Source organism: Hetaerina americana, unplaced genomic scaffold (genome assembly GCF_022747635.1).
Source record: "Hetaerina americana unplaced genomic scaffold, ioHetAmer1.1.p SCAF_30, whole genome shotgun sequence".
Lineage (NCBI taxonomy): Eukaryota > Metazoa > Arthropoda > Insecta > Odonata > Calopterygidae > Hetaerina > Hetaerina americana.
In genome coordinates this window covers 3,800,126-3,872,214 of record NW_027286875.1, presented here as the reverse complement: position 1 = coordinate 3,872,214, position 72,089 = coordinate 3,800,126, and the positions used below count along the sequence as shown (strand labels likewise).

Below are 72,089 nucleotides of genomic sequence, written 5' to 3'. Positions count from 1 at the left end.
ATTAATTATGATATTCCACCTTATCAAGCCTGAAACATCTCTTTTTATAGGAGGGACAATGGTTTTTTATGCAATCTGCTGAGTTCTACTAAAATGATGGCCTTCAAAAGCTCAAGAAATGTTTAACTCTGGATGATGACTATTTAAGGAAGTCTTAAGAATGACAAATGAAAATTAAGTTTCTATCTTGATTATTTTTTAGTGATAATTAAAAGTTTATGATACCCCCTTGTATACATCTTCAAAAACAAATACTATTCAACAGCATCACAAATATATGTATCAATTTTGATTCAAAACTCAACTAAACGGAGAAACACAAAGAAAGGACACTCACAAATATGTTTCAATGGGGAGGCTGTCATCTTTGCCCTTTGACACATCAAACATTGAGTGTCTTTCCTTTGTAAATAAAGATTTGTGGGGAAAAAAGTTAGGCTTATAATAATCATTAAATGTTCTACCGTGTATTCTGTTCCCTGAATAGAAAAATAATTATTTATAACATGACTTATTTTATAAATTTTGCATTACAATACTCGTAATGCAAAATTTATAAAATAAGTCATGTAAGTAAGATACTCGTTACAATAACCAAAGTGTAAATGTTTATTTTTGAATGAAAGATTGATATTAAGTCAATAAATAATTCATCCAAATTAATTTTATACTTTGTTGAATGATGAGCTCGCTAAGTCTCTTAACATTTTTTCTAATGGTTTCTGTCTTATAATATTTCAGAAGACATTTTTCTACTCTAATAGATCAATCTAATAAACCTGATATTTTCTACATTCCTTATTGTCTGTAATCAAGGATTTTTGTTTCCCTATTTCTATTATATCATAAATTTCTCTCCATTGTCATGTCATACAACAGAATAATGTCTACTAAAATTCAGCAGATCTCCTGATTTATTACATATGCAATAATAAACACAGTAATCAACCCAAAGGTCGGTTCGGTAGGTGATAGTACAGTTCCCCCAGGACTAAGCCCGACGGCATGTATAATTCACTCATCAGGGTAAGGGGGCAAGTGCCTTTCCCTGTGCCAGTTATGGTTTCCCAGGTAGATCTGGTACCCAAAAAAAGACGTAGCTTTGGTGCAGCTGACGGTGGCCAGAGAGACTTGCCTGGTAATCAAACCAGGGCCCTCCAGTCAATAGGCCAATGCTCTATGCCGGACTACCACGACCTCCTACATATACAATGCAGTAATAAATATTTATTTAATAGTCTATGTTATATCCTAGCACTATCTAACTTCTTTTTACTATAAAAGTATTTTTCAATTTGAGATCTTTACTTCACTACTTATCAATAAACATGATAATTGAATTTTGGTCTCTAAATATCTTCGGAAAAAAAGAAACATTTTTTTATTTCTGCTGTAGGCTGGGGTAGTTTGATTCTTTTGTAAGATATTTATGGTTTGAAATAATATTCTATGATATTAGGAAACCAAAACCATCAAGGTGAAGGGTCATATAATTGATATATATTGATCATGTATATGTACATTTGTGACAGGAAAAAGGATGTGTTTAATGTGTTTAAAAATGCGTCCAATACCTAAATGATTCACTATTAGGGAATGCTGTTGCCCATTTTAAAAAAGTGATTTTGAATATTTAACCACCCTCCTTTAGAAAGTGAGGAATACTCTGTTTATAATGAAAGTAATTTTCGTACAATCTGACTGGGACACTAGTCCAAGAAACTATGCATATGCAATAATCTCATTTAGGCTAAAAAAAACTTTGGGGATGTTCTATTATACTAATATTTTAACAGTTGTATCCTTCTGTGGGGAACACAATATAGGTTGAAATAATGCCTTAAGTTTTAGGCAACAGTTAGTTGGTATAGTAATAGTTTCTCACAGCATGTTCCTGTAAGTCAGCCGCAGATCCACTTTTGTCCACTCAGATTTATCTTTCTTCACTTGAGGTTATCTTTTCCTCATCATTTATTTTTACATTTATTTAGAAATATGCTTTAAAATTTTGAAAATATTTCTGTTAACTATTTATTTCCATGTGGCAATATTTGTTGTATTTATGTGGTAACTATATTTTAATGCCCTCTGGATAGTACATTGAGAAAAAAGAAACTGAAAAATTAAAGTTCTAGTTCAGCAGTTTTACAGGGTCGTACCCAAAAGTGGTAGGACTGATTTTCTCTGGCGCGAACCGAGCGGTGGAGGGGGGTCTGCCTGGCAGGGTAAGGTGGAGGGGGCTCTTAAAAACAGACCAACACCAACCTCAGTCGCCTGCGGGCTGTCGTTGAGTGAGGACACCGTTTGTAGTGAAGCAAGTTTTTTGTCCGCGTCGAAAAACAAAATGAATCTGAATTTGGAGCAACGTTATTCCGTGAAGTTTTGTGCGAAACTCGTGAAGACGGCAACTGAGACCCTCGATATGATCAAGCAGGCTTATGGGGACACTGCCTTAAGCCGTTCCACAGTATTTGAGTGGCACAAGTTGTTTAAAGAGGGTAGGGAGCTCGTTGAAGACGACCATCGCTCCGGACGGCCGTCGACGGCAAGAACCGACACGAATGTGGACAGAGTGAGGACACTGCTGAACACAGACCGACGCTTAACCAGTGAAGAAATTGCAGACCAGTTGGGTCTGTCCGCATCCAACGTCCAACGCATTATTTCACAGGATTTGGCCATGCGCAAGGTGTGCGCCAAGATGGTGCCGAAAATCGTGCCATGGCGCGCTCGTCGTCAGACAGCTCCTGGCCAAATACGGCGTTGCCACGTTGCCGCACCCGCCCTATTCTCCCGATCTGGCACCACCGGACTTCTTCTTCTTCCCCCTGATGAAAAGACAGCTCAAGGGACGACGTTTTGACTCGATGAAGGCCGTTCAAGAGGCTTCGAGGAGGGTCATCAACGGCATCCCCAAAGAAAATTTCCAGCGGGCGTACGGGGAATGGGAGCAACGTTATACTAAGTGTGTAGCAGCTCAAGGAGCATACTTTGAAGATTATTAAGTCGATGTAAGAAAATCGTCAATAAAATTCTTGTAAAAAAATCAGTCCTACCACTCTTGGGTGCGACCCTGTATGTAACCTCTAAGTGAAGACCTGAGATAGATTATGAATTTAAATAGGCATTTTAAAAGATTTTCCTGAGCATAAGAGGAATTGTTTTAATGTTGTAAAAAAGTAAAATACAAACTACCTGCACAAGAATGAATCTGAAGTTGATAAGATCAAGGAAAAATGATGAAGCTGTAATAATTCTGCTAAAATGAGTGCTTCTGTAAAGAGAGTTTAGTATACACTTTTATATCTAATAACCTAAATTTTATTTATAGCCTAAATTAATTTTCTTTTCCAATGCTGAAGGCCCATATACTGTAGGGATCCAGTAAACCTTCATCAAGTAATATATGGAGTGAAACTAACGAAGTTTATCAACAACCATATGCTTTGAAAAACGGCAGGAGATGCCCTAACAGTTACTTGAGCAGAGTCATCCGCATATGGGCACCGAAATACAGGAGTTTCACAATGTAAAAAATCATCTCACAGTCAGAGCGTAAAAATCATCCTGATCCAGGCGAATGATTTTAACGCTGAAATTCCATACATTTTCCAATATACTTGAATAATTCTTTGATTTGAACTATTTTAATGCAATTGGTCAGAGTAAGACTATTGTTCCGAAACAGATTACCGTTCGTCCAATTCCTACAGTCGTAAACAAGTAATCTTGGTAAAATAAGAGCTTTCCATTTGCGATATATTGTGCCCTGCTCTTATGGGCGTGTAGAAAAATTCTCCTACTGTTAAACTATAAATTTTTTTGTAGTTTTAAAGCATACCTCATAAAAGTCCTCAATTTCCTTGCGTCTCTTGTAATCGGTATTCGATATTGGCGGCATCTCATACGATCGTAACCGCCGTTCTCTTCTAATGCCTGGCAAAAATCCCGGTTTAGAGCAATATGGACTTTGCATGAATCCAGCTCGCTTTTTCCGGTACTGAAATTCAATCTTCATTGAAGTGAATTGCACAATAAAATGTAGGAAAGTCTTGGCGGTTTTATGTTTTCAAATTACAATACTGACGCATTCCCCGTATTCCGGAGAATTGCGGTATCCCTCGATGATGGTCTGATCACCAGTCTTGTAAAGAGAGTCCAATCCTAATGTCGGGCGAAACGTTTCTGGGATAATCATCTGCGTCATAGGTAATGACCGCACATATTCAAACTGAGGGAGAGACATTGGGTTTGGCTAAACACGGAAACTTTCATATATAAAAATACTCCCAGGCGCCTAACATTTTTGTGACAACAATGAGCAATGACGTAATGAGTTTACGTTTGTCGCAGGTTGGAGCAAAACAAAAGAGACGCGATAAAGATGATCCCAACGGGTAATATATTGACAATATCACAAGCGAGACCGAATCGAACCTTTCAGTTTCAGGGTCGATGCTCCATAATTGAGGTTGTTGGGCACCTCGTGGAATGCCCTGCCTGAGTCCCCAAAATTGCGAGTTTTTAGCCTTAGAGCTTTTTTGCAAAATATTTGTTTCATGCACAGGGCATTCGTTGATTTTGTGACTCCATCTGTGAGTACTCGAGACCGTAGGATTAGGAGCGCTCCTGACCATATGGTTTAAGTTTTATTCCAAATTTGAGGATGAATGAATTCCTTTTTAGTATATTGTTTACTATCGGAAAATATCCTCTCTAATATATATAGAGAGAGGATATTATATATATATATATATATATATATATATATATATATATATATATATATATATATATATATATATATATATATATATATATATATATATATATTAGGTAATCTACCGGTTAAGGTAGGTTTTTGGATGGACACAGCTACCAAACAAACATTTTATTACTCCTAACAAAACACAAAATCCATCATCCTACTCTATATCAGGTCCCTCTTCATCTCTGAGTACTTTCTTCCTCCCTTCATCCCGTCCAACATCCCTATCCTGTTCCTTCCCTTTCCTCTTTTGCCCAACATTCTCCCCTCTATCACAGTCTTCAACATCCCACTGCCGTTATTCTATTGTTTCAGGCTTCACTTCGTGGAAGTATTTAATATCCATACTAAAAAGAAAGACTCGTACTTTTCCACAGATTTTATTATACGGTACAACGCGTTTCACCGACTTGCGGCATCATCAGGTACAAATTTGCAAAACAGACAGAGCAAGAATATATACCCTCAGGACAGAATGGGGGCGGAGAGGGTTGGAAGGATTTGAGAGGGGTGGGGGCTCGCAGGTGCGTTGATGGATTGTTTTGACCATTTCCAGGCTAGTTTTTCTGAGAGGAGTGGGGAGGGCTATGGGAACAATTGCTCATTACAAAGCAATTGCCCCGCCTCCACTCTGTCCTGAGGGTATATATTCTTGCTCTGTCTGTTTTGCAAATTTGTACCTGATGATTCCGCAAGTCGGTGAAACGCGTTGTACCGTATAATAAAATCCCACTGCCGATCAATACGCCCTTCATCCATTTTTCCTTCCTCCATAGGATTTCTCCCAACAAACCCCTCTCTTCGCCCACCATACCAAGTACTTCCTCATTTGTTTTCTTCTCTGTCCATTTCACCTTCTCCATTCTTCTCCACACCCACATTTCAAAAGCCTCCAATCTACGTCTATCCTCCTGCTTCAATGACCACGTTTCCGCACCGTACATAGCTACGCTCCATATCAAAGTTTTTAAAAGTCTTTTCTTAACATCCTTACTCAACGTCCCTGTCATCAACTCCCTAAAAATATATATAACTGCTCCAAAACATCGAGCCTTTGACCTTTATTTTCAAAATGAAGAATTTTAGTCACAAAGTCACTTTTGTGGTCATTTTCGATGAGGTGCTTCGCAAATAGGGGTGTTATGTTCTTATTCTTTATATATGTTTGGTGTTCTTTTATCCTTTCTTTAAAGTTTCGTCCTGTTTGCCCAATTTACATAGTGTTACACTCCGAGCACTTTGATTCGAACATTCCCTTGTCCTCTCGTCTTTGGGAACTTTGTCTTTAATGTGAGTGATTAGGTTCTTTAGGCACGAACCACTGTAAAAGAACATTTAATTTTTCTTTAGGTAAAATTTTTATTGCATTTGAGAAGTAATCCCTAGAAAGAGTATTCGTCGTTATTTAGCAGTGGGATCTTTTAAATGTTCGGTGTTGTAAATGGTGCTTAAGACTATTTTCGTAAGTTTCTTCCGATAAAGTTTATTAATTAGATCTTCTGGATAGCCATTGTCGACTGCTATAGTTTTGATTACATTAGGTTACTTATTTATATTGGATTCTGACTTAGAGATAGAGGCTAATCGCTGGGTCATTGCATGGAATGCCAAGAGCTTGTTGGGCGAAGCAATGCCTCGAAGAGGAATTAATTAATAGGTCCCTGTACATTTCCTTCCGAAAATTTGAGACCTGTAACCCATCTGTGTCTTTACAAAGGGATAGGACGACGAAATCCATGGGACCCTTTTCGCACGTGCATTGCACATTAGAATTGACAGAATTTAAATGCACTAGAAACTTTTCTAGCTACCTATCGGAACCTGTCCACACACAGAAGTCATCGTCTATATATCGTACCAATAAAATACATTATTATAGAGAAGGTAAGCTCAGAATAACAGCACTTTTTGAAAACGGTCCATATATTAGAATTAAACTTATAAAAAAGCGTAGTGCTGAATTTTTGGAATAAGAGTAATTCCCTCCCGCACGCCTTCTGCGTCGGGGGCACCGAAATAGAATGTGTAGATTCAATTAAATACTAGGGCGTAACCCTCACACACGACCTCTCCTGGATGAAACACATACGGGAAATATTTGGACAAGCTAACAAAAAAATAGAATTAATTAGAAGAGTACTGGGTGAATGTGATGAAAAGGTTAAAGAGAAATGTTATATTTTGCCGGTACGCCACATTTAGAATATGTTGCTATAACGCGGGCGGTTCAATAAGTACCCGTGTTAGAAATGAAGAAACCATTTTTTCAAAAACATTTTTATTTTATTTTTCAACATAGTCCCCTTTTAGAAAGATACACTTCTCCCAACGTTCCGGCATTTTTTTAAACCCCTCAAAAAATAGGATTTGTCGACCTTTACAAAATACGCCTCTATCTCGGCGATAACTTCCTCGTTTGAGCTAATTTTTTTCCCGCGAGCCATTTCTTCATGTTAGGGAATAAGAAAAAGTCTCAGGGAGCCAGATCGGGTGAATACGGGGGGTGCGGCAGCAATTCATAGCGTAATTCATGCAGTTTGGCGGCGACAACTCCGGATGAATGTGTTGTCCACCGTGAGAAATCGCGGCACCCATCGGGCCGACAAATTTTTCATCGCCAACTTATCATGTAAAATGTTAATTGCCGTTCCGGTCGACACACCCACGGCATCCGCTACTTCGCGCACTTCCGTTTGTCGATCAGCGAGAATCATGGCGTGTACCTTTTGAATGATTTCCTCGGTAACCACGTCTGCCGGGCGTCCTGGTCGCTCCTCATCAAAAACAGATGTTCGCCCACGTTTAAATTCATTGAACCGACATCTAACTGTGGTCATAGATGGCGATGTGTCCCCATAAACAGCATCCAACTTTGCTTTTATCTCCTCGCCTATCTTCCCATCCAAAAACAAAAAGCGAATAACCGAACGATACTGCTCTTTTTTCCATCTTAGCGAAAATCATGAAACACGTCTTACTCGAATGGCTGCCAAATCCAAACTAACCTTTAAATCAGTCTGAAATTTATCGTTTGATAAGTCGTCGTTTGATAGATGACAGTACGGGATGATAACATAAACGTCCCTCAGGAACGCCCTTTGTCGTCAAACACGGGTACGTATTGAACCGCCCTCGTATATGAGATCCTCACGAAGTTGAATTGATTGCCGAATTGGATCGCGTGCAGCGTAGAGGAGCCGGATTTGTAAAACGTTGTTATGGTAAACTTAGTAGCGCATCCAAAGTATTAAAGGAGCTAGGCTGGGAATCATTCACGGAGCGAAAGTTAAATTACAGATTAAATCTTGCATTAATTGGAAGGATGTCTCTTTAGCAGTGATGTTGAAACTGTGTTATTACCCCCATCTTACTACGGCAGGAGAGATCATGCTAATGAAATTAGAGAGATTAAGTGTAGAGAAGATAGATTGAAGATGCGTTTTTCCCACGAACGATAAGGGATCAGAATAACATTGTCCACGATAGGGGTAAAATATTTGGGTAAAAATTAGTCTGGTGTGTATTCACCCCCTGCCACACAGCCCAGCGGTGACTTACAGGGTAAAAACATTAAAGTATTACAGTCGTTAATCTGCAATAGTTGAATGGCCTATTCATCGGGTAATAATACTTTTATGAGTATGAACTGAGAATGTAGGAGACAATTTTGTGAAAAATATTGAGGAATAGGACGCTCAGCATTCTATAGATAGGGTAATTGAATCTTTTTTCGTGGTGTAACATATCCTCGTTGATAACTCCTTCCTATATGTATTTATAGTGCAAAATTTCCTCTGCGACTACGATTCCCTCTGATTTAAAAAAAAGAAAGAAATTGAAAAGGTCCATGTAAAAACCGTTCATATTTGTTCATATAGTTTAGGAACTATTTTGGACGCACGAATTCAATTTTTCCTTGCGATTTTATCTAAAAACACATTTTCAATCCTTTTATATGAAAACTGTATTCAAAGTCTAGCGATGTGAGTGATAGATTTCGATAAGAAGCAGTTTTTTGTCGAAGGGTTCCGGCTGTTGTGGTCATAATGCGTCATAATGGAGTGTTGGCTAATACTGAAGTAGGCAGATGGTAGGGAAATTGCCATCTGCATATTCCAGTCGATGATGGGTCTTAGCACAACCACTGTCCTGGCAAGTGTACCAATGGATAACGTTACGCTCACGCGTGAATACTCAACGAATATGAAAGCTTCCATATTTACGGACTGCTCACTAGCTTAGCCACATGTATGCGAAGTGGCCGGTCTTCCCCAGGAGGTACTTTTTTAGGAGCGACTTTTGGTCTATTGAATCAGTCTGAAAACCTTGGTAAATTCAGAGATTTTCATTTTGACCTCGCTATGGGCAAAAATGAGTCTTTGGGGTAATAAAAGCTCAGTAAAAATGAAGAGAAAATTATTTATGAATATGGATTGAGTACAGGCTGTATTCCATGAACGTTTCTTCTCCATATAATTTAAGACTTTCTGACGCGTCTACATTCTTTTCCAAATCATTCGCCACTAACTGACCGTCTCGAACATTCCCTGTTATAAATTCTCAAAGCCTTTTCACTCTTGGAACTTTCGCTATTTCACAAAATAGGATTTTATTCTATTATAGTTCGAAGGGCTTTCTTCTTTAAATCTAGGGAAGCAAATCACAGTGGGTTTAGGTTAAAGGAAACTACCTCCATAAAACATTATGGTTATCTAGTATTATTCTTGTATAGCGTGGAAGCCTAACCCCTCGGAAAAAGTGTTCCCCCATGCTTCCTTTCCTTCTGGGAACCTCTAGTTGTTCCTTTCCAGTATCTCCCTTCACGGTAGTTGCCATGAGTTCAATACGAGTACTTTTTTTAAGGTAAGAGGTGTAAGGTTATCGGGTGCGTTCCAAAATTAATGCAATTGAATTTCCCGCGCCGCTCCAATTGGTTGGAGTGGGATCGAACCACTTGGAGTAGGTGGGGGGGGAGGGGGGCTGAGCTAAGCTTTGCCGCAAAATAGGCCTATGTATACTGCTATTAATAAGTCAGACGTTTATAATTGGTATGTCGTATTGGTAGGTGCTAAAATAATTCCTGCTGGAAATATTAAATTTGGAGAGCCGTGGTCATCAATGAACAATCAGATAACGTGGAGCGAATTCCATCTCAATTAACACAAACGTAAATATGAACACATATATTTAGAACGAGAAAAGTGATTCCATTAATACATATGCCTGCCAATTTTACCCCCATGAATGTGGCTTCTTCGGTGATATGAACTGCTACCTCCTGTGCGACATGTACTGGAATGTATAATGCGAAGCATTTATTTAAGGAATTAATAATGAAACATCATTAAATAATTTCAACCGTTTAATTTTAATGTACAACACAGTCAAGAGCAAAATAAACAAATCACAGCAATCGTTTCAAAGCTTACATTAAAAATATAAATTAATGTTCCGTATTGTTTTGTATTCAGCATGCAATATAACCCGCGAACTTCAAGGACCCTAGAAGCTTAAAACCTATAGTGAATCCGGGTAACTAACTTAATCCATTCTGGGACCATGTAAGTAAAATGTGTGGTAGACTGACAAAGTTTTGCAGCGAAGTTCCAGGACGGATATCATCAAAATCATATTGGCAGCGTTGTTAATACTTATTTGTTTTGTATGTCTAAAAACTCCTTTGTGTAAGTTGAAAAAAATGAGAAATTTTGCTAAATCTGAGGTTGATTGCAACAAATCCGAAGAATTTCCAGTTAATAATGTATGTAAAAAGGGAAACATTGTAAATTGTCCTTTAAATATGTACGATTCTATCGCCACATAGATATTTTCCATCCTGGCACCATTTATCGAAAGTTTTTTTCATTTTTCTTCATTTCATTCTCGAAATGAAGAAAAAGTTTCATTTGTTTGAAATGGTAATCGCGAATCAAAGGCCTTTATTGGACAATATTTATTTTTAAAGGATTTAAAAGAGGTTTTATCTCAGTTTATTGGGTCAAATTTTATTATTGAGAAAATATACCTCCATCACTCGTCTTGTAAATATAAGCCCTTTGTATTTTACGTGGATAATACACATTTTTAGTTGTGAGATTTTCAAAATGGAATATTTGCAGGAGTAGAGATAATAACTGCGAGGGAATGTGAAACATTTGGATTAAAATACTGTGGGTGCTCGTTTTTCCATCCATCTGCTTTTGTTAACATATTTCGCAAATCTGATAGGAATCCTTAATTGTGACAAAGCAATCAAAGATAATCCTCTGCTGCGAACGGCGTCTACAGAATCTGAGAGACTCCTGGAGCATTCTATAATATTTTTAAGCGCTAAACTGTACATCTCACTCGAAAATTGATGATGACTAAAACTCAGACATCTGGGGACCAATGGTCCCAATTCTGCAGATCTTGGAATAGTTTTTCACCTGGGCTCGCTGTTGGGGAAATCTGCCGATGACCCACCAACTTGTAATTCGGCGAGATCTTCCCTCGTCGGACTCCCTCCTTGATGAGGTCCTGAGCTGTCTTGATCTGTAGGTCCGGTGGACGCTCGTTGCAGAATATACCCATCAAGGCGATCCCGACGCTGACGTCATTGTATCCCTTGGAGTGGTCGCCGACCGTATCCCAGCCCCGTGCTTCGTAGACCCTCCCTTCTCCGCCGACCAAAAAGTTGTAACTCACGTCCGGCCACTTTCTGCTATCCACGTGGAATGACTGTATGGCGTGCATTAGTTTGATGCACTCCTCTTTTGTGTTGCAGGTGTATGTTGCTGTGTGGATGATGATGACGTAATCGACTGGCTTCTCGAACGGGGTGACCGATTTAGGGGGTCTCGCCCCCCATTCCTCCCTCGTCACTACTTCAATACGTCGCCATGCTGAAAGAAAAGTTCATGTGAAAATGTGGGAAGGAGTGGGAAACACCGGAATCTCGAGGTGGACGAATGGGACCCGGAGCTTTTGACCGTGCCATGCTGGCACTGCGAGGCTGTAGATTTTAGGTGAGTGGACTTGGAACTCTTTATCTCGTCTTTTGATCCTTACAATACTAAACCCTTGATACGAGGCCCCCCAGATAAAATCGTTGTCTTCTTCCTTCTTACGGGCTTTCCGTTGAGTTAATATGAATTTTTGCGAGTGATTTGATGAAGCTTTAAATATCTTTTAAAAGAATTTTTATTCCGCTGTAGCCGCAAAAACAAAATGTTTGCATTAAATTAATACTATTTATAAAACCAGGAACTAGATAAAAAGCAACATGGTGGAGTAACGTCCTCGATTACCTACGTCCAAGGGCGCGGAATCTTGCCAAATAGCGATTTTCTCAGGCAAGAATTATTTGAGCAAAATTCCTTGTTTGCCTTTGCTGTAACATTTTGACGCTTAGGTGTACTAGAGACGAAGAAATACGTAAAATATGTACTAGAAGGAGAAATACGAGCTCATACCAGCAAAACTACTTCAACTGAAACAATTATTAAAAAACTGGAGAAAATATTTAGATATCTAACGCCCCGAAGGAGAAATCGCCCGTTCACCTTCATAGCTCCAGACTAAAAATGCGTTCGTAAAGATGAATTTTGAATGCATTTTATTAATAAAATTATGCTGTCATCGAGTGTAGGCAACCAGGCAATTTATTCTAAATTTAAAGGTATTCAAAAGTATGGGTAATTCCTATCGAAAATGAAAATTGGCTGTAAAAGCCATCGTGAAAATCGCAATGTGGGAAGATGGAAAAAAAAATAAGGAAAATTTCAAAATTAATATATATAAACATGTGTCACATTTATAAATAACTCGTGAAATTTGATTTAGTATTTTTATACATCCCTGTAGAAATTTCGGATAAAATGCTCTTTTTGAAGGATGAAATTTTTAGCCATCGTTTTCTATCTTTCAATAAGGAACAAAGAGACCGAAGGAGTATTTCTAATGAAACAAAAAATATGAAATGAGAGTTCGGTTCAATGTTTGGAAATAGACCCTGTAAGTGGTGATACCGCTTCCAGGAGTTCATTTCTGTCCATAGTAAGCTGGTGATATTACAGTGGTTTATGGTAGGAGATCGAGATAACACATTTGGAATTAACCTTGTGCATTGGGTGAAATCTAGGTGAATACGGGTAGGGATGATGAAGGCACTCGCTGTAACCTTTGTCGGAAACGGGTTAGAGAAGGAAATTAGAATTGTTGAAGCGACGTGCTGTAGTAAATTTGTTTGATAGTGAATTACATATGGCATTGAAAATACCATCCAGTCATGAGCTTTTATCATGAACTTCATCGTGTTAAAACGATTGGGGACTAGAGAAATCGAACGAAAAAATTATTATTTGGGAGCTGATATTCCAAAGCCGTTGATAAAATGTGTTGTCAATATTTTCTAAATTATGCTTAGATTTATCATAATTTTGGTCTTCAATTGAAAATTTTGTCGTATTTAGGATGAGCATGCATTGGCTCAGTTTGATACGTACATTTATGAATATCAATACGATATATCCACGCTCGAAGTATCAATTACTCGAAAACTGAAGTTTTGCATTTATCATATCTTCAGTTATATCAGAAGAGTTATTGATTAGCTATTTCCGTTATGTTTTTTGGAAGAAGTTATTTTTTATTTAGATTAGGTATCATCAATTTCTTTAACAGTGGAAACTCCTGTATTATTGTGATTTCGAGATTATTTGAAATCAGATAATTAAACATCATAGATGAATTATTCGTAAACAATTTTGTAGATGTTTAAGGAAAATTAATTAGGTGCTAGTAAAATTATGAAAAATCTCGAATTCGGACGAGGGAACTACATCATGCTATTCGCTGTTATTCGATTACAGATCATAAAAAATTGTCGTATAACTACCATGGTTGTTTTATGAATGCAGTCATGTTATCAGTATCATGCGAAATAAGGCATAGCGCTTCCACAGCAACTGTTATTTTTAAACCATTTATTATTTCACTTCGTGCCTATTATTTTTAAAGTTCGTTTTTCGAGACATTATCAATTTTGAGAGTGCATCGAAAAACGTCTTGAGAACGTTATGCCCGAATGATACAGGAGTATGCTGCCTTTCCCCCTTGAACTAGGCTCATTTACACGAAAGTTAGGTAAATGCAACGAAAAATCAACGGAGAGGTGATCGTATTATATATTAGTTGTTGAAATGTTCCACACGCAACAAATAGTCGGAAACCATTATATAAGGTCTCACTTCAGGAAACAAAGTGCATATACTGCATTTCGAAGAAGATTCACTTGATTTTTCAATGCCGTAAATGTAAAATATTTCATATATTAGAAATATTGGGAAATTCCACTATTCAGATTTTGAAACCTTTATAATGTCTATGCTCTAAGCCTTTAGTTATGATTAGGGGTACATAAAATTGTTGATATTTTTAGCGTTGTTAACGGCAAATTAGTATTTAACATCGAGTGAGCATTTATGTTATCAAGGGCAGCAGAATCTTCTCCGTTAGTTAGCGAAAATTGTGCGACTGCTGTGCACCTTAATACAACATTGCATGAGAACAAAGATAAAACACACTAAGCAAATATTATCATTTAAAAACAAACATTAGCTATGATCGATAGGCGACACAACTAATATGTTTACTTACAAAATAAAAAGAGCTCCGAATGAAAAGAACCTCAGGATAAGATAGGAGCAGCAGGGGAAAGAAGATTAGAAACGATAGAAATAGGTTATCGAAGAATGATGAAAGGAAAATGGATAGAAATTGCATGAAATGAAATACTTCAAGCATCATGGACATGATTTATCTTTGGGATTGCTTGCTGGAGTGAAACTACGTAATAAAATGTAATGGTTAGGAATATATGCGATTTTTCTTTTTTATATATCCTAAAAAGTCAAAGTTATCTATTTCTATTTGAAATGCACACGAGCATAAGCGGATGGCTCTGTTAAATGACTCCGTAGCGAATTACTCCGCCTACTTCTCTTTTATAATCCTGCTCGCTCGAGGCTTTCACAGGTATATACATTTTTTCCTTAGGTACTGATATTCCGTTCATTGGTGATCGTTTTGTGAACCTTATACATCTTACTGCAAGTTAATTTAGTATCGGTTTAAAATAGCTATGGTGGATTAATAAACACAAAGCTGCACACCTCTACGATTAGAGAGTAAGACGTCGAGAGAAATCCATTTCGCGAACAGGTTTCTTTGAATTGCGATAAATTAATAAATAATCATATCGTACAAGGATTCAATGAATTGTGCGACATAAAAGGGAAAAAAGATAAGGATATTCTTTTCGAAGAATTCAGTAGTTATTGGCTAAGTATGGAAGCAGGAAAAATCTTAGTGATATTGCAATGTTTGATGAAAGGACTCCTTTTATATTTTATATTTCTGGCACCTAACCAGGTGACTTCAAACCATCAGTCTCGCCGAAGGGCTTGACAGTCGATCTTCCTTACGGATCGCACAATTAGGTTAGTTATCCGTATAGAAAGTACCTTATAACATACTGGAAAAAATCGCTTAAATAAATTATTGTTTCTCTGCGTTTTTAAAGTGTCCGATTATTAATTAATTATCCGTAATCTACCGTTTAAGTTAGGTTTTGGATGGACACAAGATATCAAACGGTACAACGATAATTCCCTTGTCTCTACCAATAAAACGAGCCAACACCCGATACTACCATAATACCCTCTTCAACTTCGTGTTCTTCCTCCCTTCATTCTGCCCACCACATGCCTATTGCCGCCCTTTCTTCGCTTGCTTAACATTCTCCCCTCTATCACAGTTTTCAACATCCCATTGTTGAACAAAATGATCTGCATCCAACTTCACTGCCTCCTTTTCATGTATCTTAACTATTCCCCTCTCCTTCCCCGCTATTTCTTGCACCGCCTCGTTTGTTTTCCTTTCTATTCACTTAATCTTTTCAGTCCTTCTCCAGACTCACTTTTCAAAATACTTCTGTCTACGCCTATCATCCTGCTTCATTGACCATGTTTCCGCGCCGTACAAAAACTACGCTCCATATCATAGTTTTAAGGTGCATTTTTTATCATCCTTAACTAACGTGCCTGTCGTCGATTATCTCATCCTTGTGAAAGTTTCTTTGCCTCATACAATTCTTCTCCTTATGTGCTAACTACTTGGACCTTTTTCTTTCCGCTACTTTTTTTCTAAGAGAACTAGATCCTCAAAAATACATTAAGCATGTTGATGGGATTTAAGATTAGCCGTGCCAAGCAAGCACCACACCCCTGCTACCTCCTGATCCTTATGACACTCAGGATTCCCATGCACCGAAGCCCATATGTATGCTCGTATAAAAGCCCGAATTTCTTCCGAATGTTAGTCAAGAGATTCATAAAGTTTCTTTTTGAGTAACTTAAAAAGTCATTAAGAATTCATTCATTTTTATCGAAGAGCACTTATGAATTTTGGAGCATTTTATGAGTTATTTCCCTTATTTACTTCACCAACGTCGCCGGAATGAACCATTACTGTGGTAAACTATAAAATATTCACACATCGTAACCATGCAGGCGTTCTGGGATAGGTAAGTTTTATCTCAAAGATTTAGTTCTGCTTCAGGTTGTGACGTTGTGCTTGGCGCAGCGTCACTTGCCCAGTTCGAATACGCGCGCCCCTCTCGCGAGCCGTAGAACGGCGGGGCGCTATTTGTGGGCGCCGACAATGTATGTAAGAAAAAAAGAAGAGCGGGGCGCGCCGCGCGCGGAGAGTGCCGGCCAACACGTGGTAAGGAGAGTTCGTTGTGAGATGTCCGAGAGAGAAGGTCGTGTGCTATCATCGTCGAGTCACCGACAGCCTGCGAACACCGGGGGTGCGCGTGCCAGCAACCGACCTCGCCGTGTGGGCCCCCCGCAGGCCCCGACCGGAACATCGGGACCCAGCAGTCGACAGCGAGGCGGCCATCTTCGGCTGCCGCCGAGCGGCCACCCAACATCGTGGCCCAGCAGGCGTCGGCACCGCGCGTCATGTTTGCTTGGGAGCGCCCACACCTTTTCTTGTGATAATAAATAGTTCTTGTGAAGTTTACTCGTCGTAGTCCATTTTTATGCGCCTCCTAGCGTCCCTCGTGATTTCAGCTGAAGAGCCGCTGCCCACCCCGGGGTACATAAAAGGTGAGCGAGCCCTCCCCTGGGACGAGGAGTGTGATGGGCCAGGTGACAGCCAGCGGCGTGACTCTGCGGCTAGCCATGCGGCTAGCCTGGCGCCCTCAAAACAAGTAGAGTCACGGCCTCCCTTGTCTCGCGGTATCGGGGAAAATTTATCTATAAATTAAATACCGCGTCACAAATGGCGCCCAACGTGGGGCAGCCTTTCTATTGTTGTGCGAGTAAAGTGACAATTATATTTCGAGAGTGCGCATGAGGCGCGAGTGTAAAATGGCGTCGCGTCGGCCTTGACGAGGCAACAATGGTGTGAAGGAGAGCGAGCAGAGTGATAGCGGCATGGTGTGCATAGCGTGTGTGTGAGCGGGAACAATGCGTGAATAACATCGCGCGAGCGCCAGTTATTACGTACAGCTCTTTCGCGAGCTGTATACAATTTTTCTATTTGATTAATAAATTAGTCCTTTTTTTTTCGCTATACAATTTCATGAAATAAAAAAATTTAAAATTCTTTGTGAGGGAAGCAGTAAATAAGAGATTATAATTTCTACTCAATCTTTTGTACTTGAATGTGGTTTGTGCGGTTGCTTTGAGTGGTTGCTTGGCGTTGAGGGTGGGATGAAAGCTGTGAACATTCCCGAGGCGACTTGTTTCCAGTTAAGTTGCGGAGGGACGATCGGTTTCTAAGATTAACTACTATTATTGGCGTGATGGAAGCTCCGTGCGTAGCCACGTATCCCCAGAGTGGCAGAGGATCCTTTGAAAAGAGGAAGTGGAGTTTGTAATTTTTGAATTTTGAGGTTAGGTTATGCTTTTAATATAGAATACTGATTTATTCTACCCTATTTGTTATAATAACGGTAGAATAGGGAAATGGCTTTAGATTAGGATTAAATATTTTCAGTAAGCGTATTTTAGGTTAGGTGGGGCAAATCCTTTAATTATTCAATAGGTTAAGAATTTTCTTCTTCCTAATTTACAATGGAGGGTGACACTGGATTTTTGGCGAGATATCAGAGAGATATGAGGGCACTGCTACGGCATTCAGCGGTAAAGGCAGAATTTGAAATAATTAAGCAAATGAGTGAAGAAGAGGTGGAAAATGAGTTGTCAAGTAAAGGACACTCCTTGGTAGGGCCACTCTTAGTGCGCAAAGAGCGATTATTGCGGGCTAAGCTTCTTTTGGCACAACCACGGTTAGGGACACCATGGTCAAAGAATTGGACGAGGATGTGCAGCCTGACGATGTAACCCTCTCAGGAGCTTTATACGCCTTAAACTGGGACGAAGACCTAGATGCAGGGCGGAAAATGAAAGGAGCATGCAGTAAGGGGCATAAAAAGAAGCACATCGAGACGGAGAAAGTTGCCGCAAGCAACGGAGAAATTAATGAGGAACTGAACCCCATTCGGACCATTACAGCAAACGCAGCGGGAGGCCCTCAGCCCAAACTGCCGCTGATGGACTCATATGATTTTCCGCCGCTGGGGGAAAGGAAAGAAGCGTCAGATTTGACCAGAGAAAAGGAAAAACTGCGCATTCTGCCTTCGGAAGCGAAATTAAATCAGAAAGAGATACCAGTACAGAGCGACCGCAACTCTGAGGAAATAAAGGAGTTGCGGAGTCAATTGCAACAGCAGAACGAGATGATCAACAACCTAACGGATGGACTTAGCCGAATTTTACAAAAATTGGGCAGTGAGAAGAACGATAAGGAAGTGAACTTGAGAAAGGGTTCCAGGAAAAAGTATCGGAGGGAAATAACATCCACTTCGTCATCTTCTTCAGAGTCGGAGGTAACGAGCGGGTCGTTATCTACTGACAGCAGTGATGACTCGGACGATGCATCAGGGGACGATGGACATAGACAGAGCATCAGCTCTGAGTTAGGAAGGGCCAGTGCTCCGAGAAAATTGGCATCTAAATCCAAGAGACATCGTACGAGCTCGTCACGCTCAGCTGAGATCTCGCAAAGATGCATAAAGGCGTTCCAGAGTTGGAAGCTTGAATTTCGAGGAGACGGCAATTCAAAGGCAAGAGAGTACCTCCAGAAGTTGGGAAACATCAGAGCCAGCACTAATGCCTCGGATAGCGATATCTTGAAGGTTTTGCCGTTTACTCTTCGAGATACCGCTTACAACTGGTATGCGGCCACGGAGGAGTACATCAAAGACTGGAATGACTTTCAACGACGATTTAAACAGAGATTCGTCGAAGAGTGGGACGAAGAGCAAGTGATGAGGGAAATTACCAATAGAACCCAAGGGAGGAAGGAGAAGATAGCAGAATTTATAGGAAATTTACAACATCTTTCTAAATATTTGAAGAAACCGTTGTCAGAGAGGAAACTGCTCAAGGTCGCATTGAGCAATCTACTTCCAGAATATCGAAATGAGATAAAGGATCGACGACTTAAGACGTTGGATGAGCTGATGGATTGTGGTCATAAGTATGAAAGAAGAATGGCAATCAATGCTCGTTATCATGATCCTATGCCAGCTAGCGAGTCGCTAATCACGACTGGCGCTTATGTGAGGAAAGGAGAAGAGCAAGGATCGAGAAAACTAGCGAAAGTAGGGGCCCTGGGGAGTAATGTGGAGGAAATGAATAAGAAGACCAGCATTGTTAACGAACTTCAACACAATGAGGTCAAGAAAAAGTCCATCACGAATGGGGGAGGGAGAATACCGCCCACTATGGGGAAAAATGGCGAGCCGTCCTCTCCGAGAGAGGTCACGCCCAGCTCCTCTGGGGCAGGTTACAATGGCCGATGGGACAACCGGGCCATAACGAGACCTACGTTGTCTAGGCCTTCACAGGCGAGAGACCAGGGACCGGGCTTTGACGGAGCTTGTTATTCCTGCGGAGAGTCGGGACATAGGGCAAATGTGTGCCCGAGAGTCCAGTGTTTCAGCTGTGGCGCAAGAGGGCATATCAGTGTCAATTGCCCCAGTCGACAGGGTAGGACACGAGGAAAGTGCCAACTTTGCGGCAAGGTCGGCTTATTGGCAATTAATTGCCCTAATTGCAAACATCTGTTTACTCGGCAGGAAAACGGACAAGCGGGGAGTCGCCTAGCCCAAGCGGCTTCCCCGCAAACCAACCCGTCGAACACAAACCGGCTGAATTAGATTTAGATAATCATAGGAATAAGTCGATTAAGTTAGGAAATGGTGATTCGATTTTGGAAAAGCCGAGTTGGACAGCCAAATTCTGCGAACCAAATTCGATCAAGGAAGATGTAAATAGTGGAGTAGAGGATTGTATAGGGAAAGGAAGGGAGATAAACTCAGATGGGCCAGATGAAACATCTGCTCCTGGGTCGAGTTGGACAGCCAACATCCGCCACCCATCTGAGGCGTTGGCAAAGATCAAGGATGAAGAAATCTACAGATCGAGGTGGACAGCCAACCTCTATCGATCTGGCCAATGCAATGGAGCTATCAGGAAAAGCTCTCCAGCTGAGCAGTCGAGACGGACGGCCGACCTCCACTGCAAAGCTGATATTTGCTGTCCAGCCGTTGATTTCGCCGAGCCGAGCGGGTCAGCCCGTCTCCGCCCATCAAATCAACCGCATATGGGGCAGAAGGCGCATTGGTCGACGGAGTCAGCTCCGCTCTGCCAATCCGTTAGGTCGGAAGAAAGCGAAAGGGTCAAGTCCTTGGTAGGATCGAACAGGCCAGCCTGTCTCCAGCCACCAAAGCAAGCAGAGAGTGAGAGAATGAGTGAGAGGCCTCAGAGCATCTCGTCGGTGCCACAAAGCCCGCCGAGACATGCGTGGAATGTAGATTCTGCCCAGTCGCTTCACGCGGGCCGGAAATCAGAACAGGAGAGCGATTATGAGAAATTGCCTCAAGTACTGTTCACTCTGGATCGGTTGTGTTCCAACAAAGGGACGGGCAGGAATGAGTCGAGTGAGAGTGTGACATACCCTGTAACCATTGAGGACAAACCTGATAGGCTGTGTCCGGTTCAGGGAGGGGGAGTCGGCGTGGAGTCCACGCCTAGAGTGAGTTTAGCGAGTGTGACGGCAGGGCTAGTAATCAATAAGGAGAAGAGCGAGTTTTGTTGTACCAGGGCTGCATATCTTGGATATCTGTTAGACGCAGAGGGACTTAGACCAGATCCGGAAAAGATAGCTCCAGTCGTGAATTATCCAGCACCATCTAACCTCAAACAACTAAGACGATTTCTTGGTATGATTGGATGGTACGCTCGGTTCATAAAGGACGATTCGGAAATCAAGCTTCCATTGGTCAAGTTATTGCACAAAGGTCAAGAGTGGGAATGGACAGAGGAACAGCAGAAAGCGTTTGAGACATACAAAAGGGCCATTACAGAAGCCCCGGTCTTGGCAAGGCCGGACTTCTCTAAACCCTTCATCGTACAAACTGATGCGAGTAGTGAAGCAATTGGAGGTGTTCTTTCTCAAGTGAATGAGGACGGAGAACATCCAATCGTTTATGTCAGCCGAGTTCTCACATCAGCTGAGAAAAACTATACGACGACAGAGAGAGAGTTATTAGCTATTCTATGGGCCATAAAAAAACTAAGGCCTTATTTAGAGGGCTACAAGTTCCTCGTGATCACAGACCACTCCGCACTCCAATACCTACGAAATCTCAAGGAACCTACGGGTAGGCTCGCGAGGTGGGCGCTGGAGTTGCAGCAGTGGGACTTCGAGGTGGTGCATCGTCGAGGTAAAATCCATGATTTGCCTGATGCACTATCTCGTATGTACGAGCAACTATCTGGCGAAGAGAAGATCGCTGAAATTACGGAAGTAAAGGATGAGGACCACCAACGCAGAGTCGAGGAAGTCACCAAATATCCGGAGAGGTATAAAAATTGGAAGGTCGAAGCGGGCCACTTGTATCGTTACAAGTACGATGAGCTGCTCGATCCAATCGCTGATTGTGAAGAGGGCTGGAAACTCGTGCTTCCAAAAGAATGTCGAGAGCGGGTCATAAGGGATGCCCATTGTGAACCTTCATCGGGCCACCTCGGAGTGGAAAAGACCTTCGATCGAGTCGTACGAGATTACTATTGGAGAGGGGCCTATCACGACATTCACAACTTTGTGAGGCAATGTCAGGACTGTCAACAGTTCAAAACGTCGCAGCAAGCGCCTCAGGGACTATTGGGTAAAAGAACGGTAGAGAGACCATGGAGCGTCGTAGCAGCAGATCTCATGGAGTTTCCGCTTAGCAAAGCCAAGAACAAGTACTTAATAGTCTTTCAGGACTTATTTTCAAGATGGGTGGAGCTAAAGTCGGTCAGAGCTGCTACAGGGGCCAACGTGGTTAAAGCACTTGAGGAGCTTGTCCTATTTCGCTGGGGAACGCCGGAGTATCTCTTGACAGATAATGGAAAAGAGTTTGATAACAAATGCGTAAGAGAAGCATTGGCAGAGTATGGAATAACGCATACAACAACGCCTCCATACCATGCTCAGGCAAACCCAGTGGAAAGATCCAATCGAACGCTGAAGACGGCCATCGCGATGTTTGTAGAAAAAGACCATAGAGACTGGGATCAGCATTTACACGAACTAAGGCATGCAGTCAACACCGCGAAGCAGGCCTCGACTAAGATCTCGCCAGCCTACTTGAACTTCGGAAGGCATCCACTGCCAGTGAAGAGTTTGCGGCGCGAGCTTGAGAAGGGGGAAGGCATAGAGAGCAGATTGGATCCACAAGCGTGGAAAAAGAGGGCCGATAGGTTAGGCTTATTACGAGATCTAGTAGCCGAGAACATAGAGAAAGCTCAGGAAAAACAGGCGCGAGCGTATAATAAGGGTAGAAGAAACATCGAATTTAATGTAGGAGACCTAGTAATGCGTAGGACCCACCATCTGTCCAGTGGGATTGATAGGTTTTCAGCCAAGCTAGCCCCTAAATTTGAAGGACCAATCGCGATACTAAAAAAACTGTCTCCAACAGTCTATATAGTAGAAACGCGTTCCAATAAGCAAAACGCGAAAGTAGATATTGGTGACTTGAAACGATATATAGCACCAAGATCCACTCGTCAAAGTGGTGAGTTCTCCGAGCGCCAAGCCCAAGGAGCACACTCTCAAAAAAATTCCTTATGAATTTTGGTATTATGTAATAGGTCAGCATTGTGTGTTTGCCTCATGTTATCTGGTCTGTGAGTCAAAGTGAGCGATGTATTTTTCAATAATGTGAAAATCTCTGTCGGACATTATTGTTGCTATGGCACATAGCCCTTGAATTGTGGTGAATGAAAGTTTGCAAACGAGGTGTGATGTGTTTGAGCTGAGGACGTACTGCCTTTTATAGAGTGAATTATCTGAGCGAGTGATGCTTTTGTTGAAATTTTGTGAGAAATTCCCTTGGAATGTATGAAAGATTCATGCCAAAAGTTTGTTCATACCAAATGTATTACTTGATGTTCATAGAGAATGTGGTTAAAATTAGAAAAAGTTGTGCTATCCATTTTCTATCCAATAGCTGAAGACAGAATCTCAAAACTGAGTGAACTACTGGTAGAAATCTGTGAAATTGTTGTTATTATATTGTGTTCATAGGTTTCAGTTGCAGGCTCGTTTGTAAGCGGTCCACTCGGACGAGTGTCCGGCTTAGGGAGGGGGTATGTGACGTTGTGCTTGGCGCAGCGTCACTTGCCCAGTTCGAATACGCGCGCCCCTCTCGCGAGCCGTAGAACGGCGGGGCGCTATTTGTGGGCGCCGACAATGTATGTAAGAAAAAAAGAAGAGCGGAGCGCGCCGCGCGCGGAGAGTGACGGCCAACACGTGGGAAGCAGAGTTCGTTGTGAGATGTCCGAGAGAGAAGGTCGTGTGCTATCATCGTCGAGTCACCGACAGCCTGCGAACACCGGGGGTGCGCGTGCCAGCAACCGACCTCGCCGTGTGGGCCCCCCGCAGGCCCCGACCGGAACATCGGGACCCAGCAGTCGACAGCGAGGCGGCCATCTTCGGCTGCCGCCGAGCGGCCACCCAACATCGTGGCCCAGCAGGCGTCGGCACCGCGCGTCATGTTTGCTTGGGAGCGCCCACACCTTTTCTTGTGATAATAAATAGTTCTTGTGAAGTTTACTCGTCGTAGTCCATTTTTATGCGCCTCCTAGCGTCCCTCGTGATTTCAGCTGAAGAGCCGCTGCCCACCCCGGGGTACATAAAAGGTGAGCGAGCCCTCCCCTGGGACGAGGAGTGTGATGGGCCAGGTGACAGCCAGCGGCGTGACTCTGCGGCTAGCCATGCGGCTAGCCTGGCGCCCTCAAAACAAGTAGAGTCGCGGCCTCCCTTGTCTCGCGGTATCGGGGAAAATTTATCTATGAATTAAATACCGCGTCACAAGTTTGAAACGAAAAGAAAATTAGCCATTAAATGAACATCAATAGACTGTAGCTTGGGATTACTACAGTCATGATGGTCTTGCATCGTTCCGCAGCATATTTTTTTCATAAATTGCTTAAATTTAGATAAGAGATTTATTTTTTACGTTCTCATTTTTCAAGGCGAAAATGAAATTTGAAATTTTAATGCGCACTAACAACATGTCAAATGAGGCAAACTATGCAAAGTCGAATCATGAGATGCGTGTTATTCGTGGATGACTTGTTTCGAGCAATGCGGTATAAACTTGGTAGAACGTGATTTTCAACACTTCTGAACAGTCATTTGTCATCGACCTGAAACTGTTTAATTAAATTAGATCCGATTTGACTTTCTCCCGAGCTGACCTCTCACCGCGGTCGCGTTGCCCGAGTTTTTTGATCCTCAACGTTAAAATTTTGGCGTGCGATAAAAAGCATTTTTCAGTGATCAGTAGATAAAGGTCCCGCTTCTTCTGTGGTTGTTGCTCAAACCTCTGAATTATAAAAAAAATAATGCAAGGATGCGAAAAAACAATTTTTCCCACCTATTCGTACTTTCCGTGATCCTCTTTTACCGACTCGGCGACGTAGGTTGCATTACATATGTCCTTTGTCTATATAGCTTGGTGGTACCCTGCAAGCCACTGTTGGGGTGTGTGGCAGGGGTGATTTTAAGCCGAAATCAAAAATTTAGTTTTTCCTCATAACTTAGTTGCACTGCAACGAATGTCAGTCCAGTGATTCGGTGTACTCAATGCAACAATTTCAGAGTGTAAAAATCATTCGCCTTGACTGGGATTCGAACCCAGATCCCTCAATATCCGGTCGAGTGCTTTAGCCACTTAAGCTACCGAGGCATCCTCTTAAACTCTGAAATTTTGGGGCTATTAAAGGAACAAGATGTTGTGACGAAATACCGTACATACAATGTCACAGGCATTCGTATTCGTGCGCGAGGCGCCACAGTCCACGAGGTTAAAGCCAACTTTAAACACTTATGGTGTTTTCACTTTGACAAATTCCAAAGAAAGTTTCTTTGGAATTCAGTGTACTATTATTTCAGGAACAAATTCAGATTTATAATTTGTAATGGTTGACGTAATTTATCATTAATTTGATAATCCATTTAGTCAAAAGATAAAACGTCTGTGGTCCTGAATTTAAAAAAAATAACAGCAAAAACCGTTGCCGTTCTACATTAATACATATTAAGTAATAGCTTTCCAAACTAAATTCGCGAATACGTGCGAGAGGGGACCCAAAAATAACAGGAATGCTGGAATAGATTCTCTAGTTCTCAATATATTTACATAAATGTGGTTCACCTTCAAAGTATTCCCCATTGACCACAATGCACTTCTCCAAACGATGCTTCCATTGTTCGAAACATTTCTGAAATTCATTTATCGGGATGTCCTTTAGGTCTTCTAGCGATTTTTGTTTTACCTCCTCCAAAGTGTCAAAACGCTTTCGTTTCATGTCACTTTTAAGTCTGGGGAACAAAAAGAAGTCACAGGGAGCTAAATCCGGTGAGTATCCGGGGGGGTGGACAGTCGATTTCATGCCGTTTTTTGTCAAAAACTTCATTACGGTGAGGCCGGTATGAGCCGGCGCGTTGTCATGACGGAAGTACTAGTCGCCTGTGTGCCAAAGATCTGCTCTTTTCTTCCGGATACTCTCCCTCAATCTCTTCAAAACCTCCAGGTAAAACTTCTGGTTGACAGTTTGACCCGGGGGAACGAACCCCGAGTGCACAATACCATTGCAATCGAAGAAACAAATGAACATTGTCTTGATTTTTGATTTCCTGAACGGGGTTGCTATTCAATTGACATTTCACCATTTTTAAAACGTGTAAACCACTCGTAGACTTTGGTTTTGCGTATGGCAGCTTCCCCATAAGCATTCTTGAGCATCACAATTTCCGTTTCCATCCAACAACACGTTTCCGCGGCCGATTTCCCCAACAGGAAACAAAATTTCACTGCAGCGCGTTGCTCTTGATAATCTTCCATCACGTTTTTCGCCGAAATGAAAAAAAGTTGTTTCACTGAAACAGCTCCCACGGACGGACCGATCCAGTCACAGCGACGGCGCTGCGCATACTGACGCACGACCGGCCGAACAAAGGCTTCCCTCACTCTCGCTCCCCACCGCAGCCCAATTCCCGTTAATTTTGGGTCCCCCCTCCTATTCTGCGAGTAATTTTCATTGTTTTGCTTTCGTGTGGCGTTTGCTGTTGTTCTTTTATTAGACTATTTTTTAATATTTCCTACAATAAACATGTTGTTCCACCGCACTACAGGGTCGTTTCCCGTTCGCTATTCATGACGTTTCTATGTTTATGTTCATAATTCATGGATAAAATCTCCTTTAACTTGAGTATAGTGAATCCACCAGTCAAGTTTTGTGGACGGGATATCGTTGGACCAAAGAACTGCGTACGTTTTCCTGATGAATAAAACCTAAGTTCGAACGGATGAACATGATGCCAAGCTTTATTCAGAGCTATCTTACAATTAACCGCTGAAAACACTTGTCTCGAAGATACATAAACCAGATATACAGATAGCATTCGAAGCATCACGTAATAAATAGTACATCATTTTGACGCGAAAATACGTTATTCAGCCTTTAGATCTAGGATTAAAATGTTAGGGAACTTGCAACTGACTTAAAACCGTGAGCGTATCTCCTGAGCTTTACCTTTTGCTGACTGCGTAATAACACCGACGAAGGGAAAATTTATTATATATATATATATATCTATATATATATATATATATATATATATATATATATTATTTGGACGGCACAATAGAACAAGAATAACATGGCTAACACTTAAAAGGACAATCTACAATTTGAGTGTCCTTTTAAGTGTTAGCTATGTAATTTGTGTTCTATTATGCCGTCCAAATATTATACTGCTCGTGTGAGTGTTTCTATATCATCGATATATATAAACGCTGTTCTTATGAATATGGCAGTGAAAGTTTTTCAGTAATTGCATGTCATGAAATATTAACCGTATTTTGACTGTAATTTCGTAGTAGACCAAATGTATGCTGTCCCACTCAGTTGAAGTAGTGGCAGTAATTGCACATTTCACGCGCTGAGGTCACTTCAATCCCATGGTGCCGGGGAAGTACCGGAAAAATCAGGCATTTCGGAAGCCACCGGGAAAAGTGGAGATCTCCACCCAGCCACCCGGAAAAATCCAAGTATTTTAGAGTCGCTTAGTAAAACTTAAAAAAAACTGAAGTCTGCAGCCCATGACGTAATATTTTAATTAGTCTGGAGAATTAAAGTTTGGAAATAGGTAATTTTTAATTCATTGAAATGCCAATGTCTTACTAATGCACTATGTTATTTTTAAAGACGACGCACAGGAGAAATCACAAAATCATTTTAAACTAAAAGATATATGCTTCCTGCCGTAAGCGTTGTCAACGGCTGGGTTAAGTGAGGATTATTACATTGACTTGGTAATATTTGCAGATAAAATTGTGCAGTTGCAGCTTCATTCTCCTCATCCTCGGATCATAATTGATAACTCTAACTCATGGTTTGAAAGGAATAACCACACAGTAGACAACTCATTCAAAATCCGCGAAAATAGGAATCCAGACTTACGGCACGACGGGAATACCCTGGGAATTACGATCTCGCCATGCGCTGCGTCAAAACTCAATTCAGTTATGTACGATAAATTGCAGGATGACTGGACAATACTGTAAGCGTAACTTTGACCGGGGTTCGCCTTATTTGGTGGCGAGGAGGTGTTACCAGTTGCTGTATTTCGCTTATCTTTTTCTGTTTTCATTTCCTTTAAGTAAACTGACAGATATGCGAGAATGGTGTGAAAGCGCGAGGCCATTTCAATGGCAGGTACTCTATTCGAATGGGAGGGCTGTGCGCCTGGATTTAGAAGAGCTCATAAAAATTTTCTGGTGAACTTGTTTTTCGAAGTATTGGTGTCATACGGAAACTCGTTGATGAACTTATTCCGATCACGTGTGCCAGCTCCGTAGAAGATACAATGGTACTTCTTCAGTGTCTGACTAATATATCATATTATTCTTAATGTCTCAGAAATATCAAGTTCTCTTCTTTAGCATCTCGTAACGTACGTTACACACTTCCTATTATTTAAATCTATACAGGAAAGTTCGATAAAAATAATTGTTCCTATGTAATTAGATGTATCAATAATTAGGGGGAATAATAATATCCCTTGCCTTACCTGAAGTGCCCGAGAAATGTCGAATTTATCAATTCAAAGAAATTACAGGCCTGAGAATCAGTTGTGCGAATATCCTATTTTTATTCAATCTGAGTTAATATTAATTTGGATTCTTTAATACCTCCTCCTTTTTGTGCACTTTTTAAAAATAAAAAGTTATGTAAGAATAAAGCCTTCAACTTAAAAAAAAAATGTACTGTCTATAGCAAAAATACGGGCGAGAGTTATGAATAAGTTCTTTATCTCATGTTCAGCTATGAAAAGTGGACTTGGCTCAACTTCTTACACTTCTATTACGTCCAGGATTTTTCAAGACCTTCCATGTTCAGAGTATTACAGGGTAATATGATCAACCAGAAGCCGCAATCTTCTCCGTTGATTACAGCTCAGGTCTCCATGTTTTCTAGAACTGTCGGAGATTTGCTTCCGGTGAATAAGCTAGCAAAATGAAACCAATTTAGAACAAAATTTCCACACAAAAGGAATTCTACAATGCTATAAATCACTAAATGAAACCATCATCCCTAAAAGTTTGAAGAAATCATACTTAGATTAGTTTTGGGTCGTATTGTATTACTGATAAGATATGTAATAGTCATTCTTAATTACGGGTGTGGGCAGCGAAAGCAATTTATAGACAGTGGGTTTCGTTGCTCTAAACTGCCTAATTGTACGAGTGTATGAATTCAAAAGCTTTTATTTGTGAATAACAAAAATGAAACATTTTCTGACACGTGACAACTCCAGGTAAATTATCCAGGGCGCACCATGGATAATTCACGCTTCGGGCATATTCGGTAGGTGTATGAACGAACGGAGTGTAAAACTAAGATAAATCCTAAAAAAAGCAATAATGTACTCAAATGTTATGCACATTGGGTCTACGAGAATCCATTCTTGTCGAATTCCGTAGAAATTACGTATTCGTTTAATCTATTTTTTTTCGTTAAACCGGATAGAACTAAATGAAAAGTTAAATCTTTGGCAGACTCCACTAAGTATTAAAACATGTAAATTCAGTTTTTCGCGAAAAACTTTCTGACATGAAGAATGGTTTTTTATAGTGTAATTTCTTAATTACTATCAGGCTTGTTTAGAATATGAAACACTCTCGTACGGGTTTATCTCCACCTTGACTTGGAAAGTTAGAAGGGAACTCATTGAAGACGACATGGGAACTAACAAGACCGCATGACGCGGAATAACCACCTATTCAATGATGAAGGAAAACAAACACAGTGGATCATGTGTCGCAAGATTGTTGCTACAAGATATCTTATTTTTCCCTTGAATGTTCTCTTGCGTTCGGGGACAGTAAAATTGAAATTGTAAATATTTTCCAGGATTTTCCGCACGATGAAAAAATTTAATAATGCGTTTGTCCTTTTTTTGGAGAAAATATACTAATTTTGTTGTACATTCACCATGAATGATCTGGTAGGTAAAACTTTATATGAATGAACCATTCTGAGGGTGAGAGGGGTTGTTGCATAAGCTTCTACATAAATCTTACGACCCTCGAAACGCAAATCACAACCTCCACTCGACAACCGGCGTGAATGGCTTATGCTCCGTCGTCCTGAGCTGAGAGTGACGTCATGGGTTTTTTCAGCCTTACATATTTTTCCTCCAACCAGGAATAGAGTGAGAAAGGCCTCAATGCCAAAGTTCATAGGATTTAGAATGCCCTGAGTGAGAAAAACCGAAAGACAATGTCTAAAAACTTCACAACTTTAAGCAATAATCTCAACAATAGCGCATCACTCTTAAACAAAAGCTACCAGATTATCGTATATTACTTAAATTTTCCGAATTAGGCCAAAGTTCGCATCAGGCGTCGTTTATTCACGTCAGAACGAGCTTGTTTGCGGAGAGGGGATTTGGCTCACCGTGACTCGGTGATGAGAAGAAAGTGCGGGATTGGCTCTTCTTCATGCGCGGTAGGTACCTTATTTCAAAAAGTCTTTAGACTGTCAATGGCTCGCCGAGAATTGGGGGAAGGAAAAGCTTTTGTTATGTTGGCATTCACTGGCTGGAAAACTCTTCGGCTGTGATAGTTTTACGTCGAACTAAAAGAGCGCAGTTCCTGCCGGCCATTGGATGCCAAAATAACGAACGTTTTCTTAATTCCCCAATTCTCGGCGTGAGGCCATTTTTCCCACTTTCTTCACTGAATTTAGTGAAGAATTTAAAAACATTTTGCGTTTTTTGACATCATCCTAAAGAGCAGCGCTTACATGTCATGGAGGCATATCATGACACCTTTAACGAAAAACAGCAAAGGCAAAGCAAGTATTTCCAGCAAAATCATGAAACGGAGGGCTTATACGAACGTCAGATATTCTTTAAATGGGTGAGTTACGCTCTATAGTGACATCCACTTCGGACAGCGCCATTTTCGCGTTATTTAGACAACTCGTTCACACCTTCGTTGAAATAAAAATTAGAGTTACTGGGGTGTATCGTACTCACATAAAAAGCTTATTAGAAGAGCGATGAATGAAATGAAGAGAGGCCAGCGCATCTCCCGACCAGGAAATAACGTGCCGTTGGCGAGCGGAATTGTAATGATAAGGAGTCGTGAGGCGCCCCGCCGTTCTCGTCTTCGCCGGCCGACGCCTGGCCTTCTCTGCGAAATCAAGGTCTCGCTCGACTTGTGAATCATCGTTGCCGACGTAGCAACTCTGCTGGAAATAGTTAAAACTAAATTGAGCGGGAAAATTGACTCACTCGGTAACTTTTTCCGCCTTCGCGGATGGCCGCCGAAACGTCCCGTCGACCGTCCTTCCCCCCACCCTTGTTTCTCTCTTCATCCATTAGGTTGGGATAATAGATTTCGCCCTCCCCGGACTACAACCTTCAGAGAATTAGCTATATATCAGAATTCCTCTAACGAGATGTATTTATGAGGAAAAATACCGGTTTTATTTAGATAGCGATACCTTTATGGCGTCCCATATTGCTATAATATCATTAACTCAAAATATTTTTGTATTCATTCTCTGTTATCCGGATGGATAACACCCTGGTGACCCTTGAAGAAGCGTATGTAAATGATAATGGTGTAACAATAACTTTTAACATTATTTGTAATACAGGGTTCGTCCGGAAAATAAGTGTACTGATTTTTTCCCGCCGCTCCAGGCGCGCCCAGCACCGCTCTGACGGGCTGCGATTGGAGGGGGGTATGTTGGCAAGCGACGCTGAAAAAGGCAGTCGGCTCTGAGCTGTGGTGTAGTGAGGAGCTCTGTTAACGCGAACCTCCACGCTCGACCCACGTCACGGAACGCGATGCCGAAGTTTTTGGAGCAGCGTTATTCCATCAAATTTGCGGTAAAGCTTGGGAAATCGTCTACCGAAACTGTCGGTATGATTAACCAGGCTTACGGGGAGTCAGCCATGTCCAGAAACATGATCTTTCGGTGGCACAAGATGTTCGTGGAGGGCAGAGAAGAGGTCGACGACGAACCACGGCCTGGACGACCATCAACGACACTCACCGACGAAAATGTGCGAAAAGTTCGCGATGTACTGAACTCTGATCGTCGTCTTAGTGTTCGGATGATAGCAGAGCAGTGTAATGTGCCAAAAACAATAGTGCACGAGATTATTAGGCACCAATTACAGATGCGAAAAATTTGTGCAAAGTTGGTGCCGAAAGTGCTCAGTGATGATCAAAGACTCAATCGTTTGGAAATCGCGACACAACTTGCGGATCACTGCAAAAATGATTCACATTTTTTAGAGAACGTTGTTTCGGGTGACGAGACGTGGATCTTTGATTACGACCCGGAGTCGAAGAGACAAAGTGCGGAGTGGCACACCCCATCATCACCCCGTCAAAAGAAAGCTCGCATGAGCATATCTCGGATCAAGGCGATGCTCATTGTCTTTTTTGACAAAAGGGGAGTCGTCCACTACGAATTTGTACCTGAACGACAAACTGTAAATGCTGCATTTTACGTCCAAGTGCTCGACAGGCTTCGAAAACGAGTCGCCCGCGTCCGGCCAGCGATCAAAAACATCTGGCGGCTGCATCACGACAATGCGCCGTCTCACACCGCGCTTGTCGTGTCGGACTTCTTGGCCAAGCACGGCGTGGCAACGCTGCCGCACCCGCCCTACAGCCCGGACTTGGCACCACCGGACTTCTTGGAAGTAAGTAGTTTTGAGGGGAGGCGACCGACAGCTAAGGTCATTTGCGCCATAGGGGATGGACAGGAAAGGATGAAGGGTGGAGAGAAACCCGGCGTCGGCATTAGCCTACTCTTTACGAAAGGCGCCAAGGGGTCCGCAGTTTAACGTCCCATCCGACGGACGGCGTACTCCCTCAAAGTGCCCTCCACAAAGCACCTCAAGTAGGGATCGAGATACCTCTGAAAAATATTCAACACCGCCGGGATTTGAACCCGCGCCCTCAGGGTGGGAAGCCAGTACGTTAGCCCCTGCTCTGTTCCCGAAGATAAAGAGGAGTTTGAAAGGAACGCGATACGGGACTTTGGACGCCGTCAAAGAGGCCGTGACGACGTGTCTTCGAGAGGTTCCCGATGATGCCTTCGCGGGAGCGTTCCAGGAATGGGAACGCCGCTGGAACAAGTGTATCGACTCACAAGGGTCCTATTTTGAGGAATATTAGCTTAAGATATGTAAAAGTGTAATAAATTTTTTTTCCTGAGCTCAGTACACTTATTTTCCGGACGAACCCTGTAGAACACAACCAGGAGGTATTTGCCTGTTTCGTAGACTTCGAAAAAGCGTTTGATAGAGTGAATTGGGAAAAACTAATGAGTATATAGCAGAAAATAGGAATAGATTGGAGGGAAAGGAGGCTAATCCGCAACCTGTACATGTCTCAGACTGCTCAGGTGCGGGTGGGAAACGGGGAGTCAGGATGGGCAGTGTTAGGAAGGGGTGTAAGGCAAGGTTGCCCATTATCACTGTTGCAGTTCAACCTGTATGCAGAGGAAATGATCAAAGAGGCATGGGAAGAACTCGAGGTAGGAATGAAAGTGGGCGGGGAATTCGTAAAATCAGTTAAGTTTGCTGATGACCAAGCTTTAGTTTGTCAGTCAGCCAAGCGGCTGCAAGCATTGCTGAGTGAATTGGAAATTCAGTGCGACAGGTATGGGATGAGAATCAACATTAATAAAACAAAGGTTTTCTTCTGGCTATGCGTGCCACGAAACGCACTGTTCTTTTCCTGTATGATGTTGTATGAATTCTAACCACTGTCCTTTCCTCTTGTGTATTGTCTATTTCTCCTTTGGTGGGTGAAACAGCCCCCTGACGCCATCTCTTGGCTAAAGAATCGGGGCGCTTGGCGACATATAAGACCCACGGATCTCAGGGTAAATTACATATCCTCGATAGCTCAAGTGGTTAAGAGCATCCGCCCGGCAAGTGGAAAGATCCGGTGTTCGAGTCCCGGTTGAGGAAATATTTTTACTCTTGTGATCCGTTCGATTCCGCCTTCCCCACCTCTATTGTGTTCGTCCTTTATACGTGTTCCTATCCCTTTTCCTTATATATGTTTCTGTATATATGAGTATTTATTCGCCGTTTGGCGGGATTTCGTCTTTGAATGTATATATATATATATATATATATATATATATATATATATATATATATATATATATATATATATATATATACTCTATATACATTCAAACACGAAATCCTGCAAAACGGCGAACAAATACTCATTTATATAGAAACAGATATAAGGAAAAGGGATAGGAACACACATAAAGGACGAATACAGGAGAGGTGGGGAAGGTGGAATAAGCAGATCACGAATGCAAAAATATTTCCTAGGCCGGCAACACGTTTGGTGGGTGAAACAGCTCCCTAACGCCATCTCTTGGCCAAAGAATCGGGGCACTTGGTTGCATAAAGCATCGCAGATCTCAGTGTAAAATACGTTTCCTGGATAGCTCAAGTGGTTGAGAGCCTCCGCCCGGCAAGTGGAAAGATCCGGAGCTCAAATCCCTGGGAAAGTTTGCAGAGGAAAGGTGATAATGGTGAGGAAAGGTGAGTTTTACTCGTACACTTGCAGCATACTCAAGATGGGGCCTAACTGACGTGAAATAACAAAGCTCTTTGACCCTTTCATTACCTCTTTTTATGTATCCCAAGTTTTTATTAGCTATTCCGCAAATTTCACGAATTTATTTTCCCGACATATCCGTAGTTATTATTACACCCAAGTGTTTTACCGATTCCATTTCAAACTACCCACGTATTTCCATAGACCTTAAATTCACAAACCAGGTTACGCCTTAACAAATTATCTTCAAGTGCTCCAAAGAAATGTTTTTTACAACTGTTGTTATATATCTAGTCTTGTGGAAGGGGGTTGCCTAGTTGCGTAGGCAAGAGGATTAGCGAATGGTCAAGGGAGGAAAAGTAAGGATTGTTTCAGGGACAGGGGTAGTAGGCGGAGAGATGAATGAAGGTTGGCCGTCGGGATGTGGCTGAAGACCGTTTGGACGCCTTGGTTCACCGGAAAAGTGGACGGTAGCAACGTGTCGTTTATTATTTCACAACTCGAACAAATAGCCTTAAGCATCTCCAAGTATTTGGCTGCGTAGATTTTCGCGGCGGTGGCTTGAAGAATTCTGCATGTCCGGGTTTTCACCGCGTTGTTGTTTGAAGCCGACAACAGTTTCGCCGAAGTTTCATCCGGCGTCTTCGACCTGAAGACGCCGGATGAAACTTCGGCGAAACTGTTGTCGGCTTCAAACAACAACGCGGTGAAAACCCGGACATGCAGAATTCTTCATCTCCAAGTATTCAAGTGCTTTTAGGCGGAGCTCCCTATTTTTTTCTTGACGTAGGATTTATAGAATGAAATCACTTGTATGCTTCTTTCCAATCTGGTGTTTTGCCAAACTGGATTGTTTTTTTTTCAAATATTTAAAACATGCCTAATGTTCGTTTATCCTTTTCTGGAACTTCCGTCCTGTTTTCCTCATGAATCTGACATAGCACTCAAACTGAAGTTGATAAACTCATCTCTTTTCCGAAATTGGGATTGTTATCCTCAGTGTGAGACAACGTTTCTTCGGGCTAACTTTATTATATAAGGTCGGTTTTCTGGCAAAGTCTTCGAAGCTTTGCATGATAAATCACCTCGCTAAATAATCTTATTCATTGCGCTGCAGTTTCGATCGCGGAAGTGCTACTAAATATGATTTTAGTAGCCGCCGTGCTTAATTTGTCCTCTTTCCATCCACTGTTGTGTTACTTGCTACAATCACTACTCTTCGAATATCAGCTTTTACGTAAAATCCAAACAATCTATGGAACACTCATTTGTATTCACACGCATCACAACCCTCTTATTAAGAATCAAGATTCTACTCTTGATGACTGTGAACCCCATCCTCAACTCATGACCACATAGCCAAACCATGGCCATTTACTTCAAACTTGTGTTCTTTTCCATGAATACGCTCCTAGCATTCCAATTGAGTCTATGTACGACTAAATAATGCACAGGAATTTAATAGACTAATAGATCATTCAGTGTCGTATTATAGCATGACTTTGCTTGATTTTTAGCTTATTTCGACTTTAATATGTTTTCATTATTAATTTTCCATGATATAGTAAGTCTCGTCCAAAACTATCCACTATAGCTGATGCTAGTTGCAGCGATAATTAGCATTCAATTATGGCTGGTTTCTTCATTTCCTAGTGCAAAATCTCGTTCGTCATAGTCTAGCTTGCTAATGAGACTATATACATATTTCCACATCTTACGAGGGTGTACATTATGCACGATAGAAAAGAATCATTAGGTGATCTAAGGATATATTTAACTGCACGGTAAATATTTTTCAGCAAATTAGTCTGCTTTTTGGAGTTAGGAGATTTTGAGTGTTTTTTTCTAGTTAAAATTCAGTAATCATGCATATTGTATATACAGCGAGAAATGTCAATTTGGAAATTTTCCTTGTCAAATTTATGGTAATATATTACCTAGGTTTATTCTGTTGGTCAAGAGTTATACTCTTGGGTAAACACCCTTGAATACGCAAGTGACAGTAAAAGTCATCATCGACCCCGAGAAGACGTGGGCTGACAAGTGACCGCGAAATCTCAATGGCAAGACCTTTCGGAAACACTAAAAATATATTTTCGGGGCGATATATGGATTCAAGAACTCATGAAACTTCTGATGTGTTTAGTTTGGGATAAGAATAGTTATGTGTAGGGGACCGATTAAAGTTTGGGTCCGATTAAAGTATTCACTGGGCACCTGCAGCTCCAACCAAGCTATGTGATTTTTCGGGTACCAGATATTCCTGGGAAACCGTAACTGGCACAGGGAAAGGAACTGGCCCCCCCTACCCTGATGTGTGAATTTCACACGCCATCGGGTTTAGTACTGGGTGAAAACTACCATCACCTACCAAACCAACCCTAGGGATGATTACTGTGTTCATGGTTATTGAAAAATTGTAAAATAAATCATGGGCGAGTGACCTTTTCATCTACGGTGAGTACGGACGACTCTGTGGGATGAGTTGGGACGAGTCCTGGAGCTCTATTGAGATTGTGTTTGAATTTGTGGCTTTTTTAAAGAATTGGATGTTGCTACTCGGCCTTTAATTATTTTCTTATCTGATTGCGACTTTGAAGGAACATCTGCTTCTGTATGAGGAATAGATTGGCCGGGCAGAACCTTTAAATTTCAAACATTTCAACTTTTCCGTCCGCCCTAATGTGGGCAGATAAAATTTACGAGCAATTAAAGAAGGAAATCTCGTAGGGCAAACAAATGGAAGTTTTAGCGATTCAAAGAAGATAGCCATCAGTACGGACGGTTAATCTTCCCGAGGGCGCCGCCGAAGTTTAACCGCCCGCACTATGAGTTTTAATGTTTAGGATAGTTGGTAGGAAAGAGGGCAGGTTATATTATCGGGAAAATAAAATAAGGAAGTTTCACGATCTACGGAAAGGACTGGTCTAATTGACTGAGTGGAGGAGTAATCATTGCAGTAAATTTACAACTCAGTGGTCAAAGTTATGCATGCGACGAAAGATAAAAAGTGAATGGTAAAACGTGAAGGACTGCGACATAAGCCTATTCGTGTGCTCATTTTACATATCCCTAGGTCCGATGTAAACACGCAGTTCTACATAAGCTCGATGACCAAATATTCATACTTTCCAACAAACCTAGAAACAGTGTATTTACAATCACTGGTGATATCAACCTACCGTCAATTAATAGGGATTCATGCTGCGTAGAAAAATCTGCAGAAAACCGAGATTCATGCGAATAACTCCATATGTTTTGCAAAGCACTCTTTAGAACAAGTGGTTAAATCATCAACAGGGGGTGAAAAGCATACTTGATATCTTTGCGACGTCTACGATCGGGATTATCACAAACATTGAAATAATGGACTGCATCTTCGGCCATAAAGTTGTAATTGTACAGATAAAAACTAAAATCGCAAAAGTAAGCATGGAAAAACATATCTATTAAATAAGGTTTCTGAAATATTGTGTAGGAAGGAATGAATATGTACGAGGAGTGTCGGAAAAATTACCGACCTGCGTTCATATCTTCGCGCCAGAGCGCTCGTGCTGCCTCTGCGGGGTATGAGCGTAACCAGTAGTTCCTCATGAACTCCGTGAATGCCTTGGGTCGCGTGCGGCGAGTATTGTGTCCGGCGTGTTTTCCGTTCGTCGCTTTTGGTTACTGTTGAAAATGACAGAAAGAACAGATCAACGAATTTACATCAAGGTTTGTTTCAATCTCGGGAACAGTTGTACGGAGACGATTTAAATGCTCGTAAAGGAGTGGTATAAGCGGTTCAAAAACGGCCTCACATCTGTTGACAGTGACCCTCGTTCTGGCTGACCTTCGCTGACAACAACACCGGAAAGCATCGAGCGTGCGCGACTTACGATTGAAGATGATCGTCGATTGACTGTTCGTGAACTAGAAACTGACCTCGGAATACCGAAAACTACTGTTTGGAAAATTATGAATAAAAATTTGGGAATGACTCGCGTATTTGCGAAATTCATTCCGAAATCGCTCACGACCGAGCAGAAAGACCTTCGCTCTGAAATCCCTCAGTACAACTTGGAAATAGTCAGTGATGATGAAAATGTCCATAAGAAGGTTGCTACTGGCGATGAATCATGGGTTTATGGTTACGATCCTGAAACTAAACAACAATCTTTACAGTGGAAGCGTCCAGACGGGCCACGGCCGAAAAAAGCACGTCAAAGTCGGAGCCATGTCAAGTCAATGCTTATTTTTTTTATTGTGAGGGTGTTGTGCACTACAAATTTGATCCAAGAGATCAGACGATCAACAAAGAATATTACGTTGAAGTTCTGAAAAGATTGCGTGATGCCGTGAGAAGAAAACATCCGCGTCTCTGGTCAAGCGCGGTGCCTGGCTTCTTCAATTTTTGGCGAAAAACAAGATTGTACAGCTTCGCCAGCCTCCATAGTGTCCCGACATAGCTCCATGCGACTCTTGGATGCTCCTAAAATTGAAAATGGCGCTCAAAGGAAAGCGGTTCAACGACCTCGAGGCGATTCGAGCAATGCGACGCGCGAGTTGAAGGCATCCCCTAATCTGCGTTCGAGGACTGCTTTAAGATGTGGAAGCACCGCTGGGAGCGCGTGGTTCAATCAATTGGGGACTACTTCGAAGGATGCCACGGCCCGGATGACGAAGAATATTACCATTGCGGAGATGTGAACACAGGTCGGATAGCTTTCGGACACACCTTGTACGTTCTTTTCAAACTTAAATGCGACAAAAGAACATAGATGTTTCAACGGAGAAGCCAGAGCGGCGTTAAGAAAGCAAAGAAGGCTGCAGTCATACATTAAAGAGTGTTTAAAAAGCAGTGGCATCGTTTAAATGAATGCATCCAAACAGAAACTAAAAGAATATCGTGGTAAAACAAAAAGTATCATGCGCTAAGTCATACACACTCTCCAAACTGAAGTAGCATGTGAATATTTTGAGGTAAATCCAAATTATTCTAGTCTTACTTAAGAGAAATATAGGGTAAACGTGAAACAGTAGATGAAGGGATAAATCGGCGAACTCATTACGGACAGTGTGAAAAAGTCAAATATTTTAAACAAGTTTTTCCGAATCGTGTGCAATAAACGTTTAAACGAGCTTCCTTAACCACCTGGGGACACACATGAGTGACATAACACTGTGCAAGAAAAGAATATAACATCATCTCCGTATTAAATGAGTTTGTAATTTTCCGCAGACTTAGTGTGTGGAAAATTACAAACTCACTTAACATGGACATCAAACAATTCCACAAATATTTCGCCAAATACTACATTTCTCCGGGATTTTCGATATCATCTCCGAGAAATATCATTTGTTTTTCGTTTTTGAATTTACATTTATAGCTTCTCCGTAGCCATGAATAAGTTGTCTGCATATGAGTTACCGCCCTTCACTTCATGCCTCGTCCTTTTCTTTCCTCTAAGACTATAATTAGGTGTCGTTCATCCTTTGGTGGGCCCTTTAAGGGACTCTAAAAGAAATGAGTTCACTTATGATCACTTACCCTCACTCACGACCTCTCATGGGTGAAACACATGCGGGGAATATGTGGACAAGCTAACAAACAATTAGGATTAATTAGAAGAGTACTGAGGTAGTAGTAGTAGTAGTATTTAGGGAATTCGACCGACAACTGAGGTCATTTGCGCCGCTAGGGATGGACGGGAAAGGATGAAGGGTGGAGAGAAACCCGGCGTCGGCTTTTGCCTACTCTTTACGAAAGGCGCCAAGGGGTCCGCAGCTTAACGTCCCATCCAACGGACGGCGTACTCAATCAAGGTGCCCTCCACAAAGCACCTCAAGTAGGGATCGAGATGCCACTGAAAAATATTCAACACCGCTGGGTCCCCCTGGGTGGGAAGCCAGTACGATAGCCACCGCAACATCTCGATCCCCAAGAGTGCTAAGGGTAAATATGATGAAAAGGTCAAAGAGAAATGTAATCTTTGGCTGGTGAGGCTTCATTGAGAATATGCTTCGTATGGGATCCTCACGAAGTTGGATTGATTGCCGAATTGGATCGCGTGCAGCGTAGAGGAGCCAGATTTGTAAAACATTGTTATGATAAACTTAGTAGCGTGCCCAAAGTATTAGAGGAGCTAGGCTGGGAATCATTCGCGGAGCGAAAGTTAAATTTAACAGATTAAATCTTGCATAAATTGGAAGGATGTCTCTTTAGCAGTGTTGTTGGAAATGTATTATTACCACCATCGTACTACGGTAGGAGGGATCGTGTTGATAAAAATAGGGAAATTGAGTGTAGGACAATTAGATTTAAGATGTCATTTTTCCCACGAACAATAAGGCATCAGAATAACATTGCCCGACCGCGGTAGGGGTAAAAATTAGTCTGGTGTGTATTCACCCCCTGCGATGCACCTTAGCGGTGGCTTGCAGGTTATTAAATATCTCTAAGTGCCGTCAAAGAAGCTTGCACCCGTACCCTCAAGGATCTTCCGGAATCCGCTTACCAAAGAACCGTCAAGTCGTGGAAAAGCCGCCGTGGAAAATGTGTTGATGCTCAATGGATGTGCTTTGAAGGATTTTGAATCATTTTTGCAATATCTGAAATAAATCTATGTTAGATTATGAAGATAATATGTAGCCTTTGTAGATCCAGAAGAATGAAAAAGTCCGCGTCGACATGTCGTGCAAAGATCAATAACCTCATCCATACTCTCACGACACCCACGTGGAACAGCCGACAGAGAGGCGCGCTCGACGTAGCGATATTTTTGGGTAATTGTGGAAATCGTCGAGCGACCTTGGTACTAGATTTCTATATTAGCATCCGAAAACAGTGGTTCTGGAATCAATTTAAATGTGGATATAAACCGCCAGATTCGTGAAAACACCGCTCTGAAAGAACGCAGACCGTCATTCAATTACTTGCTATGAATTTTGGGATGGAAGCCTGTGGCTTCACGAGCCTGGATTTAACTTGTTGCAAATGTATCACTGGTGCAGTTTCACTTGCAACGCATATAAAATATTCCAATCCTGGCATCACATCAACAGGGTAGACAATAGTGAGAAAGTGTGTCATTATCTATCATTCACGAAGAGGGATTTTCTGCTTACGGATTCAATCTTATTTTTACCCCGCTCACTTCGTTAAGAAAACGCAAGGAGAGAAACACTGACGGAGAAAAAAAAACACCATTATTTTAAGAGGTATTCCTAATCTTTTCGCCGGTAAAAACCGAGGATATAGGGGTGAAAATTTTCTCTTCTGTTGCTGTGCCTAATAGGGAACCTCGTCTTGTTGGCGCATAAAGATTGCATGATGATATTTTCTCTTACGAAACTAGTCCTGAAAATATGTTTCATAGGAGGTTCATTAGAAAAAATTTCATTTTTTTCAAATATTTATTAATAGCATGGATAATACAAAATCACATTTAAAATATCCTTTTTATGAATTCTTTTATAGCTAAAACATTATCAGTCTCATAAAGTACAGCGATGGAACTTGATTTGAAATGAACGACGGATATCAGAGGGTGTAGTTAAACCTACCCCCGTAGTTTTTCTGCAGCCGTCGAATTATTTTCAAACGGAACTTCAGAACAGAAGGGCAACAAGATGAAATGGCCTCTCATCTGAACTGAATGCTCCTGTCATATAATTGGACTAAGAAATACGTCTAATTTTCAAGGTTCACTGCAAGATCATACCCTTCGGCAATATTTCCTAACTGTACCCCTTCATTAATGAGGGTAATGAAAGCGCTTAGTTGTGTTGGCGATAGCGGTTGAAGGCTCACTCCAGTAAAGAGGACAAAAATACTACTGTCGTCATCCAAGTCGGCGATCCTTGCTGTTGTGTTCCATCCTCTACCCTCGTAAATTCTGCCGTCCCGTGCAACCAAAAAGTTGAAGGATGTATCCCATAAACCGTCTTCTGGTCCCAAGTCGTATTCTTGCAAACGACGAATCTCCGCAATGCAGTCTTCCTGGGAGGAGCAGGATCCTGATGATGTAGAAACCATAGTCACTTGTTTCACAGGGAGTTTCAGCGGCTTAGCATCCCCAAGAGGCTTCATCATCCACTCTTCGCGTGAAATGATGGGGAAGATCTCTTGGTCAAGTTCTAGGCCATCTGGGAAGTTAATAAAAATAATGTCGTTTAGAAAGGATACTACCGGAGACAAGAGGAAAAAAAACCTAAGAAATATGATAGTCTTTCACAAATTTTGAATAAAGTTATACACTTTCGATCAGAAGGCATATACAAATTTAAAACCATACATATCATGGCTAGAACATTTACACCCTTCAGAACCTCATATTGTCAGAGAACAGTTGATTAAATAATTGCGATTCGTTATTCTTTCTTTATTACATGCAAAAGATTAAATATATATCGTATTATACTAAATTTCGGCGTAAATAGTCTGAGGGAATTTAATGTATTCTACCTTAGGCATTAATAGTAAAGGATTGGAATCCTAGAAAGTACAAATCCAGCTAAATAAACCGCTGGTCAATGAAAATTACTACGAAAAACGAATAAACGTGACGGGTATGCTCCAGAAATTTCAAATACGCCATTACCAATGGAAACAACCCTCTCTCCTACCCTAACATTACATTTCCTTCCTCTGGATGCCTAGATATACTAGTTTATTTAAGGAGAAATTACCTGTAAGGGAAGTAACTTAGGGGAAGGAGAAGTTCCCCTTGGCAAACCTCTGGCCCTGGTAGGTATAATAGCCACTTTTACCTGAAAACGCTCCTCGTTTCCAGCACAAAGAAAGTTTAATACTTTTCAACATTTTTCTCATCGGTAATTTATTGGATGCATTGTATAGCCTCGAAAATGTGTATCAAGTTATGGTATCGAAGGTCATCAACCATTAAAAAGAAATAATTTTTGTCAAGTTGCTAATTCTAACCGATAAACCCCTTTCAAGAGCAATCTTTCAATACGGATGAATGTTAAATAATTGTAATGGATTCACAAGTCGTTAATCGTAGCACAAGAGATATTTGTCGGCTTCTGTTGACAACGTTTTAATGACATTTCCCCATGGAATGTATAATGACTTCCGTGGAAACGACCAAAAACTGCTAAATCCGACATTTTACGCCGAATTAGCGGAGTAATGGTATGAGTTTTCAACTAGCAATAACCGTAATGGTATGAGTTTTCAACTAGCAATAACTTCATTTCTCACGAAATACCACTGCGCAAAGTTCAATCACATAAGTTATGATATTTCCATCCAAAGAAATCTCCACATAAGCGCAGAGCGAGTGGTAAAAGAGGCCCATGCTCTGCTTCCACTTTCTAGGATCCCAATCCTTTACTATCAATGCCTGAGGTGGAACACATTAAATTCCCTCAGACTGTTTTTGCTAAAATTTATTACAGTAAGATAAATATTTAATCTTATTGATTTAGCTGACTTTAATGGGCTCCCCTCCCTCCCCAGGTCAGCGAGCGAACAGTATTGTCTTAAGTCCCGGTTTTTTTGTCTCTTTAAAATAAAGGTAAACTCTCATTTAAAGTGAAAAGCAAGAGTTGTTTTTTATCCCTACTATAGTCCAAAACCAATATTTTAGGTGCTCATTTATTTTAATTTGCCGAATTCACAGACGAGAAGTGTTAGCGTTTTATAAAAATGGGACAAAAAATGTTATATATTTAGAAAACTTCATCCACTCTTGTAGCTCCCGGTCATTTATTTTTGTATCAAAAAAATATTTATGATAAACTAAGTGGAAGTGATAAAGTTAATTTCTGTATCTACGACGTTTTCAATCCACAGCACTAATGCTGCATATTCAGCAAATGATGTATGGTGTTCCGAATCACACCCGAATGTTGGCAACGTGGGCTCTTTTTTCTTATCTGCTCACCTGTAACTCCCTCGCTTGGCGTTACTGCGAGTGGAATGTCGAGTGTTACACATTTTCTCAGCAGGCCATCCTCTCTCACGTCGAAGTGGTAACTCAGGAAGAGGAATCCGACGAGAGCCACAACATACACGAACATAGATGCAAAGGCGGGCCAAATGCCACAGATCGAAAGTTTTTGGCTGGACACGGAAGGTTCTGCGGAATAAAAAGTAATTTGTAAATGTATTTTGTATTTTTTAGTACCCTTCAAGCCACTGCTAGGGTATGTGGCTGATGGTGAGTATACACTAGACTAATTTTGAGTAATCAGTTACAAGATGTGTTCATTTCTCCACCTCACGAACGATAGTGAAGTGGCAGTAGCCTATGAGTGACAGCGGATTTCCTTTTATTATGGCGCCTACGTATGTTTCACAATAAATAAATTACGGGGAAAAATCATGTAGCCAGGGTCTTGGTGTTTTTTTTCCAAATACCGTACTGAGAATTTATTTTGTGTTCAATCACTGTCAACCAGTAATTTTCCATCGGTTCTGCAATTACTCATTCTTATTTCCAACATGGCAAGCGATATGCCCTCCCGATAAGTTTCAATGCTTACATGAAATTTAATCAAATAGTAGACGTTTAGGTTTTGAGATTTATTTAATAGAGCGAATAGATATGCATTTTAAAGTCTTTTCAATAAAATTTAATTTAATATGTCGAATCCTTATTACTCTTCTGATGTCGGATAAAATGTAATTTTCATGAAATAAATCGATTTTTTGGCTTTTAGCGGAAATATAAGTACGTATATTATGAGGTCCCATTGACGCATTTGAGTATTTCCCGAATGATAACGGTATTTGATAGGTTTTGTTTCGGCATGATGACTTAAAAACTGTTAACTAGAGCTGCACGAAATTTAAAATTCAACATCTATTTTAAGAGTAGAAGAACTGATTAAATTTAGGCAAAAATCCATCGACTGATAGCGACCGTTTCGTCTTTCTTTCCAGGGAGTACCAGTAGCGATGATAAGAAGCATTAAAAAAAATTGGATGAGAGAACTGTTCTTTCACGGTGGCATCGCCCTCTTACCGAAGTGAATACTTTACTAGAGCGGGAGATCTAGAAACAACTGGTTTTGCAATTACATGCACTTATAAATAAAAATGAATTAATACGTAGGTATGAATATATACTGATCTATCGACACAACGCGCAAGTGCGTATTGTGGTTGTAGATATTATGGTAACAGCCATTTATTCATAAATATTCAACTTTAAATGAATATGAATACATTTAAATTACAACTAAACCTCAAGATGGCCGAGGCGTGTATTATCACCTATCTTCATTTTGTAAAACTATGTATATATTTCCAATATTACACAAACGCACATGCAGATAAATGCAAGTCTGTCTACATCATGCTAAATGAGCAAGTTGGAGGCAAAGCTTCAAATTAAACGTTTCGATTTCAGAATTTAGGGGTGTTTCTGTTTGCTAATGTAATGACTGTGTACCGTGGGAGGGTAAAATGAGTACTTGAACCTGTCAGTGATGGTTTTTATGGATCTCGTTGATTTAAAAACACGTGGTAATTTTCCACATTTAGTATAATACTTGTGTGGGTTAGAATTATTAATATCATTATGAAGAGTACCGTTTAACTAAATTGCACCTTTTACTTTTTATTATCATGTGGAAACGTTGAAACAGGTCAAATATAAAAATATATAAGTTCGAAAAATTACCAGGTGATTTTCATTCAACGTGAGAAAATTCCACCACTTCGCAATGACCAGAATTCATTTTATCTAATTTTCTTATTTCATCCTGGTGTTCTAATTTGCTAATGTAATGTTGATCCATAATAATTTTCTCGGTGACGCTAGTAAACTCAGGTGTTACGTGGCTTTCTCAAAGCCTCTTAGCCTTCCCTGTTATCTTCTTTTTGCAAGCGACACGAAAGATAGACGTGAAGCGCTCTTTTATTTTTCTCGTTAAACTGGAATATTGAGTTACTTGAACAATTATGGCAACTCGGAAGTGTCAGGCTGGTGCACCTGGGAGGACACCGGCTGGTGCACTTGGGGTGCCATGGGGATTGAGTCGTGTATCATGCGAGGTAATAAAATCAAACCGTCGGTTTGTAGTACGCGTATACCATTGAATACATTACAAATTAATTCAAAGAAGTGTGGGGGATACCGCGACAGTAACTTTAGCGGAGTCATCCGCTAATGAGCATTTCTGTGCAGTGGTTTCAAAGGGTAAAAATCATTCGCCTTGACCGGAAAGGGAACGAGTTTGTAGCTTAACTGGCTAAAACACTCGGCCGGATACCGATAAAAAAATTAAGATTTAACATTGTGCTCTACCCTCCACATTTTAAATGTACGCTGTTGCTGTTACTCACTCGTTCCAGAATCTGATCCATCCTTGCTGATGAACGAAATCTGCGGCTCCATCTTTTGGTAACCGGAAAGCTGTGATTTGTTAATCATGCTGGTCCCCAACTCGATGTTACATTTCTTGATACTGTGACATTGACTCCTTTCACGTTTTGTGATGATTTTGAGGACGATAGCGAAAGAAATCACAGCGGATAGACAGAGCAAAATAGCTACCCATTTCATTATGATTTTAATCTGCGGTAAATTGTCAGTGAATACCATCCACAATGCAGAAGTAGCTGAAATGAAAGAAAAAAGAAACTGTTGAGCATGCTATTTGGCATCGCAATCTTCTTTGATATATTGATTTAAAGAATAGTAAAAATGCATTTAATACATACCATTGCAATCCATCGATCGAAGTTACTTATTAAAATATGGGGAACATGCTATAACTAAACGTTTACAAGTTATATATGGTGGAATATGAAGGCATTGACGCACTTTCGTCTGCCAATTTTGTTATTATGTGGTTTTTATGAGCGAGATAGACTGAATTCATGGGAAATTATTTCCACAGGGAAGGTACAGTCACATTTTATGTAATATAATGATAATAACCGTATTTTATCATCCGATTATGTTCTTGAATAGACTTAGTATGGACTCTCAAACCTGACGACGGTTATTGCGCCTCAAGGCTAAAGGGACAAATGCAAAGACAGATCGTCGGAACGTGAATCCATGTACGAGTACGACACTCGGATGGTGATTTCGCTCAAACTCCACTCGCTCTCCACTCAGTTGCCACGTTGTTGCATGCGGAAAAAAACACTTGGCCTCCCCTCTCGCTCCACTCAAACTCGAGGATTCAATTTTCTTATTCTTTTCAAGATGTCAACCTTGCCAAAACAATCACTTCAAAGTTTGCCATTTAAATATTTCATGATCCGCTTTTTACTCTTTACATTTTATCTCGTAAGTACTAAGTTTAGCCGTAGGAATTGGTTAGATCGTGGGAATCGAACTTTACTTTTGGATGTGGTTTAATGTAATTTTTATGAATCATGGAGGTTACCAGAGGAAGAAACAACCGATGTAAATACGTGCCCTGGCGTGATTTTTTTCATCGGGCAAGCTATTCATACATTTTTCTTGTGACTCTAGGATGAAATATTCCGGCAGTGGTGTGACTTGCAAGTTTGTCTGTTCCTAGGGTGAGCTGAGAAGTCAATTATTCCGGACCAGATGTGCCCTATGCGCAAGATTTGCCCATTTATGCCTACACAATTCCCCCAAGATGTTTTCAAAATTGGTTGATATTTAACCCTTTCGTCAGGCAATTTGAATGCATACTTATCACGCCTATTCGGAAATCAATCTTGTCTCTAGGTATAATAAGAGATGAAAGAAGAGACGTGCGTGCTTGGGACACAATTACTGAAACGAGGAAGAACGAGAGGGCTGAAGGAATAAAACTCGACATGGTGCCATAAAATTTTAAGGCTGTCGATTATGTAATTGTGTCGATTGAGATAGTGAAAATGTCAACAGACCACCTCTTATTAGAGCCATTATGGTAGAAATGTTGAGCATTTTGCAGGAGAATGATAATACGTGCGAATTTCTTCTATTCTCTTGTTATAAACGGATTGTAAAGAGTGATGTGTAATTGATAAGAGTGGCATCTGAACACGCTTGTGGACAAGATACGTAGAAGGGATGGTTTCATACACATCGTAGCGTTTAAAAATAAAACAGTGGCGTGCCCTAAGGACGGGTGGAACTCATGTAGCAGCCACCGAAGATCTGTATGATATGTATCGACTGCTGTTTAAAGACCTACAAAGGGTTCACTTAAGTGAAATGGTTCTTCTTACTTGACTCTTTACGACTACCTTTAATCCAAGTACAGCAGTTGAAATTCATTCGGTATTTTATTGAACATTAAACTAGCATGATGTAGTGTCCTACTTAGGGAATGTATTGCACACATATTGTAAACTGTGTAAAGCACAAGAGTGCTCCTAATTTCTTGAGTTATTTTCACATGATATTTGTGAAAAAATTGCTCATGGAAGAGGTTTGATGGAAAGCTATAATTATAAAATGCACTGCTAAAATTTTGTAAAATAATGAGTCTACGTGATAAAATAAAGTTCATGCTATTCCATGAACACACGGCAAACTTGTCGAATATTGATTTAATGTTTTGCTGGTTCAAATATGAAGTCGTAGTAGTATTTAGGGGAGGCGACCGACAGCTGAAGTCATTTGCACCATTAGGGATGGACAGGAAAGGATGAAGGGTGGAGAGAAACCCGGCGTCGGCATTAGCCTACTCTTTACGAAAGGTGCCAAGGGGTCCGCAGCTTAACGTCCCATCCGACGGACGGCGTACTCACTCAAAGTGCCCTCCACAAAGCACCTCAGGTAGGGATCGGGATACCACTGAAATATATCTGCTCGCCGGGATTCCAACCTTGGCCCTCTGAATAGAAAGCTGGGACGTTAGCCACCGCAGCATCTCGATCCCCTTGGTTCAAACACATGCTTAATGGATGAGTTTTGTTGCGTAGGCCTTGTTAGCAAAGATATTTTTAAAATACGCATTAAATTTCTCGAATACCCATTGATTTAAGTATTTTGGCGTGACTGAAATTGAACTTTACTCCCATTTTTATGGTTCATTAAAATTTGTAGCCAAATGGACACCCTTGTTCAATTTTTCCGGTAGTATTTCGCGTGTTAACTCCGGAAAAGTCGTAAATTTTATAGCTGAATGAAATTATTTTTCATCTGTTTCTTGTGGATAAGTGCGTTATGGGGCATTCTCGAAGGTAGGTAAGTCAATGGAGTGTCTGGAGTTGTTACTAATATCAGTTACTTGGATTTGCATTCGTGTGGAAAGCTTAGTTCCACTTGACCAAGTGATGACTCGTCCTCCAGTGAAAGGTCGTTCTTGCATTTGACCCTACATGGTCTTATCGTTCAAAGTGTCATTTAGATTAACTTTTGGGATAAAGCTTGAAAATGATTTGATGACATAATAATGATAAACACTACTCATTATTGAGGGGAAAAACAGTGACCATGTTTTGCGGAATACTGATTTTTCTCGTTCCTTAAACTAATTATCAATTTGATTAACCAATGTAATTCTTCTCATAAATTATACGTACGGTTTGCTTTAGCTGTCAAACGATGCTCGGCCGTGTTGTAGCTTAAGTTGGGATTTATCTTCATGCCGAAAACAGAACAGAGCAGGGCTTCATCAGTGTCCTGAATCATTGATATATAGTTGAAGGTCAAGATCTCCGCAACAGTGGCTACCAAGCTCAAAGCAAAGGATATCCTAAAGATTCCCAGTGCAACCTGCGGTTTCTTCTTCTGCAGTAATATCGCCACCACGATAATGATCAGTGCTGTGGAAACAAAACCATACATGAATTCACAAGTAAAAGTGGAATGTTTTAAATTAAAGATTAATTTTACAATGCTAAAAGTTAAAAAAAATCATAATATAACTGATGAACGACTTATCTAGAAGCTAATTCATAAAACAACATCATGTTTATAGCATGTTGTGAAACTCCACTCATCATTGCTACGGAAGTTTCAAGTGTTTGGGAATGAATCAGAATTAAACCGTAAACCATGCACTCTTAGCCTTATTTGACGTACTGTAACGTGAAAATAGTTTTCGATTAAGTAGAAGCTTCTCTCCGAAAGTAAAAACATTTGGGCTTATGCATAGTTTCTTTCATTGGTTTAATTGGGAAGTGATAGCTGTGATCTAGTGAGACTATATCTTCGGGAAATAAGAAAGAGGAGGTTCTTATATGTGATCAGTTTGTTATTTGAGCTTACGTACGCAAGTGGAACAAGTGGGGCTAGAGGTGTAGGGTTTTCAGTTCTTGGAAAGGGAACATATTTTTCGACGTTATGAAGAAATGATTCGGTAGCGGCAAATATAATTAAACGAGTATTTTCGTGGCGATTTGTGGTGAATAAGTTTTGAAATTTGATTTATAAATAGACATTAGAAGTAATCACACTTCAAAATCCCTCCATTGCATAGTTTGAAAAAAATTGCTATTACTGCCTCGACTTGGGGATCATGTAGTCTGTGCCAGAAAAAAAGAAAAACATAGCAAAGGGCTTTTCAGCAGCTTAAGTAATTCTAAGAAGTAGACTTATTGTGGTGATTTATGATTAATTTGGTGAATTACTAGTGATTTCAAATCATTTCAGAACATAAAAACCTACAAATACTATGTAGTACTAGGTGTGGTGATGGTGAAGGGATTGTTTGAAAAAATCTGTAGGAGACAGGAAAAGTGGGCAAAGCAGTTTTATTGGTGATGGGATGTTGAAATCTGCAGTAAGAGGGGTGAAAGTTTGGCAAGGCGATGAAAGGGTAGGAAAAGTATAGGCATGACGGACGGAATGAAGAGAGTAAGGAGTATGCGGAATGAAAGAACAGTGAAATGAAGTTTGGAGGGTCAGATGTTGTTATTTAAGATAGAGTTAAGAAATGTAGCGGTGTTTGGTCTGCGTCTATCCAAAACCTGCCTTAAACGGTGAAATAACGATAATGATAGCAAACCATCACCCCAATGCGGAATTCTAACCCATCAAATAATCTAATGCCGTTTGATTTTTTAGTGTGGCAGAATCATATTAATTAAAGTTGCATAAATATGAGGATCTTGTGGAGAAGCAATTCTTGTAAGGCGTGATTAGTATAGCCTTGAACAATCCTGACTTTTACATCCTTTTTCCCTCACTCCCCCGTGTAAGAGAAGACAATAATGACAAAAAATTACATCGCTGATAGAGTTCCCGATAGATATAGCGGAACAAATTGCTGAAAATTCAGCTTGACGAGAGTCTTACTCATGGATAGCTATAATGAAAGTGCTGTAAATATGACGGCGGTTATGATCTTAATATTTATGTCAAATCATGTTGAAACATAATATTCCGGACGGGTTAGTCAGGCGTGTGCTCGCCTGCTACCTATACTAGATCGCGGGTTCGAGTCTCCTGGTGTATGATCAGAGGTGTCCGTAGAACAACAACAAAATGCTTGTTCTTCGTGACCTGAGTAATTCATATGAAACCGACGAAACCTTGGTCGTTATGGAGATAATTTAATCATTTCAAACTTGAAGCAGAACTCCAGAATGGATGACAAGTGCTGTCGCCAGCTGAATGCCACATGTGGGAGCACACTGACAACGCTTATCTCTTCTAAGGACGGTAGCGGAAGCCCCAAGTTGCAATCACCATTTCTCGTGAGAGAAAGAATAAAATGTTTTCGTTCTTTTAGTATTGTTTCGGAAGGACATTCCACTTTTTCAGGAAACTGCGCTTATTGTCCGGAGTAATCTTTGTGCTATAAAAAAGTTCTGACTGCTAAGCCCTCAACTTTAGTTTCTTATATTCTTCTATCGTACTATTAATTACATTGGCATTTCCGTCTGTTTCGCTCGGATGTCTTACTCATTAATATGTGAAAACGTTTAATGGAATGGATTCCCTAGATTCACACGTTTAGTGACTTATGTAATTGACACATCGGTTCTCGGGATATGCATATTTTTAGAAGAAAGAGCAATTCACGAAGAATTATGATACACTGGTAGATATTTAGAGTTCTGAATTGTGAGTCTATCTACAGCGTGATTCATATTTCCTTTAGTGATGAAAGAAATGATTAAGTATCAATTAGATATCTGAAGAGAAGTCTATGGAACAATAATATTTTATATATTCCGGTTTAACACCCATATTGTGAGAGACAATAGGAAAGTGTTGCGTAACCTTTTGTTAATCGTCACTTTTGGTGAACCGCTCACAACGACGACAATTTTCAAGAGAAACACAGACTCAAGTGATTAATCAACATTTCAGCGGAACCCACGAATTCAAGAGAAAACCGCCTGGTCAAGTACGTGGACACTCGTTTCATATCCATTCAGTTGTTCACGTAAGTACTATATAAGAGATTATAGAAATCAGTTTGACCGGTCGAAGTTTTAAAATTCACTCGCAAATGGAACGTGTGGTGCTTAAGTTAAAAAATATATAATTTTGAAATTAATTTGCGAGGCATTGTTAACCATTGACTTCCAGAAACGGAATATAAGCTAACTACAGGGAATAGTAATGGGAGTAAATTATACAGCCAATTCCCGAATTGAATTTTGTGAAAGTAAGTTTGTAAAAGTAGGTAAGAAATAGTAGGGGTGGTGTTCTAAAAATCATTGATCTATATCCACCCTGAATTGTGGCCATTCAGTAGCACGGTTGTATTTGGATCGTAGGTTCTCGCAATGATTTGATCATTTACGGAGGCAACAGCGTTGTAATCAGCGATTATAAAATGTTACTCCATAATATAATGTTACTCCACGCTGCTACACGTGAAAACATGACAGTAATTCTCACATTAGAAAAACAATAGAATTAAACGGAAGAAAGGGTAAATGTGTCATGTGATTCATAACCAGGCGTGCAACATCAAAAATTGATTTTTTTCTCAATTTGTATTTGCGTGTGAACATTTGAAATAGTTCAAATAATGTAGATCATGGTAGCTATTGTCCTATCCATCGATTGGTTCGCATAATAGTTTGAAAATGGCGTAAAGACCTGCGAGTTTCTGTTACATTCTTTCATATTAAAACTTGTCAAATCACCAACCAGGGGTGATCATATTCTTGATTTATTACACACGCACAAACCCGAAAAACTCTTAAATGTGGAAACTATTTAAGAAATTAACGACCATAGAGCACTAATGCTATGCTTTCCCCAAATGGGGCCCGAAATAAGAAGCTCAAAAGAAAAATTTACTTGCTTCAAAAAGGGGGCTACTGTGTCTTACAGTCCTTGTTATAGAGTTAATTTATAAATTTTATAAAATATATTAAAAACCGAAATACTGAGGATACGTGAAATCACTTCTTTGAAATGTCTTTCTTAGTAGGTATTCCGAGTAGGTAAATAAAAGATAACTCGGAATCTAAATGGTACAACGCGGATTTAAGAAAATCGTTACGACATCGAAGTCTTTGTCACGACAAAATGAAAAATATAAGTAACGACATCACAAATGATCTCAACTTATCTAGGGCGAATGCGGAGAAGGAATTCCTTGCCGCGTCATGTGGATTCAAAAGAAAGAGATTAGTTGAACATATAAACGAGAATCCAAAATCATTTTGGTCCTATGTCAGAGAGGCTCAGGGAAATAAGTCGACTGTTAATTTACTCAACAACGTAAAAGGCGAAAGAGTGACGAGCGGTTTGGAAAATACCAGCTTCTTAAATTCTTTCTTTCAAAGCGTTTTCACTACGTATTCGATAGCTTAATAAATCGTTTCCGATGCCCAAATTTGAAATTTCATGTGATGGAATAGATCGTATACTGAAAATTATCACTCCTGAAAAATCCTCCGACCACGCTGAAATACCAGCTGGTGTATTTCAGGAACTAGCGTCGAAAATCACGCCGTATCTAGAAACCACATTATGATGTCCCTTGTAGATCACGTGGCTCCCAGTGACTGGAAAACGGCTTGTGTATCACTTATATTTAAAGAGGGAGGCAAGAAGGTTCCGGACCCGATACCGATCTATTTCCTTCAAATCCATATGAGACAAGTTAATGGAACATATTATCGTTAGTTCGACAATGAGACACTGATAGTCAATAGTTATTGATGAAAAACCAATGCGGTGTTCGATAGGATGAATTCTGCGAGACACTACTAGTGCTTTTTGTTCATGGTATCCTTAGTTTGGGAGAGATCACAATATTCCAGTGGAGGTGTATTTTCTAGATTTTAAAAGCGCTTTCGAAAAAGTACCTCATGGCAAATTATTCACAGAGCTAGAAGCTTATGGCTTAGATGAAAATACCCTGGGCTAGAATAAAGACTTTTTTAATGGTCGGGTACAAGGAGTAGTAATAGATGGAGTTGGCTCAAATGCAGTAAAAATCACTTCAGGTGTTCAAACCAAGGAAAATCACCTAGGAAAGTGTTATCGGATATTCATTTTATTCTGATTTTATTTATTTTTGTCTATTATTTTCCGACGATTGTGTGGTTTACCGAGATATCCATAATCCTGAGGATAAAGCAGTGTTAGCAGACAACCCAACGGCTATATAACGCTGGTGTGACACATGGCATAAAGAATTAAGTTTAAAAAGTGCGCAGTGATGAATTGTTTGCAAGATGGTAATTTCCTACGGAACGTCTATTGCATCGGGAACACCGATTAAATTATTACCGTTACCCTCACTCACGACCTATCTTTAGTGAAACACATACGGGGAAAATGTGGGCAAGATAACAAAAATTAGGATTCATCAAAAGGGAATTGGGTTAATGTGATGAAAAGGTCAAAGAGAAATGTTATCTTACGCTGGTTAGGCCTCATTTAGAATTTGCTTCTTTTATATGGGAGCCTCATGAAGTTGTATTAATAGTCGAATCAGATCGCGTGCATCGTAGAGGAACTAGATTTACGAAACGTTATGACAAACTGAGTAGCGTATCAAAATTGTTAGAGGATCTAGATTGGGGATTACACATGGAGCGGAAGTTAAATTATATGTTGAATCTCTTGTATAAATTTAATTCCCACGAAAGACAAGGGGTCAGAATAAGTTTTCTGATCGCGTCAGGGGAGAAAAGTATTTTGAGTCAAAAATAGTTTTATTTGCATTCACCCCCTGCCACACACCCCAGTGGTGGACTGCAGGGTACCATGTTTGTATCATGAGGTACATTCAATCTTAATAAACCATTTCTTCTATACTCTAGCTTTAGTTATTGACCATATTGTTGCCTACATCTTCTCTTGTGAGCGTAGAGAAGTGTCTCCCTGATAGCGTCGTGCCTATACGTGTAATTATATACAACTTCCTATCTATATATACATCCTAAAGGCCACCGCTAAAATGTGTGGTAGGGGGTGATTACACATCAGATTACCCTTGACCCAAAATACCTTTCCCTCCTAGTGCAGTCGGACAGACGCTATTTTATTCTTATCCTAAATCATTGGTGGGAAAAACGACATACATATTAAATCTATATGTTCTACACTCAATCTCTCTAATTTTATTGGCATTATCTCATCTACCGTAGCACTAGAGTGACGGTAACGCCTAAGTATTTAATCGAGTCTACACATTCCATTTCGGTGTTCCCGATGCAGTAGGCGTTCGGAATGGAATTACCCTCTTACCAAAAATCTATCACTACGCACTTTTTTAAGTTTAATTCTAATTGCTAAGTGTCGTACCAGCGTTGTCTAGGGATCAGAGGGGACCAGGATAACATAACGTTTATCCTACCGCGCTAGAAGGGAAATACTGTTTTGGGACAAGGGAGTCTGGTGTATAACCACCCCATGCCATACGCCCTAGTGGTGACTCGTAGGGTACCAAAGAAAACTAAAAGTACTTATTAACAGTTGAATCAAGTGACACGGGTTAAAATGATAACAATTCTAAGAAGGACATTCCTTATTTTGACCGGGAATCACAATGAAAAGAGATGAGGGAATTAAGAATCAATTGGAAATAGAGTTAATTTTCGTCTTGGTGATAAAGCTTTGCTCGGGGAATTGGGGAAACAAGAACATTGTTTGCTTCCGCGAATCTTTAGACAATTGCAGTATGTCCATTAAAGCTGGCAATTTACGAGAATCGTAGAATCAGTTAATTCAAATCTTATTTCTTAAAACATGAATGCAAGTATAGATAAATTAATGACCTGGCTGTGTTAAAGTTGTGGTTATAAATTCCAAGAAACTGCGGGAGATGACGTGACAGTAAATTTTAACGAAGCGATCTGCTAAGTTTGCATCAAATGCAACAATTTCAGTGTGAAAAATCATTCGCCTTGACCGGTATTCGAACGCGGATCCCTAAATGTCCGGCCGAGTGCTTTGGCCAGTTAAGCTACCGAAGCGTCCTAAAGCTTGGTTAAACAGAAAATACTTGAAGCTTATACACTGTCAGGAAATTTACTATGTAAAGGTGACGCAATCAAGTGAGGTGACTCTTAGAGCAAATTAAGAGGTGAAAAATTATTGCGAATATTTATGCACTCTAGAATCATTTTGCCCACTATCAACCCTGAAAATTCTTCATGAGCTCTTGCGATTTTCAGCTCCTCATAGCTTTTATCTCCCTTCCAGACGTTCAGAGGCTCAGTTCGCTAAACTACAAGTCAATTCACAAATCGTCAGAAAGCAACAAGTTAACGTTACGTGGCAGTAATACAAAACCGTTTTATACTGTGAAAATCATTTAAACGCTGGAGCGGAGTTGTTATTACTGTAAGGCTTTGCATAAGTGAACTACGAGGGCTTGTACAAGGACTTGTGAATTAACTTGAGAAACGGACTTCAAATTGCCTATTCTCTTCGCTCTCTCTATGCTCTTCGATCTTTTATCTCCCGCCGCTTACCCAATAGTCGTTCGTATATAACACCTTTCATCGTTACATCGAAAATGTATTATTCGCTCCATATTACCACGGCGAGAGAGATCATGTCAATAAAATTAGACAGCTTATGTGTTAAACAGATATATAAAATTATGTCATTACCAACGATAAATAAGGGATCAGAATAATGTTTTCCGACCACTTTGGGGGTAAAAGTATTTGTGTCGTCAGTATGATGGTATATAATCATCCCCTGCCACACAGCCAAGCGGTGGCTTGCGTTTTACTATGTATGTATGTAATAAAAAAATTCCTCTGACTTTCAAAACTTCTGTAATCCACATTCTATCACACATTAAAATTTCCCCTCGTAAACCTCCTCTTTTTCCACACACCCTGTATACGATTTCCTCGTTCGCTTTCCTCAGTATTCAGATTCTTTTCACGTCATCTTTCGTTTCTACGAGGGTCATCCGGAAAGTAGTACCCGTTCGTGAAATAAAGACACAAAAGTAAATATTAACAAACATAAAAAATTTTATTTGAAAGAGGATACTTTAAACTACTTCTCAACATAATCTCCAAGCAAATTAAGGCATTTGTCATAACGTGTGACAAGTTTCTGTATTCCTGCTGCATAGTCCTTCGCCGCCAGCTCATTGAGATACGCGAGGGACCCATCTTGCACAAATTTTTGCATAATGCAGATGGTGTTTAACAATTTCATGAACAATTGTTCGAGAAACATTGGGAAAATGCTCACAGATGTCATCAATTGTGACGCGCCGATCGTTCCTCACGAATTCGTCAACTGAGCTCACCAGTTGGTCTGTAATGACAGACGGTCTCTCCGAACGCTCATCGTCGTGTGTGTTCCCCCTCCCCATGTTGAAGTTGCGACACCACCGCCGAACAGACGACTCGTCCATTACATTGTCTCCATACACCTCCTTTAATTGGCGATGAATATCACATGGGCGAACGTTTCTTGCATTGAGGAATTTAATCACTGCCCTCACTTCACAACTGGCGGCGTTCTCAATTTTTTTAAACATTGTAAACAATCACAGAAACAACACAGGCAATGCTAGCGTCACGCAACTTGGCTCAGAGAAGGCAGACAAGCCACTGAAGCTATCTGACCTCGTCCAGCGGCTACTCGCGTCGTCAGCACTTGATGCGGCACGAACGGGTACTACTTTCCGGATGACCCTCGTACATATCAAAAGTTTCCATATTACGCACATCCCATTTATACCTATTAAAGCGCGCTTTATTTTTTTGCTCCTGCTTTTCTTATCTCTGCTCCGCCTACCGGAAATCAGATTCTTCCTTTCGTTAAATCCCACTTTTGCTTATGCAATGTCCTCCTATTTACCTCCAGGCAAGTTTCCTTCCAAAATTCGGCGTAAATTCAAAAATTATTTCACCTGCTCTTATTTACTCTCACTTACATCAACATTTACCATATAGAACTGTCTTCTCATAATACTAACACGAAAAATGCAACCCATCTGTTCTTTGGAACTGTAATGCATCAATGCTGCATTGACAGTAGCCGCCAAGTTAATCTATTATTTACCAACCTACGTTTTAGCTAATGGACTCGATCTCGGGATTGTATTAAAATAATGACCGCATATCACCTGCTTCTATTTATGACATGACTCTGTTTATATCGTCTGAAAACCGAAGGCCTGTTCTTAAAAGGAAGTAATATAGCGCGACCATTGCAAACATTCAAATCGCCGAGAAAGCATTTAGAATATGCTATACCAAGCAACTAATTACCTGAAGCATGAAAGAATTTGACGGAAGCTGTTATACAAATCGAGCTATTCATAGCCACTTCAATACATTCACATCCCATCGGGATTCGAAGTCGAAGTCTTAAGGTCCTGAAGATCGATGGGAACTGGACAACTAGCCCCTAATCACTTTCTAAATATATCTACTACAAGCAGCAGCTTGAAAGATATTCAAACCCGTTTGTGTACAACACTTAATCACTTCAAAGGCTAGACCGGCTATTAGATGTCCGCATGTACCTCTATTTAATATTAAAAAAACGAAACGATACATTATTTCGAGTAAGGCAAAGTTGTAACACGAATAAAGAAACGAAACTATCTCTTCCAAGTGAGCATTTTAATTTCGCGTACCCTAGCTTTCTTTTAACCAAATAATTGTGTAAACTTGATCACTGAACTCTTACGTACTAAGTAAATCATAAAAGGTTTTAGTTGTAGAAGAATATTAAAAGTATGATCAATTGTGAACTGAATAGCATTAACAGGAGCGATGTAAATTACGGAACTGAGATGAACGACGGATTATATTTCATCACGTATTTTTATTGTACTTGCTAATTCAATAATTAATCTCGCATTAAATAGGAAATAAAGAACACTTACAGGTGATGTCAGATAAAATTAAAAACCACCAAAGGTAGAGTAATAGCGCCTCCATTGTGAATGCTTGGAGAAGTTTTCGTTGAGTAAATTCTGAAGCGCGGTCACAGTAGAAGATATTTTCTTTCACCACTTCACCCGTGTAGGCTACTGTGGAAATCGTGCGAGCGAGCGAAGCTTGTTTATCTCTGCGAGCAATACTTCCCGAGACTGCATGCGACCAATCAGGAAAACGGAGCTCTATCGGAGCAGAGAGGAACCTCTAGGCGGTCTTAACAAACACTCATGAAAACTATTTCAGGTTATCATCACTGCGTTTGCTAAGTAATGAATTATTATATTGCTTGATATATCTACCTTCGGGTTGATTACTGTGTTTATGGTTATGTTCATGCATTAAATTTCATATCGCGCATAACAATAATAGTTTATTATAATTTCCCAGGCAACAGAGTGTTTAGAGACTTAGGTAATGCGTTCAACGTCGTTACTATGAGGTAAATACTAAAATTTGCGAGTCACTCTTAACTCGTTATTTTATTTTTATTTCAATTTTCAATGCAATGCGAACGCCTCTATTAGAAAAAACTTTTATAAAACATGATTCTGTGAATGTTTATTCGTTTGACGAAATAATAATTTTTGGTTGGTACCAATGCGAGGCAAAAGAAGAGAAAAAAGGACTGGCATTAACAAGGCAACTCTGACTTATTCATGGAAGTCTGGCAGTTTATCGAAATCTACAATGTTTATTTATTTCTTGGAAAAGTGGGGAAATATTTTTCACGAGATCTCGTGGGAGTAAAAATGTTTCTGTAAACTAGCTTTAGGATGAACTCAAAAGTTAATTTTGATTTCAGTAAACTGAAATTATTTTTGTCGGGCTATAACTTTTATCTCAGCTCAAAGATAAAATATTAAATTTAGATTTCAGATTTATTTTGCACTCATAACTTCCATAAGCTTGAAGCTATCCATTTCAGGAGTAGTTCAAAATATGATGATTAGCATATGTTGGCAGGTTAATTAGAGAATTGAGAAAATAATACTTAGGAAATATTTTATTTCAACTTTAATGCAACTGTTAATAATCAAACTTCGGCAGGAAACAAAGCTTTTTATTTCCTAACAAAGAAAAATCTGACTAAATTCAATCTAAAAGACCTAATTTTCACGTTGCATCATAATAACAAGTTCTACATGTATAAAAGAAATAAATTTATGCCAAGGAGTCTTAAAAGTAACATCCAAAATTTAGTTTTGCTAAATCAGCATTCCATACCTCTGTCTGGTGTTAAAGATTCTGTTGAAGCTTGTCTGTTGAAGAGTCCTGTATCCATTAGTTCTCCCTTGGATTCCAAGTTCAGCCAGCACAATTAGTAACTCTCTGACCACTAACCAAGGAAATATTTTGAGCAGTTAAGGGTTAACTCTTGAGAACCTCAATGGGCAATGTTATAATGTTGCTTATAATATGAATAGAGCTCGGTGGAGAGTTCAAACAAGAGTCAAAGAATTGCATCTCCAAGCCTCGTATAAATGTACATTGTCTAAATCATAGCCTCAACTTGGCAATGCTGGTTACCTCAAAGGCAAATTCAGTGCTGTATTGCTGTATCAACTTTCACAAGTCAGCCAAACTCCTAGCAATGAATGAGAGGAAAAGTGGGCTAATGATATTGATAGTGACTTAAGCATACAGGGAGGCTGATTTCACAATACCCTATGAGGTGGACAGTTTGATTGCCATCCATCAAGGCTTGCTAGACAATGCAGTGTGTTCTGAGCTTCTTCAGGCACTAAATGGCAACACACTTGTGTCCTCTGCTTCTTGCTCAGTAAAACTGAAATTTATTTTGGGATCATTAGGGCTAAGTGACTGGGCCTTAAGGGAATTGAGCTTTGGCAATTGAAACGCAATGGTTGACACTGTCTGGTACTTGGTGAGAAGTAGATTTGTTAATTGGGACTCACCATGGCATAATTTGTGGTGCTCATTTCAATATCTTGAGTATGGAAATGAAAGAGAAGCAAGAAAAAATATAGTCAAAGACCCAATTGCAGAGAACAGCACTAGCATTATTACATGATGGTGTGAATTTGCTCCTGAAACAACGCCTCATCAAAAGAAAAAAAAATGAAAGCTACCTTTTTTGAAGCTGAAGTAGTTTTCATATGGTAAACTTGTTCCTAATTAATGGAGGAGTAAGCCAGTGGACCGAGAAATGTTGGTTTTGATTCATATACCAGAATATAACAAGGTCATGGAGACTGTAAATATTCTCCGCAAGCATGGATTTAACCTTCCGGCAACTTTTCAATACTATCCCAACAAAGGTACTCAAAGGTTATGTGACCAGATGGCACACTCCCTCGGATATATCTAAGAAAATATAATCAGTGTTACTTCATTTTGACAGCTAAATGTCGTTTTTCTAGTTTTAAAAAGACAGCTAAAAGTTTAAAATAACCTGTAACCTGTTTTGTCGCCCTAAATTGATTTATGAGTTTTTAAGAAAACTGTTTTTACTTTTTTAAATCATTTTCTTTGCCAAGGGAGTGGTCATCATTGGTAATTTTGCAGATTTATAGTTTTGTAAGAGTTTTAACATGCCATATCGAAATAGTTTTTAACAGTTTGGATATCAATTTAAATTTTTTGTGCATAGTGCAGGGCTAATCTTAATTACTACCAAGTCTTATCTAAAAAATATGGTTAATTTTCTGATTAGTCTTAACACCTGATTAAACAAATTTAATATATAAAACTTTTAAACTTTTTTTCATCCACTATTTATAAACTCAATTGCATGGACTGCAAGGGCATCTACATTGGACAGGCAGGAAGGACATTTGATATTAGGATTAAAGAACACTGATTATGCTTCACAAAGAAAGACAACAGATCTCAATTTGCCAAACACCTCGTGGAAAAGAATTAGACCAGTAACTTCACAGCGGACATTCTTCACACAGAAAAGAAACTCCTCTCTTTTTGGGGACTTTGTCTTTAGTGTGAGAGATCAGGTTCTTAAGGCATAGACCACTGTAAAAGGCACATTTAATTTTATCTTTAGGAAAAGAAACTCAATTATAATGTACAATGCACATGTGAAAAAGAGGAAAAAGGTTCCTTGAATTTCCTCGACGTATCCATCTATAAAGACAAAGACGGGTTACAATACTCCATTTTTTGGAAGGAAATGTGTACGGACCAATTAATTAATTCTTTTTCGAGGCATTGCTTCACCCAAAAGCTCTTGGTATTTCATGCAATGATCCACCGTTTAACCACTATCCCTATGTAAAAATTCAATGTAATTAAAATGTGAGCAGTAAACACTGGCTACTCAAAAGATCTAATTAATAAACTTTACTGGAAGAAACTTACAAAAATAGCCTTAAGCCACATTTACAACCCTGAATATTTAAAAGATCCCACTGCCAAATGGCAAATAATACCTTATCTAGGGATTACTTCTCAAAAAGTAATTAAAATTTTACCTTAAGAAAAAATTAAATGTGCCTTTTATAGTGGTTCATGCCTTAAGAACCTGATCTCTCACACTAAAGACAAAGTCCCCAAAAAAGAGAGGAGTGGAGTGTATGAGGAAAAGTCATCTCATTTTGAAATACGTCCGTTTCAAAGATGAACTTGCCCACAAAATTTTGTATTCCTCCCACTCTGCAATCCTAGACCTACCACTCTTCCAAGTCAACAATTAACACGGAAAGATGTAGTTCTCTTTTCTTCCCAGCTACATCAGAAGGTATAAATACCAAGTTTGCTTCTATGAGGAAGACCTGATGATGACGTTCAATGCCGAAACCTGTGTTGTATTTTTTAAATAAAGTGTGTGGAATCACAAAGTAAATTATTTCATTTCAATATATGGAGTTATGTTAAATATATAAAACCAAATTAGTGTTTAAATATTTCCAGATTGAAAAATAGAAGAATAGATGCCAATGCATAGTCAATTACAGGCTAAACGTTCATAAAAATTTCAATGCAAAAAAGTTCATAAAACTTTGGCTTTTCCAAATACATATTCTGACAGCAACAAGGCCTTCAACCATGGTAGCATTATTCCAGGATCACAATATCATCTGAAATTTAATGTAGGATGTCTTTCGTCCTTTTATCTTTTTATCATTTTTTTCAACTTTTTATCATATTTTATCAGCACACATGACTTTTGAATTTTAAATGCTCTTTCCTTCTTAAGTGAGAATAATTTAGCATAATAGCTATGATGGAAGTATATTGTTTGAACATAATTATAGAAAATAGAAATTTGGTTCGAACAAAACCTTGCCTTGTATTTATATCAATTTTGTAGTCTATTCAAATTCTAAAACAGCCATGGAGCTCAGCAACAGGGGGACAAAATTGGCACCACCCTCATTTGTCATTTACATTTTACACATGTCATGTTTTATGCCATGCATTAATGCATGTATTCAAGTTTCTGTCTGCTGATAATCACCCACTTTTGCATACCTTTGATAAAGTTCTCCCACCAATTGAATTTGGGAAAAAAGTGACACTTTCTTTCCAGTGTTTAACTGGTTCATCATGGAATTAAATATTACAATATTTAGTAATCCTTTTTACATCATCATATCCATCTTGTTTTGAACTTTTCTTTCAATCAAATAAGCTATTAGTAACTTATCCTTTAGGTCTAACTTGCCAATGCCATTAATGTAATCTGAAGCACATTTGTGTTCACATTTTTCTCTTGATTTTCTCCTTCAATCTCCATTTCATCCCTGTGAAATGCAGATATCTATTACACAATTTTTTACCTTTCCAAATTAACAATGAGATAGGGCTGGAATGCTGCCTAAATATGTCTTCTTTTCTTCATTTTTCCTCTTTTCAATGAAGATATTGCAATACTATTTAATTTACATGTACTCCTGAGGATAAAATTTATGTAAAAGAATGAATTGTAATATTCCAATCAAAATATTTCTGCCTCGCTCAATGTCAATATTTTATTCCAATGGGATTTTTTCGGGCTTTGATCATGCTTAGGAATAATTTTATTTGGAAATGGCATTCTTCTTTCCACTGGTTTCAGAATTAACATCCGGAATAAATCAATGAATGACAAAAATATGCTGATATTGCTTGAATGCAGAGAATGTGGAAATTAAAATATTTTTCAATATACTGCGATTTATCACTTTTATCATTTCATATCATATCATTTATTTATTACTGTGTACAATTTTCCAATTTCTAATAATAATGTTAAGTATTTAGGTACATTTGTACATATTCATATGTAGGAAATAAAACTAATGGGTCTTTCTCCTTTCGTCCACCCAGAGATGTACTGTCCATTGCACTTCCCCTTTCTTACTACCTAGGCTCCTTCATTTTCTTTATCTTCTGAATGACTGAATTAGATATTTCTAAGATGTTTTTTTTTGCTTTGGGAATATCTCCATCCCCTTATATATATACAACCAGTTTTTATATTAATTTTTAAACGGTGTATACAACTTTGGGAAAAAAATTTTAATAAATTTACCATGCTCATAATTGAATTGTTAAGTGAGAAATAATAATTAATATTTCAGATAGAAATGCACCATAGACTGAATCATCAAAATTTAAAATAATAAATTCATTTGACAAAGTTCTCATTGGATGGAGATTATAGTCTCCATAAATTCTACATTCTGTACATCATCTTTTTTCATTTTTTAATTTAAAGAATCTCTGTGCATTGTGAATGAATGAATTATTGAAGGATTGAGTAATTTCTATCCCTAGTATTAACCATATAGGTTTGAAGTACCTTCTGTTATTATTGGTTCCACTTTCTCACAGTCTAACTGAGCATGGCCTTGCTAGCAGGGACTGCTTCTTGAAGGGCAGGTGGTGTCTCTGCTGGAAGGTGAAAGAGAAATTTGAAACATTCGGAAAACCTACAGGCAATATATTTTCAAAGAATTCAGTGCTGGTTAGGCAATTGGGATTACTTCATTCCTTATAATGTCATTCTGGGGAGATATTATTGTCAACTGAAAGTTGCTAGATAATATAATTTGTTGTCTCGGGCATAACTATATGGATTTTGCATAACATATTGAAAGGAAATAATTGACTTTATTCCTTCGCCGAATTACAAAGTCAATCATTTCATTTCAATAGCTAGATAATGACTAGAGAGTAGTCTATTATACGAGTTCTGTTCAAAAAGTATCACGAATTTTGAATTTTCGCGGGTTACGTACATAAAAAATCTGCAGGAACAAAGAAATTGCGCATAGGTTATGTTGAAAACTTAATAGCCAAATGAATACAGCAGTATGATTATTTGCCTGCTGGATATGGATTAATCGACGAAGCACCAAAACCTAAACCGATGACATTGAAAATAAAAATAACAGGATTTGAAATTGATTTGGCAAAGTTAGCAATAGATCAAGGTCAACAAAAGCAATCGTGGAAGAATTTTAGCGTTGTACTGTGCTAGGTCTGTTCAAAAGGTATCGCAAATTTTGAATTTCCGCGGGTTACGTTTATTTTGAGTGTTTGTGGCGTTACGTTGGTACTTATGTCTCTCACTTATGCCAAAAAGGTCGGCCATTTTGAATGATCAGTTAATTGTTGATAGCTGTTTTGCTTGTAAGTGTTTTGGCTTGTCTTCGATTTTTGCCTGTTCTAAAAAATGGATCATAGAATATGTGTCAAATTTTGTGTGAAAAACGATTTTAAGTGCGCAGACGCATTCCGAATTTTGCCTGTGGCATATGGAGGAGCTACCTTGGACCGAAGCAACGTTTATCGGTCGTACAAAATGTTCTCAAAGGGCCGAGAAGATGTGAACGACGAAGAGCGTGCCGGACGCCCGAGCACGTCAACAACAGACGAAAACATTGATGAAGTGAAGAAAATAGTATTGGCTAATCGTCGAATCACCGTTAGAGAGGAAGAACTAAACACATCGATTGGCTCGTGCCATTCGATTTTTACCCATGATTTGGGCATGACACGGGTCGCCGCGAAATTCGTGCCAAAATTGCTCAATTTCGACCAAAAACAGCAACGCATTAACATCGCTAATGAGGTTGTCCGCGACGACCCAATTTTTTTCCAGAGGGTCACAACTGGTGATGAATCATCGGGTTTATGGTTATGACGTGGAAACTAAAGCTCAATCATCCCAATGGAAGCTGCAGCACGAGCCAAGGCTGAAAAAAGCACGCCAAGTTCGGTCGAATGTGAAAGTTTTGCTTACAGTTTTCTTCGATTGCAGAGGCTTGGTACACCATGAGTTCTCGCCACTGGGTAGAGCGGTAAATAAGGAATATTACATGCAATTTATGCGCAATTTTCGCGAAGCAATCCGCCACAAACACCCGAATTTGTGGCAGGACAATTGGCTTTTGCACCATGGCAACGTCCCTGCTCACACATCGTTACTTGAGCACGAAGTTTTGGCCAAAAATAACTCACAAATGATGCCGCAGCAACCGTATGCCCCAGATCTGACCCCAGTGAAAAACACATTTGCTTTGGAAAAATTATTGTTTTTCGTCCAAATGAGAATAATGTGGACCGCTGCTAAGTCAAGGATATTATAAAAGTAACGGCCAACTCGTTACTGATCTGGCGCAGGAATACTCACGAATACACAGATCTAACTTATAAACACTAATCTTGTTAGTATTGCATAAAAAAGTATGGAGTTCTTGAAACTACTTTCCCCGCCTGAAATTTCATACTCATGATGCATGGACGACAAAAATATGACATACTTCATTCGTTTCGGCATGTATGACACCAGGGTGAGATATTTGGAAAACAAGAACGAGGAAGGATTTACTTATTTGCCACAAATTGAAGTCAACTATGGGGGCAAGCCTTTTCTGTTCTTTCAGACAATTCCAATCATTGTTACTTTTTTCAAAAGTTCTTCTGCTCGAGACAAGTTCGTAAAGAAATTGTCAGTAATGAAGTCACGGCCACTTCCATACCAAAACTCGCACAGTTGCTACACTACTCGCTGTGACCTTTTCTTCTCAACCACATTGTCAACCTCTCCAAGGCAAAGTCAAATTTTGATTCATAAATTTCATAAATTATGCAACTTAATCCATAAAAACTCCTCCCACATTTATCCCAAACCTAAATTAGTTCCGCGGGCATGTTGTCTACCTCCACAACCTTATTCGATATCAATTAAGTAATAATGGGGTGCACTGTCATCTTAATAATGCCTATACATTCTGCGACCATATACAAACATTACTGACGGTCTGGATTCAGGACTTCATGCGCCCGTTGTCGTCGGCTCTTGACGTCGACGGCTTTCCAGCGTGGGGCTCGTTCTGCACACTCTCTCCACCATCTTTGAAGAGTTTCTGCCACTTAAAAACTGCAATTTGTGTCATGTTTTCATCCTTGTACACTTAGAAAATCATGGCCAACGCCTCCGTATCCGATTTCCCCAGTCCAACATTAAATTTGATGGCGTACCGCTGTTCCATCTTTCGCTGCATTTTGTGCTTACACCGAGTCACTCGATAGGGGTCCACTAAAAGCATGATCTAGCCTGAACGAACGCTCGCAGGAGATTGGCGCGTGTTGAATGTCAGACTCCACACCACCGAGCCTGCGCGATGCGAGTGTGCTGCGACGTACAGTCACGTCAGGAAAAAACCCTTCCTGATACTTTTTATACAAATCGAAGACGTTGATCACTTGTTTTTCGGCGCCAATTCGCCTTTCTGTCAGCATTGAAAACGGAAAGGAACATAAAATAAAACCGTAATGGAGAACGCTTTACAAGTTTAAAAACACCATAATTCAGCCAAAAAACTAAAGAAGCTTTTCTCATTCTAGAGGCTCTTGTCACTATTTTGCCATGCTGAAGAATAGTTTTGGTAGAAGTTTAGTTAGTCTGTTGGTCCAATTACGGATCCAGCCTGCATGGGGCAAGAGGGGCCTTGGTCTCCTCAGATAGACCGGCAAAGATGTGTTTAACCGTTTATCTTCACCATCTAGTCAATCTTTTATTGAGGATTAAGCCCCCCCCCGAATATTGCCCTTGGTTCCATTCCCGTGTCAATCCACGAAAGAAGGTGCTTTCATGGATTAACTTTCTTTGAGGCAAATAGGCGAAAGGTGAAAATTTGGACTTCGACGTAAGATAAAAGTTTTTGCCTGAAGTTTTGTATACATTTAAAAAGGCATCTCACCACATAATTGATATAAACATGTGGATTAGAGATTCCTTATTCTTCTAAGTGCCACGAAAATTCCTGAAAATGACGTTTTAATCCTAAGTAAGAGGTCAAGAAAGATTTCCATTTCTCCCAAGACGAGCCGGCGATCGGAAAAATACATCCTGATAGGAGTCCACTACATCCACGTCACCTGTTCGCTGCCTCGTCACAGATAACGCGTTCTAGCCCACATAGCACTAGCATTTTTCGCCCTTGCAGGTTTACCTTCCAGTCCACACCGTCACGTATGTTACAATTGTGTCTCAAGAGTAAGACGGAAAAAATGCATTTACTCGCATCAAAAACCAATTTTACAATGTCAAATACATTATTTTTAAGAGCTCAGTCAAGTACCAATTACTTTATTGGAATGCCGAATGAACCAAGCCGGGAGCGAGATTGACCGGCGAAATGCTGGTCTCTTGAACTTACGATGGGATTCGGATGAATGTAATTCCATCGAGCGGTTATATCTGCACGAATGGTCGGAAGGTGAGCAACCATAGGTGTGCGATTCTCCATACGCACCAGGAACTTGCACAATTAGCGTGCAGCGTATTCTTGAGACTTGCGAGGCGAAATTCAAGTGGATTTCTAACCTGAGACCAAACCCAGGACTCGGAGTTACTCTGTGCCCGGGACGCCTGGCCAGTTTCTTTATCCTCAAACCCCCTTCGCACGTCCTACAAAACTGGTGTCCTCCGCTTTCTGAAATACTACAACTGCTTCCTTTCGTCCGCGCGCAGATGCTCGTTGTGCACTCCTCTCATCAAATGCAACCTGTCTCACGGTGGTCGGATCCATGCCAATCTCAGGGACTTTCAGCTCCACGTGTGGAGCGTCACCTTCTGTGTGTCGAGGGAACCATTCACTTGGTCGCTCGGATGGAGCAGATGGGCATCGTGAGAAACGTTGGGAGAATATGAAGGACCGGTCGGATTCGTCACTGGCAGCAATACGTGAGTGTTATCCTCGTTAAACTATGATTCTACTAATGTCCACAGAGAATCAACAATTAATGAATATTTTTGTGTTAAGGAATGACGTCAGTCAATTGGCGAAAGTGACAGAGTAACTTTTAGCTGGTCAAATTGGTTCTCATTTGTTGTTTTTTTCTTCCATGCTCTCGTAGTAGTAGTTTTGATGGGAGGCGACCGACAGCTAAGGTCATTTGCGCCATAGGGGAAGGACAGGAAAGGATGAAGGGTGGAGAGAAACCCGGCGTCGGCATTAGCCTACTCTTTACGAAAGGCGCCAAGGGGTCCGCGGCTTAACGTCCCATCCGACGGACGGCGTACTCACTCAAAGTGCCCTCCACAAAGCACCTCAAGTAGGGATCGAGATACCTCTGAAAAATATTCAACACCGCCGGGATTTGAACCCGCGCCCTCAGGGTGGGAAGCCAGTACGTTAGCCCCCGCACCATCTCGATCCCCTCCATGCTCTCATCAGAAGAGGAGGCTTCATGCAGTTGGGCAGAGGTCATCAGTCCCCCGTCCGCGGGAAAGTTTCCTGCCGAATGCCGTCGGTGAGTGAAATGAAAAACTTGACCTCCACCCTCACTTTTGCTCTTTTTTTTGGCCGTTACCACTGCCCGGCGAGAATTCTACGAGGCCCAAAGCATATTTCTGATGGCTCTGGGTTGGGCATTCCTCCCAACCCGGACCAAGGCCCTGGTCAACAACCGGACCGGAATAATAGCTAATGCCATGACCCAAATTGTTCCCGATACTTTTTATACGAACCTAAAGCGTTCTCCGTTACAATGCAACAATTTCAGAGTGTAAAAATCATTCGCCTTGACTGGGAGTTCTCCGTTACGGTAAAATAATACCGTAATGGAGAACGCTTCACAATCTTAAAAATATCATCATTCAGCCAAAAAAACTAAAGAAGCTTTTCTCATCCTAGAGCCTCTAATCACTATTTTGTCATACTGAAGAGTAGTTATGGTAGAAGTTAAGTTATTCTATTGGTCCAATTACGGATCCAGCCTGCATGGGTCAAGAGGGGCCTTGGTCTCCTCAGATAGACCGGCAAATATGTGTTTAACCGTTTAGCTAGTTTCTTTATCCTCAAACCCCCGTCGCACGTCCAACAAAACTGGTGTCCTCCGCTTTCTGAAATACTACAACTGCTTCCTTTCGTCCGCGCGCAGATGCTCGTTGTGCACTCCTCTCATCAAATGCAACCTGTCCAACGGCGGTCGGATCCATGCCAAACTCAGGGACTTTAAGCTCCACGTGTGGAGTGCCACCTTCTGTGTGTCGAGGGAACCATTCACTTGGTCGCTCGGATGGAGCAGATGGGCATCGTGAGAAACGTTGGGAGAATATGAAGGACCGGTCGGATTCGTCACTGGAAACAATAAGTGAGTTTTATCCTCGTTAAACTTATTTCTACTGAAGTCCACAGAGAATCAACAATTAATGAATATTTTTGTCAGTCAATTAACGAAAGTGACAGAGTGACTTTTAGCTGGTCAAATTGGTTCTCATTTGTTGTTTTTTTCTTCCATGCTCTCATCAGAAGAGGATGCTTCCTGCAGTTGTGCAGAGGTCATTAGTCACCAGTCTGCGGGAAATTTTCCTGCCGAATGCCGTCGGTGAGTGAAATGAAAAACTTGACCTCCACCCTCACTTTTGCTCTTTTTTTTGGCCGTTACTAGTGAGCGTATTTCTGTTGTTAAACATATGAAATCGCTGAAATTAGTTCATCGAAGATAAAAGATTTTGCGCCTATCAATCACGTCAACTATGAAATAAGAACATCCTGATTTTCTCTTTCTCGGTCCTCCTATAATCCTCTATATTATTTTCCTGTACTTCAACTTTCGTATTTTATATACTCCTATCTAGTAGTATCTATATTTTATAATAATTCTATTCTTCTATTCATTTTGTTGTTGATACCTAATCTGTGAGGCACTAATTAATGCAACCTGCTTATGCGTTAAATTTAAAAGTATTTTTATCTTTAGAAAATTCTCTAGTACTGTTAGATTCTCTTATATGTAGAGTTATATCATTATAAATTTGCCACTGGGGGTGTTTTGATTCCGTAGTGAAAAGCACAATTAAAGGGAATGGGAAAGAAGCTCATTCGGTC

General features: G+C 40.1%; 1 protein-coding gene, 1 long non-coding RNA gene and 1 pseudogene across 3 annotated transcripts; 1 reads left to right on the top strand and 2 right to left on the bottom strand.

Moving 5' to 3' along the window:
- Window positions 1–41,958: 41,958 nt before the first annotated feature.
- Window positions 41,959–59,914, bottom strand: LOC139691189 (peptidoglycan-recognition protein LC-like). 2 transcript variants are annotated; one of them, XM_071588915.1, is made up of 5 exons: window positions 59,733–59,914; window positions 50,023–50,265; window positions 46,864–47,139; window positions 44,456–44,650; window positions 41,959–42,692 (listed from the first exon to the last, which is right to left on the bottom strand). In XM_071588915.1, the coding sequence occupies exons 1-5, from the start codon at window positions 59,785–59,787 to the stop codon at window positions 42,238–42,240; spliced, it is 1,224 nt and encodes a 407-aa protein (XP_071445016.1). In that variant the 5' UTR covers window positions 59,788–59,914; the 3' UTR covers window positions 41,959–42,237. The 2 variants fall into 2 exon arrangements, with proteins under 2 accessions (XP_071445016.1, XP_071445017.1); XM_071588916.1 differs by lacking the exon at window positions 59,733–59,914 and adding an exon at window positions 50,525–50,636.
- On the bottom strand, window positions 43,639–43,791 carry LOC139691214 (U4 spliceosomal RNA; annotated as a pseudogene).
- Window positions 59,915–70,442: 10,528 nt separating the features above from the next.
- Window positions 70,443–71,586, top strand: LOC139691184 (uncharacterized). The gene is made up of 3 exons (XR_011701571.1): window positions 70,443–70,509; window positions 71,140–71,352; window positions 71,511–71,586. It is a non-coding gene; the product is annotated as an uncharacterized lncRNA (long non-coding RNA).
- Window positions 71,587–72,089: the final 503 nt, after the last annotated feature.

Excerpts from the sequence above, each read along its gene's own strand:
- LOC139691189 (XM_071588915.1), bottom strand. The coding sequence starts at position 59,787 with ATGGAGGCGCTATTACTCTACCTTTGGTGGTTTTTAATTTTATCTGAC. Across the intron at positions 50,266-59,732 it reads AATTTTATCTGACATCACCT|CACTGATCATTATCGTGGTG; the intron begins GTAAGTGTTCTT and ends TTGTTTCCACAG. Across the intron at positions 42,693-44,455 it reads GCCAAGCGAGGGAGTTACAG|ATGGCCTAGAACTTGACCAA; the intron begins GTGAGCAGATAA and ends TTAACTTCCCAG.